The sequence below is a fragment of the Peromyscus eremicus genome, chromosome 8a (genome assembly GCF_949786415.1).
Source record: "Peromyscus eremicus chromosome 8a, PerEre_H2_v1, whole genome shotgun sequence".
Classification (NCBI taxonomy): Eukaryota; Metazoa; Chordata; class Mammalia; order Rodentia; family Cricetidae; genus Peromyscus; species Peromyscus eremicus.
In genome coordinates this window covers 94912526-94984614 of record NC_081423.1, presented here as the reverse complement: position 1 = coordinate 94984614, position 72089 = coordinate 94912526, and positions in this window count along the sequence as shown.

The window sequence follows — 72089 nt, the reverse complement described above, 5'->3', positions numbered from 1 at the left end:
ACCCCCAGTCAAAGCCTCCTTTTGTCCTCTTGCCCCAAGCTGGGCTCTTCCCTTCCCTACATTTCTCAGATCTGAAGATCAACATCAACTTTTCTTTTATTTCCTTTCTCTTTTGGCGAGGACACAGTTGACTCCTAGGACTCCAGTGTCTACTTCTTACACTGGCTTCTTGCAAATGAGGGCAGGGCTTGAGTGTCTGCCTTCCACTCTGCCATTTTTAGCAAATGTCTTCTAAATGACCTCAAAGCATTGTCCTCCTGCCCGGGGAGCAATTTTTTACACGCCCCCCCCCCCCCGCCCTGTTTTTCCCTCTTTCCTGGAGCTTCTCGCCCTCTGGAACGTTGAAGATCCATTTCATAGTACTTTTTCTCTCTCCATGGACTTCTATTGACTGAGCCCTGTAAATATTTGGTAAATATAACATGTTTGCATAAGGCATTGCATATTCAGTCTCCTAACAATGCTCCATGTGTCTGTGGTCTTGTGGGACTCAGATGTTAATTTCGTGGCTTCCCAGGAATTTGTGGCTGACATTTGGTGACCACCCACCTAGATTTTTGTAGCGGTTTCCAACTGCACATCTTACTAGTGCATCCGACATGCTAATAGGTTGTGCACCCTTTTGTGTCTATCACTTCTGCTACAGAGAGATGCTCTTGCGCTAGAGTGCATCCTGAGAACAGGCCGTCAACAGGCAGCTGGATCCTCACAGGTCCCTGGTTTCTTCAGCCTTTTGATAGATGGAATTCATTCTAAGGAATTAGGACATCCTCCCACCCCCTCCCCTACCCCCAAAAGGGACTTAGGTTCTGGCAGCTTGATTTTTAGCTTAGGTTGTTATTTATTTATTTATTTTTGTCTAGGGTGCCAGAAACCCTTATCAAAGAACCACACTCAGTCTTTTTTGAGTTCTCCATCCCAGGGCTCACTTCTCTGAGGGACTTGTCCCACAGGCTTGTTCTTAAAGTATGTCTTATGCTGTCTTTTATACCACATGTGTGCACATGAGAGCATATTTCCAACTTTATATGAAAGTTATTTTAAATATATTAAAAGCAAATAGAAAGAATATTCATAACCTCTCTATCCATAGTGACCTATTTAGAACATTTTACCCTATTGGATTTGTTGTATATTTTATCTCTCTCACACACACAATTCTTTTTCCTGGCCCATTTGAAGGTAATTTGCATGCATCATGTACTTTCCCCTTTAAATATATCGGTGTATGGTGTTCCTGACAGCAGGGATGTGTTTTTACAAAGCTCAGTTCAGTGGTCGCCATTATAAATTTCCGTCAGTGTGATACTGTAGTCCCCAGGTAAAGCCCAGGTGTGTTAGTCAGCCCTACAGAGTCCTTTAGAACATCACTTCCCTCTAGCCCATCATCGAGTGTGAGGTGAACCATTGTACTGACTGATCCCTTTAGCCTCCTTTAACCTGCAGAATTCCTAGTCTGTCTTTGTTTTCATGACATGGACACTTTCAAAGAACTATTTTTAAGAGGAAAAATCCCTCTATTTGCATTTGGGATTGGGTGGTGGGGGGATTAGCTTATGGTTCTAATTTTGTTATTGTATTGCTTTGTTGGGCTCAGGGCCATGCTATGTAGCCCTGGCTGGCCTGGTGCTTGCTACGTAGCCCGTGATGGCCTCCATCTCATGGCAACCCTTCTGCCTCAGCTTCCTGCCTGCTGGGATTGTAGATGTGTACCACCACGCCCAGCTGATGAGGTTATCTGTTCTTTACTAAGCTCCTGTTGAGTGATGTGTCAATCAACATGTCACTTCTAGAGTGATCCCATCTCCATCTGTCTCAGATTGGAGGTTCTGATTTGGTTCTGCTGGGTAAAGTGCTGCCTTGTTTTACTGTTAGACAGTGAATATGTGTTTTCTCCTTTGTGACATGGAAGCCATCTGTGACTTGAAGGGCAGGCAAAGCTCCTTCTCCAACCTTTCACTTGGGTTTAGCATCCATTCTCCATGTTTTCTGGTTAGGTCTTCACTGTGTGGCTGCAAATGCTTTCCTAGCCCCGTGATTCTTCTTGTCTTCCACTGGGCTACTGCGATTTACTGTCAGCAAGAAACTTCTTCTCCTTGTACGTACGTACGTGTTGAGTCCAGTCTCTCTCTCTCTCTCTCTCTCTCTCTCTCTCTCTGTCTCTGTCTCTCTCTATACACACGCACAGACACACACACACACACAGTTTAGGTGCCTTGCAAAGATTCCAGACCTCCTTTAGAACATATTCCTATTGTGACTCACCTACAACAGCCACTTAGTTGTGGAGTAAAGAGGTAAAGATGTACCTTTTGGATGTTTTCTTGGGTTCCTTCCTGCTGTTGACAGTTCCTACCTATAATGCAAAGATCTGAGGCCCATCTGTCAAGTTATTGTGCGGTTAGGAACTGTGAAGTCACAGTACTCAGTGTTCTGTCGCTGTGTACAGGGAAATCCTAGAGTGTCAATCATTGATGCTGAGTCTTCTGTATCTGAGCCTCCTTTGATGCAAACCCACGTTATGGCTCAGTGTCCATCCTTAACACTCACATGAGAAATATGAAGTAAGCATCCTTAAGGAGAAGTACTTTTTTACAGGAATTATAAATATAGATGCTAGCAGTTGAAGGTGCTAACACTTTGACAAGGGTGGACTGCATTATTCTGGCGAGCACGTGACCTCCCTCAGATGTCTCAGCCCTCCAGCTTCTGACCTGCTGCTTTGCTGGAGTACAGCTATGGGACGGTCAGATCTTCCCATTTTCCAGATTTTTATGTTAAATTTAAAATCTCTCAATCTTTACACCTTGTCGCCGAAATCTAAAAACATTAAAATACACATCAGAAGCACGAGCTAAGCCAGTTATCTGTGTGCCTTACAACCCCCTACTCATCAGAGTGAGGTTAGAGGCTTAAAGGGTGGCCTTTTGGGAATCTTCCTGGATGGTCTTGTGGTTTGTTGTTGTTGTCTAAAAGTGAGAAGCTTTCACATTTCCCCTGATGTTCCGTTCAGAATACAAAGTGAGGGATATAAAGCCTATACTTTAAAAACCCAATCATTTGCTTTCCATGTGCACCTGAAGTTCATAGCCCTCCTAAGCAGCCGTCCTGATCTGGCCTTCGTGTAGATGGAGTATGCACAGTATTTAGAGAAAATGATGGGTCCCTCCTCTGGGGCTGAACAAGACAGATGGAGGGCCATACCCAGCCCTTGCTGAAAACCCAATCCTCAAATCATGCGAGGTGAGTCAGAAGTTCACTACATTGATACCAGGAAAAGAACCTGCTCTGTGAATTGTTTTGTTTTGTTTTATTGCTTTGCTAAGCAAACACACTCGGAGGAGACACACAGTGTTCTGGGGCAGTCAAATGCTCTGCCTAGCACATGAGCTCGCCCTCAATCCCCTGCCCCCCATTCTTCCGATGAAGGATCATAAGAAATGCCAGCTTGTAACACATTACACATTTCTCAGACGGCAGGCAGGCTTTCTCTGTACCTCTGTCTCCCATTCCAAATAGCTAAGCTGGACTTCAGGTTTGAAAGTCCCACACATCTTTTGACCTATAAAATCAAATAAAACTTACCAGTTCCTGTTTAGAATAGACTATCAGTTTTCCCTTGACTCTTTGCTTTCCTTCCTGAACAACCTTCTGTCTCCTCTTTCTGTATAAATAGACCCAGAAGCGTGGCCTCCAGATAGGACGTTTCCAATTCTTTCTGCTTTGTAACAGGATTTGGAGAGTGTACAGTGTCACTTACCTGGCAGGAGGTACTGGGTTATGAATGGTGTCTAAATTTCTGCCCTAGATTCTTTATATTTTGTTTTATTTATTCATTTTTTTTTCCAGGTCAGGGCAACATTTAACCAGTCCAAAATAATTAAATTTCAAAATAGTCTGTGAGCTTTGGGCTAGGGGATATCCAGAAGGTAAAATGCATTGGCATATTTACATCTACATTCATGTTTTTGTTTGTTTTAGCTTATTTTGCTCCTTTTAAACATATCATTAAAAGGAAATTTATTTACTAGTTTTAATCCCAAATCTAGTTAAGCATCCTTATAAAAATAGGCAATAATTCATCTGGAAAATATCCGGTCATTAATATTCAACACAGTCTAATATTCCCTTAGAAAGTATATCACTCATTCACATAACATTATTCCAGTTGAACACTAGATACCTACAATAAACATCTGGAACCTGGGTGGTTTTTTTTTTTGCGGGGGGGGTCTTTTTGGTGCTAAGGGTGGAAACTAGGGTTTTACACTCAGCTGTACCCAAGCCCATCTGTGCCAGTGTTTTAATCCTTGATATTCCAGGGACCTGGGCAGCTCTTCCCCACGGCAAATAGCAACCCCTACTTCAGGAAAAGTGTCCTCTGGTATATTCTTGCCAAGGGCAAACGAGTCTCCTGTCCTGGTTTTTGCAGACTCAGCCTCCCAGAGCACAAACCTGAAGCACAGTTGCTCACGCCCTGTGTTTACTTTCATTTCCAGCCACATCTGGAGGCCAACATTTATAAATTTATTTCCAAGCCTTACAACAGTTTACTGAGTTTGTACATTAAGGGGAGGGAGGGGGAAACGAGCTCCTGTGACTTGTCCAGTGTGAAATGGATGGTGAGTTCGGTGGGCAGGCCGTAAACCCCAGTCTTGTTTATTAGCATCTGTGGCCTGCCTGCAGACAGCAAAGGCGTGAGCGGACTGTGTTTGTCTTGGAGGTTGAGTCCAGAAAGTTCCATGGAGTGTTCTCCATATATATACAGCCAGGCATCTTTTTAACCCACCAGAGGCCCAGGGAGGGAGACAAAGGCTGTTCAGAAGTGGAGGGCCCTATGTCTCCTGGGGGAGAGCAGGGATGGGCATCCAGCCCTGTTTACAGTTGGGGCACAGCAGCGGGTGGGCCGATTCTTGTGACGTACTTGAGGCTTAAAAAATGGTCATAAATCTGATGTCTGTCAAACAGGGCTGGCGTTTTCTTTCCCTTTCACAACCAGGTTTTGTGTGACTAAAATTTTATTTTAGTTTTTTTTTCCAATAAGGAGCCCTGGCAGGTAGGGTGGGACCCTCCTTCCAGTGCACACTCTGGAGTGTTGAGGAGCGGCGGTAGTCTCTCTTCCCCACTGGAGACACGGACCCTTCTTCATTATTTCTCAAATTCATACTTATTGAGGGCGGGGTCAGCCCCTCCGAAGGGATGGACACCCAAAGTTCTGCTTTCAAGAACTTTGTTTTAACCAGCTGGCATCGGGTCTAATAGAAGTAACCCAGACAAGCCAGTAGCTCCTTCCTGTAGATTCCCCATTCGGCCCTGAGTCCAGCAGGAACCAAGGGGGCGATTCATAGGGCGCCAGTGCGGGGGAAGGACATGCTGTTTGTGGCTGCCAGCCACAGACCCTCCACTGCAGAGAAATGTGCTGGGGATGTCCTTTGAGTGCGTGGTTTGGCTGGATGAGACCTCACGTCTGAGGTGAGTCTGCCAAAGAGAAGGACACTTTTTGTGGTGAGAGCCTGGGGCTTGGATGCAAAGCCTGGACAGAGGGAGTGTGTGCCTGGAGAAGGTGTGGCCCACCAAAGAAGAGAAAAACCCCCATCTGTGAGCAGACTGGATGCCAGGTCTCTGTGTGCAGGGAACAGTGAGTGACTGTTGGGAAGCTTGGCTGGCTCCAGCATCCAGGTGTGCCCTGGCCAGTCAGGTGTGCCATTTCATGTCGTGTGAAGAAGTGTGAGGGTCTTAGTATCCACCTCGGGCTCTGTTGCAGCTCACCTCTGCCCACCCTTGTGAGAGCCTCCCCATCCACCGGAAGGACAACCCCATCAAAATTGGTATGTGACCCATGAGCCTTCTCCCACTGCCGAGATTCGGCCTAGGTGCAGGCTGCAGTTCCTGTTCCCTCCTCCATCTACTAGATCTTCATGTTTCATTTTCTGCTGTGTCTCTGCCAAGCTTTGAGCCCTTGGATCTGAAGAGATCCTTGCTTTTCGGGGCTTTTTTCCTGGCCCCTAGCCACCCTTGACTGCTTGGTTATTTGGACTTGGAGTTGAAGGGTGTGAAACACATTGGACCAGAGAGGAGAGCTGGAGCTTAACCCTGCTGGGTGGGATTTCCCTGTGGGCTGCGGGTGGGAGGAGGAGATATGTCCCCCAGCAGAGACCCCTGGAAGAAACCCAGCCACTGACGGGCCAGTACTTTTCCGTTGGTGGGTAGGGCAGGGTGGAGGTGGACTTTGAGCTGGGGACCTAGCAGCCTAGGGATTTTCCAAGGTTGCCTTAGGGAAGTTACCCCAACCAGGGGCAAGGAAGCAGGGAACCTTCATTTTATTTATTTTTAAATGTCTCTCATTGTGATAACATGTGGAAGAGAACATGCTTGAGGGTCCCATCAGTGCCTGCCCATAATGCAGTGGGCCATGATAGGATGAACATCTGAGAAGATGGCAACTCAGGGCTGGGCTCCCTTCCTTTAGAGCACTGGTTCTCAACCTTTCTAATGCTGTGACCCTTTCATACAGTTCCTCATGTTGTGCTGACCCCCAACCATAAAATTATTTTCATTGCAGCTTTACAACTGTAACTTTGCTACTGTTATGAATGGTAATGTAAATACCTGATCTGCAGACTAGCTGATATGTGACCCAGAGGGGTCATGGCCCACAGGTTGAGAACTGTTGTTCTAGAGCCAGTTTTATATGGCTCAGGGATGGGTGCCAGAGGTGGGCAGGGGTCGACGGGCTCTGTGTCTCTTTCCTTGCCTTACAAAGAAAATCAGTATTCGACAGCCTTGTGTCCTCATGGGTCTTATGTTGTCTCAAGTCTAGGGCATTTTTTCCCCACTGTTCCAGATTTTCTATGTTCCTCAGGGTAGCCTTGACGCTGGGCCCACACCATTGATTTATACATGGAGTCCCGCAGGCAGTTCCCAGTGGTAATTTCTATGATTAAGTCGGCTGCGTTCTCTCAGTGTTCTTTCCTTAGAGGGGTCATACTGTAACTGCAACCTCGTTCCCGTCTGCATAGCTTTCTTCTTTGCAGAAACTTTAAGACTTAGCATAGGACACTTATGTTTGTTGACCTGCGCCCCTGAGTGGCACATGCATGTGCAGAGACTTGATCACAAGCAAACTGGGGCCTCTGATGTGCTGGATGTGCCCCGTCAATGCTGAGCTAGTAGCTTTAAATGAGAGCTGGGTGTAGGGTGTAGAGTTGCCGATGGTTAGTGCACCTTCTGGATCCCAGTGTCCCTGTGGACTTCTGATACTTGGCCACTTCCAGATAGAGATTAAGGCATCCATGTGGCCATGTTTAAGCCTGATTATTGATCTCTCAATGTACTGGTAGAGCTGTGGGACTGTGGTGTGCTCATGTTGGTTGAAGAGAAGGTGTGCGTACAGGCCCATAGGTTGTGTATCAATTGCTATGATTGCAGGAATCACAGTGCTGTTTTTTTCTTAACCAGTAAGACAATGTGGTCTCCTTGCTCTTTGGCAAGTGGTTAGAAGTGCTGGGTTCTGATTAGGCATTGGGATAAGATGAAGTCTCAGTCCCTCCTACTGTTGGCTGTGTGAATGGTTATGTGACTTTGTGCCCTGGTCTCCACAAGGCTGCTTATCCTAAGATTGCATCTGCTTAGTACTTTCTGTAGGAGGACTCAGAGAGTCTGTGTGTTTTGGAGCATCGCTTTAAGCTGAGAGTCTGCTTAGATGTTTGGAATTTTGGAGTGTTCCCCAAAGCTTCTGGTTGAATGACCCAGTTGCTGTGAATATCTTCAGGGAGAACTGGGACATTTTGGAGGAAAAAGTATGAATCCTGTAGACATTGAGGTTGCATTGCTAACACCAAGGCTTGAGTACCTCTACATTCTAGGCCTGCCTCTGGGACTATCCTGGTTGCATGGACTGTACATAACAAGAGAAAAATAATTAACAAGCGTCTGGTCTATGCTGTTTATAAAGATGTAAGTGTGAACACTAAGGGCAGGGAGGCAGACTGGGGTATAGTTCAGCTGGGAGAGGACTCCTCTAGCATAACCCTGGAATCTATTTCCAACACAGCATAAAAATGGACATGGTGGCACATGCCTGTAATCCCAACACTGAGAAAGTGGAAGTAGAGAGAGCAGATGATCAAGGTCATTCTTGGCTGTATAGTGAGTATAAAGTCAGCCTGGGCTACATGAGATCCTGTCTCCAACCAGCCAACCAACCAAACAAACAAAAAAACCACAAACAAACAAAAAGGTGCAGAAGGTTTTCTCTCTTTCTTTTGTCAGGAGTGCTTGTCTCTAAATAAATATTTAAGCAAGTGTGTCTGCATTGGCAATATAAAATATAGCTAGCACTGCCTCTGGTTGTCACTGACTAGCAAGCTGACTTAACCTGTGGAGTGATAATAGCTTACCAGGGTTGATGGACTGGGAATGCATCTGAGCCAGAATGGCTTAGAAACCACTAGCAGGATCCGGGCTCTGGGAGTCTGTGATATCAACAAAGCTGCCATGGAGACTGCTCCACACATCCCCGCAGCTTCTGGTGGATTTCCGGTGGCCTTTGGCACTTCTTGGAATGGAGAATCATGGCTCCATTTCTGGCTTCATTGTCATATAATACTCCCTCTCTAGGTATGTCTGTGTTCTTGTTTCGTCGTTTATGCAGACACCAGCCATAATTAATTCCAACACCATCTTACCTTAGTGTGGCTTCATCTTGACTAATGACATCTGCAGTGACTATTTTTCCAAATAAGAAGACCACATTCTCAGGAGCAGAGGGATGTCGGCATATAGTTTTGTGTGACTGGATACAGTTCACTCCATAACAAATGATAAACGACCAACTGTCACAACAGAGGTATAGATAGAAGTCAGATTTAACTTCTCCCAATTAATATCCCATCAAGGCAAGTTCCTTGAGCAAAATTCTATTGTGTGTCCACGAGGAAGTTAGTAAATTTATGGGAGAAGAGCAGACGAACCTTCCCAGGGCCTCCTAGACATGTGCCTTAGCGACCTGCACACTACTATTTCCAAACATTTCTCCTGCACTATTCCACATGGTTTATGTTAAAACTGTGCATGAAGGCCACGCAGTGTCACCGTCGTAAGTGAGTCCAGCATTGCATGACATACAGGATATGATGAAATCATAAAACATTAGAATCTGCGGCTTTTTCAAGACACTGAGCCTGAGAAGTGTCCTCTCTCCCTCTCTCTCTTTTTTTCCCTCTCCTAAAGCCAGATGGAAGAGTCATTAAGAACTTCCTGATAGCAGATAGAAGTGTTTTTCCTGAGGTAACCAGGGCTGAAAGAGAGTAGAGAAGAAAAGCCTTCTGGTGGGACTCAACGTCACTCGGTGTCATTTCTAACTATGTTGAATACTTATTTCAGGCACCACTGGGCCCCCTTATTTAGGGGAACACCAATCCAATCCAATTTCCTCATTGGGTAGATGAGAGTGTAAGGTCTTTTTGAGATCAAAGCCCCCCAAATTGAGATCCCATTGTCAAACAGTGGCGGGGCTGACTGTAGGCCGGTAGTGAGGGGACATTTGCCAATGGACAACTGTCACTCCTGAGGGACGCTCCTAGAGGCTAGAGATGTCACCACTGTCCTCTCATGCACAGAGCAGGGTCCATCTATGGCAGCGGTGTTGGTGTTGGAAGACCCGCCCTAGGCTCTCTTTTGCTTGATTCTCTTCTAAGGTGTCTGTTTGTAAAAACTGGGGCACAATAGCATGGTCCGCTCCATAGACACACAGGGAGGTGTTCTCATCTCTAACCTCTAAGGCTCCCAAACCTACCCAAGGCTGGAGGGCAGCCTCTGGTTCTCTTCACTTTCTTTAGATCACATAATAGTGGATTTTGCCAACCATTCAGCTTGAGTTCCTGGTTATAGCACAAGCCTGTTTAAAAAAAAAAAAAAATCAGCCAAGAAAGTGTCATGAGAAGGGACTTTCTGATTTCAGTTTAGTACTTTAAATACCTGCTTATCCACTCCTGGCTAAATAGCTCCTTTCCCTTTAGGGTTTTCTGAGAAGCTTTGGGAGGCCCACAGCCACTGCTGACCCATGGCTTCCACTGGTGGAAGATGCACCTTTTCGGCTCTCTGCTGGCCTTTCTTCTGACATCCCAGACCTCCAACCTCACCTCATCACTACCTCCCGACTTGGTTCTCATGTGTCTCTAGATACCCCATGGGAGATAGGAAGGATGAGGAGCATTGGTCCAGATCCAGCTGATGGAGCCAATAAAGCTGCATGAATGCAGGTGCCCATGGTGCTGCCCCTGGGCTCCCCCTGGTTGCCTCTCCCTCCATTGTCAGGCTCACCTGCTAGCATCCTTTGATTCTGTATCTGTTAGGTTCCTCTCGTTCTCTTCTTTGTAGCCACCCGACCATCTGCTATTGGATGCTTGAGTGCCTAAGGTGGGGTAGCTAGAAAGTTCTTCCCAGCCAAATAGGCCCAACAGCCAACTTGGCCATGAGACAAATAGCCTGGCAACTGTCTCTTCCTTACCAGTCTGTCCCCACGTCCCCACATACTCCCCCCAGCCACATCTGCACAAACGAACTTGTGATATGCTAAGTAATGTTACATGCAGTGCATATACTTATATGTAACCCATTATAATCCATGTCACATAATATGAACATTGGCTATTTTGGTTGATGAAAGCCAGAGAATTGCACCTGCTAGGAAAATGTTCTACAGCTGAGCCATGTCCAACTTAGATTTATGAGATGAAACCTCATTGTGTATTCTAGGCTGGCTTTTAACTCATGCTCTACCTTCCTCAGCGGGGCGTGCTAGGATGACGAGGTATGTGCCATCATGCCGGGCAGACTGGCTATTTCATTTTTTTTGTTGTTATTGTATGTACATGATTTGGGGGACATGTGTGCCACCGTGCCTCTGTGGTGGTCAGAGGACAGCTTTGTGGAGTAGACTCTCTCCTTTCATCTGTATGTGAGTTCTAGGGCTGGAAGTGAGCTGGCCAGCTGTGTGTGGCAGGTACCTTTCCCCGCTGAGTCATCTCCCACGCTGTCTGGTGGATGTTTTGATGTCATCATTCTTACTGAATTTGACCTTGGGGATCCTGGGACCTGCCTTCTCTCCTCCGCATTTCTGGAGCCTGGTTTAATACCTGGCGTAGAATAGGTGCTCGGTCAACACCAAGCAACTTTGTGGTGTGGAGGCGATTTTGGGTAAAGGTTTTGCATGCCCATACCTTGCTTAGTGTCATTTGAAGTTTGCTTGAAGGCTTTGTGGTTTCTTTTTCTCTCCCTCCCTCCCCCGCTCCCTCCCTCCCTCCCTTCCCTCTCTCTCTCCCTCCCTCCCTCCTTCCCTCCTCCCTTTCTCCCTCTCTCCCCCCTCCCTCTCCCCCCCTCCCTCCCTCCCTCTCAGAGCTGCTGATGAGCTTCACACCTGTTAGGTAAATGACTTACTATTGAGCTGTACCCCAGACCTTTGTGATCGATTTCTCTGAGAAAATTCCATTCCCCAGAGAGATATGTCGCCTCTGATTAGTTGTGCTAATTGGGCCATGGATGGGTGGCCGTGTTATTAGACTAAAATGCAGGGTGCTAAGGGTACATGCAAACCTCAGGCCTCCTTATGGTTGGCCACCATCACCTCCCAGTCCCTGGGCACAGGCAGGGACAGGGCACCTGGTGAGGGAGCCCGGAGCACTCTCGTCTTCGGGTAAGCTCATAGACTCTGTGACATAGATCAGATAGAAAGTTGAGCTCAACTTTAGAGTGAGCCCGAGCTTTGCAACTACAGCCCAGTTCCTCTGCAGTGGTGACCCATCACATACTATCTTAAGTGTTTTACAAGTATTGATTGGAACCTCGAAACAGCTAGAAACATAGGAGATACTTTTGTGAACATTCTTGATGGACAAGGAAAAGGAATCACAGAGATGCTCAAGCATTTCCCTCGGCTTCCAAACATCATAGGTGGCATTCAGACACCTTGTGAATCCAGACACTGCGATTTGCTCTTTTCATAATGAGTCTGAAAGTTAAGTGTGGTGGTATATGCCTGTAATCCCAGGTGTGGGATGCTGAAGCAGGATGATTATGAGTTCAAGGCCAGCCTGAACTAAATAGTTAGAACTGGTCACAACAAAACCAAGCATGAGTAAGCTTGAACGCTATGGGAAGCTTCATCTACCTTAACCCCAGATCTTGACTCCACTAGACGCATTGGATTCCAGTGTGGAGACTTGTCTGTTAGGCACAGTGCATACCTGGAGAAATAATTGTGAGGTCACTTGGGTCTAGGGAACATGGTGGGCTGACAGGTAGCAGAAGGGCTATGGCTAGCCTTGCATGCATTCTCTAGACACCAACTCAGGGATGTGGGAGCTACCTCTGTCCTCAGCCTCTCTGTATAGCTGTTAAGTCAGAATTTGCCAATCAATAAATCAAGACACTTGAAACATGAACCAGGGACCTTTGCTGGCGGTTCCCGCTCCTTGATTAAAATGAAGCACACAGCATCTTGAAACGTCAGCCTGTCAGTCATGGGGAAAGCTTGCGGCATAGAAAAGGCAGTCACCCAGATAACTTTATAAAAGCGTGTGAATTTACCTGGTCGAAATTTTTAAAATTAATACTGTGAGTTAACTGAATAACCACTCAGACCTCTGAAAGCTAGGCTTGGGTAATGCTGGCCAAGGCAGATGTTGATCTGGCTTGCTAGGGGACCATTGACAGCTGGTGGAGGCTTTGGGGACCCATAGAATACACTGATCCGCAATGGTGGGTTCTGTCTAAGATCGCATGGGTTCCTGTAGCATCCCTAAGTGTTTCCAGTTAGCAGAAGGGTTTCTCCTGCCAAGGACATGTTCAGATTAAGATCACCTTGTGTTTTCACTCACCCCATGTAGTGAACAAGGCTCTCAGGGATTTTTTTTTTTCCGTGTTGCTTAGGGTCACACTGTTTAAATATACCTCTCTGATTTTCTGTGATCTCATTTTCCCTTAAAATATCACTGGAAAGTGTTTTTGAGTTGAATGTTTTATTTTCCATTTAAACGTGGTGAAACCCAGACACGGGGGCTCCGTCTTGGCACCAGGCTGGTGGACCTGGACCTCGGGTACCTTCTGTGGTTCATGGCCTTTAGGGAACTGGGAGCAGCCTGCAGCCACAATGACATCACAAGCTTGCCCAGGGACTCCGGCCTCCGAATAGCTGCTGGATACAGGCACTGTCTTCATCAGGTGTCTCCAGGGACACAGATGTGGTTTGAAAAGAGAAAATGCCATGGTCTTTTAAACTTTTGCTGTTTTCATTTTTTATTTTTATTTTTATTTTTTAATCCCTTGCACAGGGCTCTGTCTTTACACCCAAGTTCAAGGTGGTTCAAGGAAGTTCTAGTTGGGGGAGAAAAGTCAGGCCAAAGTTTGTGACTATGGATGGAGGCAGGCAGGGAACACCCAAGGGATGCATGGACCACAAGAAGCAGCAACCCCAGTGTGACAGGAGAGAGGGCTCTGCCATTATGGAAGATGTCTACATGCTGCTGGCCGTGTTACGTGGCCCTTCCTGTCTGATGGTCACATGCTGGGCTGAACTCTAGATGTTTGTGCATGTGAGGTCATTTGAGGGCAGTTGCCCACCCTGAAAGCATCTGGTCTCCATAGAGAGAGGGAACAGAATACCTATCACCATTGTCTTCAGCTCCTACCAAATGCAGGGCACCTGTTGGAATTCCAGCAAGGTGAAAGTCAGCCCCAGTGAGAGATGACTGCAATAACCATGGGGCCACCCACACCTCACCATCAAAAAGAGGATTCTAGTGCTGTCTCTCACCATTTGCCAGCCAAGTGACTTTGACATACTTAGTGCTTCTGTGGCTAATGCAGCTGCTCTTTCCTATGTGGACTCTCATCTATCTATGTTCAGTCATAAAAGGGCCAATTTTAGGCACTTTATACAGTGAGAAAAGAAGAAGAAGAAGAAGAAGAAGAAGAAGAAGAAGAAGAAGAAGAAGAAGAAGAAGAAAAAAAAAAAAAAAAAAAAAAAAAAAAAAAAAAAAAAAAAAAACCAAACCAAAACCAGCAAAGCTGTTTGTAGTCCAGGATCTCACAGTTGCATGGAGAAAAAGATACAAACCAAAATGAAACCAACAAGTCTGGTCATTTGAGGTTAGCTAAAGTACAGTGAAGAACACAGGAGGTTACACTGCTTGAGGGGAATGGGTCATCATGGAGAGCCTCTCTGAAGAATGCCCTGGGAAGGGAGCCTTTGGATGTCAAAGTATTTCAGACTAAGGAAATGGTAAGTGCAATGGTACTGGGCTGCTAAAGAGCTTGGGGTTCTCCAGCAGAGAAACAGAGCTAGTGAAGGAAAGGATTCATGAACAAGCAAAGAAATGTTACAAGAAGACTAGAGTGGGTGGGATGTGTGGCCCAGTGAGTAGACTACTCGCCTAGTATGAATGAAGAGCCACGTTCGATTCCCATTACTGAATACATTGGGCTTGGTGGCACATGCCTGTAATCCCAACACTGTGGATGTAGAGATAGGAAGATCAAGAATTCAAGGTCATCCTTGGGTATATAGTGAGTTTGAGGATAGCCTGGGCTACATGAAAGCCTGTCAGAAATGGGGAGGGGAATAAGAGGAGGAGAGGGAGGAAGAAAGGAGTGAATTGTTAGTGGAATTGAGTTATACTTACAAAGGACTGAGGCATGGTAAACACTCAGTAAATGACATCATCGTCATCATCATAATTATTGAAATGCCCCTTACCTGAGGTTGACAAGGGTCTATGTTGTTGGGATGGCCATGGGAACATAAGAGAAGATTCATCCTGAGAATGATCAGAAGTCGCCAGATATGATGAGGTGATTAATTTGAAGTTAGAAGAGGGATTCCCATGATCAGATGGTGAGAGAGAACATGGAAGCTCCCCTTTGTCAATAGGAGCATGAAGAATTTGGGTGTAGTGAACTTGAGACTGTGGCAATCACCTTCTCTCCAGGCAGCTGGCAACCCGAGGCTTAGGAAAGAGACTAGGAGCAGGAATTCAGGGCATCCTGAGGAAGAGGAGAAAGGAAAAGTCCCACCTTGTGATAGAGGGGAAGCTTCAGAGTTGGGGTCCCAAAAGAGGCCCTCTCTTCATCCCCTGCATGGTCCTCAGTGACCTGTAGGGTTAGCAGGATGACTCAAGACCTTGGCTCTCCACCTCAGACCTATCTTTTCTGTGTTTGTGTGGGTAGCAGGCCTCTCATTCTTCCTGGCAGGGGCTCGGCAGCTGTCCGAGGAGTGTGTTCTCGGCTGCCAGCCAGGGCTGTGTGACAGACACAGGGAAGTATGTGTGTTGTAGGTTCTGAACCGAAACACAGGTATCACCAGTGCCTTCTGTCACAGCACAGGAATTTGGAAAATGCCACAGAGCAGGTCGGTTCTATCCTGTGGGGTGTCCTCTAGGTTAGAACCCTCAGTCATTCAAGCCAACACAGACTGATTCACTAGAGATGGCCTTCTCTGTCTCTAATATCCTAACTGCCTCTGAGATGTCAAGTGGCATCTGCCACCAGGTCAGCTGACTCCTTGTCTCTCTCTGGGCCATGTCACAGGCCTAACAGTAGAGAGCTCTTGCCATAACTCACCTGGAACCCAAATCTGGACTCCAGCATGCACCTTCCTGACCCTGATTTCCACTCTGTTTCTGATTTTTTTCCAGCAATCTTGCAACTTCTATTTTGTATATTTTTAAAGGTACATTTACTATTTTATTTCCAGTTTAGAACAACACATCATTTTTATTATTTTTAATGTCATAATAGGATTTATTTTCTTCACAAAGCAATGTTCATTGACTTTAGACACAAAGAAATGAGAAAACAAGTCACACATCAGTTTGATACCCAGAGACCAGCACAGCAGGGACCTTTTGCTTTCTCATTCAGTGTTTAATAATCTGTGTATTCCCGAAGTATTTGTAGTAATAGAAACAGATAGCACTTATTGATTACTTACTATGGGCCAGGAGATATGCAAAAACATTGAATATATTGAATTACTACAACAGATGTGAGATAGCATGATCCTATCTCACATCTTTACATAGAAAATAACAATGATGGGGCCCGGGCCTGTAGAACTCTTGCCCAGTATGCATGAGGCCCTGGGTTCAATCCCTAGTACTGCAAGCAAAGAAGAAGAAAGAATTATGGTTGTAGAGAGCTTACAGGGGACAGGGATGCTAACATTCATGCCCTCAAGCTTTCATTGAGATCATGATGCCCAGAAGATACCCTCGTGACAGGGCTAGCTGGTGGTCACGTGAAGATTTTGCCCTTGAGCTCTCTGCCTCCAGGACTCGAGCATGTGTGATGAGATTGATGAGTTGATAACAGGTGGTGCTTCCCCTGTGTCCTCACCGCCTTCCTCAGCTCCTTGTGCACCGGCTTGCCCTCCCCAAGATCCTGAAATGACATTCAGCACTTTAGAATGGAGCCGTGTCACTGACTGGCCACCCTCTCCCCCTCCATAGGACCCACAATCTTGTTTGGTTCTGTGTTGCTACCTCTTTCCAAAAGAGTATCTGACTTGCCTGCACCGTTGTGGAACTGGAGTTGTCTAAGATTTTGCTAGAACCTAGAATGATTGCAGTCTGGCTGACACTACCTTTTACATTCTTTTCACTGTTTTTAAATGGGACACTCCTCGTGGCCCAAACACATGAAAGAACATTTTTTTTGCTGTTGTAACTCAGACACACACACTCACATGTACACCACAGTACCAATGAATGCATGTTTTAGGTAGGTGATATTGGCCACATACAGTAAAACCTGGTCCAAAATGGAATGTTTTGTTCCCATGCGATTGTGAAGAGCAAATTGCCATCCCCTCCCCATGCAGACCTGGAAAGGTGTCTTAGTTATGGTTTCTATTGCTATGTAGAGACACAATGACCAAGGTAACTCTTATAAAGGAAAAACGTTTAATTTGGGTGGCTTAAATTTTCAGAGGTTTAGTCCATTATCATTATGGTGCTGGAGAAGGAGCTGAGAGTTCTATGTCTTGTTCCACAGGCAACAGGAAGTGAACTGTCTACCACACTGAGCGTAGCTTGAGCAAATGGATACTTCAAAGCCCACCCCCACAGTGACACACTTCCTCCAACAAGGTCACACCCACTCTAACAAAGCCACACCTCCTAATAGTGCCACTCCCTTTGGGGGTCATTTTCTTTGAAACCACCACAAAAAGCATCCTGTCCTTTTAGCCAAGCTGGTTGGCTAAAGGCACATGGAACTAAGTTCTTGGGCAGACTTGTAGGCATTAAAGGTAGAGGAAATTGCCTCAGCCCCTGCATATACTACAACCTTAGTTTTCTGGCAGTCTTCCATAGAAAACCTAACAGATTGTAAGTGTGAACTCTTTTTCACTGACCAGGGCCTTGTCTTTGAAGCTCTGGACATGTTGTCCTACCTGCGTTGACTGAAGAGTTTGACTAGGAAATTATCTTCCCTAAAAGAGACCCCCAGAAACACACTCACACTCACACCACACCACACACAACACAATAATGCTTTTTTTTTTTTTTTTTTTGTAAGATGAAGGATGCGCTTCAGCATGCCTGTGCATCTGGGTACCAGTTCCTTAGTGATCTAGCCATCTGATGAGAAAAGGACTCAGGTACCAGCTCCTATTAATGACTTATCCTGTGGTGGTAGTGGTGGTGGTGGTGGTGGTGTCTAGAGAAGTGCATATATGTGCTCTCCAAGTAGACTTTCCAGAGTTGATTGGAACACATAGGAGGTAAATGGCTACCTGGGAAGGTCAGTTCATTTGTTGACCTTGGGCTGTGTAGTATATACTAAACCTTTATTTGGAATGCCCCAACTTTTCTTCCCTGTGAAAAATCCTGCATCTTTCTATCCATCTCTGTATCACTGCTTCCCTTCTGATTGTGGCTCCATTTGAGTGCGATGGACTGGGCAGGTCGTGGGAAAGATCTTTAGGCAGCTGGCTTGTCTGAAAGCCAGGCCTGGCCAGTATAGGGAGGGCAGGCAAGAGAGGAGGCCTTTCTACCCTCCCCGGTAGGAAAATAAAAGAGATAAATGAACCCTAATCCTGACCCAGGGGCGAATCCCAATAAAGATCCAAGTTAATTCTTCCTGCTGATCCAACCCTTGAATTCATTGTGAGAATTAGAGAGTTCTGAACACTAATTTGCCAGATCAGATTGTATAATTATCTTTTATAGGCCCGAGTGTGATGTATGCTGGGTGTTTGTGCTTCAGGGGCTGAGTGTCTGCCTCTGTTTGGACTTTAGAAGTCCTTCCTGACAGACTTGAGCATCCCACATACAGGTGGGGGTGGGAACTACTGTGGTCTCTGTCTATGATCAGACAGACCCAGAAGGGTTCAAAGCCCACCCCCAGGGGGATGCTTTCCCGTGATAAAACAGGAGTTTTATGTGGAACCACAGGAAAAAGGGTGAACCCTATGCAAGGCCATGATAGGGCCCAGGTGCCTGGCTGGAGCAGGCATCTTCCAGAAAGATCCCTCCAGGAAGTAACAATGGGACATTCAACAAGGGGTCTCAGCAAAGCCCACCACATTTGGGGACTGTGAAGAAGCAGATTGTTTTAGGATCAAATTGTAATGGTCATGCTCTTATGATTTCATAGTTCCCTTCCACCATAAAAACATTAAACTTAAACTTTTATGGCTGCAATGGTAAAGGATGATTAGTGCCCAGGCCGGATCCGTTACCTACGCATTACTGTAACTGTCATTACTATGACCATCACTTGCTCTGGTTTTGAAAGACGTGAGAAGATCTCTGTGGGCCCGTAAAAGTAATTGCAGCATGGTGGATGTGTTGGCCTTGAGGGAGGTTCAGGAAACGAGACCCAGTGCTATGGCCTCCAGAGAGCTTCTTGGCCTATTTTGTAGAAGTCACTCCAATGGGATAGTTGTTATTTATTGTAATAAAAAAAATCACATTTATGTGATACCTAGTTCTAGCATATGAAGGGATCATGAAGGAACTGATTTGGGTTCAAATACAAGGTGTGGGCAGAAGAGCGGTGTGGTGTGGTCAGATCTGATCAGGTGTGTGCTGCTGTCTGACCTGCTTCTGAAGGTATTGAACTCAGCCCCTGTCCATTGTCTCCACAGTAAAGGGCAGTGAGGGCCATACTGACATAGTAGATGTGTAAAGTTCCGCAGAGCTCCTAGGACACATTCCAGCCAGTATGCCAGGGACAGACTCACTATCCCTGGGTAGTGGGCTCTCTCTTCAGGAGGTTCAGGTGGCCATGCCACTTTAGAGAACAGAGTGAAACAAATGTTCAGTGGAATGCAGTGATCTCTTGAGATACACAACTACCTAGAAATGAGTCTCTTGGGCTGTGAGCCCAAACTTCCTGCATATCTAGTACTCCACAGTCCCCAGAAGGGGAGCTGCAGCTGGAGAGAGGTTGTGGGTAGCTTGCCTGAGTTTTTGGGGGTGTGGGAGGATGTAAGAGGGGTGTCTCTGAGCTCAAGCTACTTACTCATTATGTATCAAGGACTCCCAGCCTTGGGTTTCCCTGGGAACACATTAAAAATACAGATTCTAGGTATAGATATTGTACGATGGGTAAAGTACTTGTCACACAAACATGAGGACTTGCATTTAAATTCCCAGAACCCATATAAAAGCCGGGTGCAGTAGTGTAGGCCTCTGAAATCCCAGCACTCTAGTGAGTGGAGAATTCTTGAAAGCTCCTGGGTCAGCTAGCCTGGTGTCCATAGCAGGTGAACAGTGAGAGATCCTGTCTCAAGCAAGGTGGAAGGTGAGGACCCATGCTTGAAGTTGTACTCCAACCTCTGTAAGCATGCCTTGGCATGCACATCATGGCACATGTGCTCCTGCACACACACACACACACACACACAGAGAGAGAGAGAGAGAGAGAGAGAGAGAGAGAGAGAGAGAGAGAGAGAGAGAGAGAGAATTTTACATGCAGATTTCTCAGGTTGCCACCTATACACTATGAATTCACTTTTAGCCACATCTCCAGGAGATCCTCAGAATTACTAAGGGCTTCCTCCCAGTGCTCAGGCCTCACTGGAGACCACTCAGGACCATTGGCATGGGATTAGGTCTTAGCGTGATTTTACAAAGACCTAGAGGAAAGGGGATGGTTCCAGAATCCCTCATTCCCCTCTTCATGACACTCCCCAACTCTGTAACTTCAAGAAGACCCCAGCCCAGGGTTCTGACATACTGGCTTCTCTATTCATGGGGAAATGTGAAGACTAAAGATTGCTTCATGTTAAAATTAATTTAGCTCTCTACCAGAAGGAGGGGCAGAGCTAAAACTGTCTCCATTCTTCTGGGGTCTAGCTTGAATGAGTTTATGGGGTGTGTTCCACCCATTAATAAACTGAGAGTAGGTGGACGTGGGCCGCTTTGCAGAAAGCAGGGATGGGAATCTGTTCTAGATGCAGGGGTGGAGGTGGGAGGTAGCCTGCAGTTTCTTTTGCTCTCTGGGAATGAGTTTTCTACTTATGCCAGTTGGCCAGTGAGGTTACAGGTATAACACAGTTCTTCTGGGCACAGATGGTCAATTTGCTTTGTCCCATAGTGTGGTGATATATTGTGTACCCTAATAAACTTGCCTGAGGATCAGAGGATAAAGTCAGCCACTAGATTAGACATAGAGGTCAGGCAGTGGTGGCATACACCCTTAATCCTATCACTTAGGAGGCAGAGATCTGTCTGGATCTCTGTGAGTTCAAGGCCACACTAGAAACAGAGCCAGGCAGTGGTGGCACACAACTTTAATCCCAGTATTGGGAAGCACACATGCCTTTAATCCCAGGTGAAGTGATGTCTGGGCAGTGAGGTATATAAAGTGTGAGGAAATAGGAATTCTCTCTTTAGGCTGAGGATTTCATAGAGGTAAGAACTAGTGGCTGGCTGTTCTGCCTCTCTGATCTTCCCGTTTTCACCCTGATATCTGACTCTGGTTTTTTTATTAAGACCTTTTAAAATTCGCATTACACATAATCAAGAACCTAATGCATGAGGCTGGGAAAATAGCTCAAGTGTAAGCCTGAGGATCTGAGTTCAATCCCCACCACCACCACCCATGTACAAAATTTATACACCTAGTGCTAGGAAGGTAGAGGCAGGAAGTTTCCCTAAGGCTCACTGTTCAGCAGGCTTGCTCCAGTTACTGAGTCCCAAGTCCCAAACCCCAAATTGCAGTGAGAGACCCTGTCTCAAAAAATAAGGTGTATAACTCCCGATGAGTGACACCTGAGTTTGATCTCTGGCCTCTACACACATTCACACATCCATACACGCCTGCATCCCCAGGAACTTAAATACACAGAGACTGTTGCATTTGCGGCCTGGGGCTGGTCCTTGGGTAAGTTTATAGACAAGCTAGTGGGATGCAGGCCTTGTACACATGTCACTGGAGAGGCACTGTAGTGCAAGAGTTCCCCTTCCCCCATCTGACCTAATGGCTGGCGGGGTTGGCTGCAGAGGACCAGCCCCGCCCTGACTTCAGGAACTAAGGGAGCCTGGAGTGGTGATGTGTGGATGTTCACTCAGCCACCCAAACAATCCTTTCTCTTGTGAGTGAAGGTTACCAGTTTTCTGTTTCAAGTCTGATTGTATTCTTTTCCCCTCTTGTCTGTCTTCTCTTGTTTTCATTTGCCAACCTAGGGGTCTAGAGTGATTTCTTTGAGCCTAATGATGGGGAGGCTTAGAATGGAGCTATTATCTCTAAACACCGTTTGAAATACTACTCTTCCTGGCGTCTGAATTAGATTGAACAGAGGCCGGATTTAAAGATTAAATATCTGTTTTAACAGCAACAACAACAGCAACTCCGCTGATACCTGCACATTTGTTCAGGAATTACCTGCACTCACTCACACCCCAGAAACCCACAAGGGAATGCATAATGCATAGTAGTTAGAGGTATATACCTGGTGTTTATTGGAGTGTGGTGGAGGCTGGCTGCAGAGCCTGATGATACAGATGTACTGCCCTGTTGAATGAGCTCGGACATAAAGTTCAATATAGAAAAATAATGGAATAGGAATCTGTGTAAAAGGACCAATCACAGAGCAACCAGCTCCTTTGGTAAAATGCTGCCTTGAAAGCTTGGGAACTTGAGTTCAATTCCCCAAATCTGCATAAAGGAAAAAAAAAAAAGCTGGGAGTTGGGAATAGTGTGTGTGGGGGCGGGGGTAACTACATACAGCATGAGCATGCACACACATAAACACATACATGTGCACCTGCATATAGCATGAATATGCACACATATGAATGAATACACATGAATACACATACTAGCACACACATGAAAGGTCCCATTCAAAATAGAACAACTCAATAGTCAATCATCCATTATTTTGCTATCAATGTCTATTGTTAATAACTTGAAATAAGATTGATATCCATTGTAATATGTTTGTATTTACTTAATTCTAGCTTTAGTTTATTATTTTTTAAAAATGGTATTTCTTTGAAAGTAGTTTTGAATTTTTCATGACCCCAATTGAGTGGATTTCTTTTGAAATGTGGTTTCACTGCATATTAAAAGATGATTAGCAACTGTCAGCCAGATGAGGTGGCTTGTGCTTATAATGTCAGCACTTTGGAGGCTAAGGTAAAAGATGCCTGAGTTCAAGGCTAGTCTGGGCTACATAGCGAAAGCTTGTTTCATGAATGAATAGAAACTGCAACCCTTAAGCCTTTATGCCCCTAGAAGACCTGATGTTCAGGGTCTACCGTCACCAGTGGCGAGTCTGATGATGGTGTGTTCAGTATTGCTCTGCTCCCAGATTTAACCTCCCCTTATTGTTTTAGGTAAAACCAGAGGTTTCTGCCGATGTGGAGCAAGGACAAGAGAAAGGTGAGTTGTGGGTGGATGTCCCAGTGCAGCGGTGTCCCTTCTAATCTTTGTGCTTTTTTGGAGGTGGAGTCATGTTCCTTTGTATGCCCCCAGGTATAGACACATCCCTCACACTGTATGCCTAGCCAGGATGCAGGCAGCAGGCGGGGGCCTTACCGTTGGCTGTGAGAGCAGGCTTAGACAGGTAAAAATACAGCATGCAGTGAATCCAGGCAAGGCTGTGCTCACTGCTCTCCTGATTGTCACTCAGGTTAATATAACTGCCCACACCTCCCAAAACTCCAGCAGATAGGTTACAGTATGCCCAAAGACCAGACAAAGAAACTGAGGTAAAGTCACATGCCTACGATGGTGTGGGTAATTTGGGAGGAAGTCAAGACTTAAAGCTGGGTCCATATCGTTGCAGTTCTATTTTGCACGATGGAGGGACCCCCTGCCCCAACAAGTTCTTGCTTCCTGTTAGAGTTCACTGCAGGGACAGTCTTGCAGCACCGGGAGAATCACCAGGCAGGTGACTCCAAGCCTGCACACACGGGAGATAGACAGCAGGTGGACCACACCTGCTGCCCTTCAGGAGTGCAGAGACTACCCGCAGGATTAAACAGGATCTCAGAGCTTTCTGGAAAACTGCCCACCCAAGTCTGGTCCTAATAATGCTGGATGTAGAACACATGGCCTCTCCCCTTATCCAAGACCTGGCTTTGCCTGTAACTGTCTAGATTCCTCCATCCAACGTGGTTACAGCAATCCTGGCCATAAATCTCAGGGGTAGGTCCTGAGTGGGAAGCTCAGAATATGGGCAGGTTTGACTAGAGACACAGATCATCCCAGTGTCTCCTGCAGAACCTGGGAAATGAAGTGCTGGGGGTGCAGACAGAGGTGGAACCCGACAGGTCATGAGAGCAGGACAGAGTGGTCCTTTGCCTGTTTCCTGGGACAGATGCAACATTGGACAAGAGGCAGTATTTTTTTTTTCTTGTTTTAATCTTGCCAGTTATGAATTTGATTGCAGATGAATTCGTCTGTAAGATGGTGATGCTAACTCTTGCTCCTTGGGAGACCAGGAACAGAATGAAACAGGACCAAGGTCTGTTAGTGTGCAGAGTCCTGACAGTCCTGGCAAAGGATTCATCTCCCAGCCTTCTCTTCCCTTCTTCCAGTCACCTCTCTGTCTTTGGCTTTTGGAGAACCAGCTGGGGTACCCATGGTGTGCTCTAATCTGGGGGCTCCAGTCTCCTCTCCTAAAACAATCCTGTTTGCATCTCCCCTAAGCCTGTGTCTTAAACCCAATATTCCATGTGTCACTTGATGCCTTTAAGAAACCCGCTGTAACTTGTCATTTATTGTCCCAGCATCTATGTCTCCTGGGACACTCATCTCACGTCCCATTATTTCCTAGTCCCCCTGCTTTGCATCTTACCCCCCAGACAAGATTCTTTCTGCCTCTGCATCCCCACACCCTTCCCTCCTGCACCATCCGTGACCATCACCTTCATAAAGCCCATAAGCACACATGTCCCTTGGGGCTGGCTGCTCCTTCACCTGGGCCTCCAGGATGTCACCTGCACTGCTGCTTCTGAATCCCCTTGGGGCTCTAGGCAATAGGTGTGGAAAGGCACCTTGTTCCTGGGTCTATGCATCCCGTTTCCCAACTTTTCCTGTCTTCACTTTTCATCTGAGGATCCAAGGAGCACAGAGAAGGTGTCTGGATGATGGTGGGCTTCCTGATGAGAGCGTGGCCTTGTACCAAGTGACTGTTGTTGAGTTTGATAACTGGAGGGCTGCGTGCATATTGGGGACAGGGACAGTTAATCAGCGACTTGAGGGGATTTCCAGGCAAACTGTGGGTACTGCCTTTCTGAAAAAAACACTCTTGTCCTTTATCAGTCCTCAGGCTTCCTCCTCAACCCAAATGCCAGAGTGTCGCATAGGATGTAGCTTTTTCCTCAGACCTGAATGGCAGTAATTCCGTTCTTTATTCATTCATTTCTGCAGATATTCATTGATGTCTACCATCACAGAGACTGCACTAGTCGGAGGATTTAACAGAGCAGGACTGATCCTGTTTTCATAGAGCTTGCCTTCTAATAGGGAGAGTGTAAGTGATATGCAGAAAAAAAGAAGGCAAACAACTAAACAGTCTACAAGCAGCTGATGGTATTGCAGAACAATGTGGAGCCAGAAAATACAGCTCAACACAGCTGGAGGGAGGAGGGAGGGCAGGGTGCAGCGTTCCTTAAAGGGAGATGGAGACTTGAAGGGAGGGGAACGGAGGATACCCTGCATACTTTGGGAAGAACCCTTGGGACAGAGAAAGCAGTCACATCAATGGATCAAAGCAGGAGCATGGAAGCACAAGGTGGATTTGAGAACCAGAGCAGATGTGGTTGGGTCTCAGTGGCAGCTGATTCACAAGAGGACCAGACCCAGAAGAGCCTAGAGGCTCTAGACCTGGCTGTTGAGGGATTGTAGCAGCCCTGGCGGGGTTTTTGAGTGACCTGTGCGAGGGTCTGACTTTCCCTCCTAAGGTCCTTTTGCAGGGGCTGGTATAGAAACTCAGGAGCAGGTGGCTGGGAGGAGAGGTTCTAAACACTCTCTCTCTCTCTCTCTCTCTCTCTCTCTCTCTCTCTCTCTCTCTCTCTCTCTCTCTCTCTCTCTGTGTGTGTGTGTGTGTGTGTGTGTGTGTGTGTGTGTGTGTGTGTGTGTGATAGACTGTACCCATCTCCCTCCTTCCTGTCACATACAGAATGGTAGTGATGATGTCGATGAGCTGAAAAGCCCTGGTTGCATTTCAGGAGCTTCCACTACTGCTGAATTTAGAGTCATCTCTGGCATTGGGGTCTGGACTTAAGAAGAATGTCACCCCCAACACACACACCCCTGAAGGCCTGTTGGCCAAGGAAACAGGAACGTGAATAAGAGGAGAGTGACTAAACGCCTATGTTCTCTTGTTCTGGGTGTGTTCGGGCATGGATAGGTGCTAGGGGCATCTGAGGGACACCTGAGAGTGACACCATTGGGCCTCAGAGCGGCTGACAATGCTGTGGATGCTCCCATGTGGGCTCCTCAGATCTCCGAGGGCTGCCCTTGTCTTGCAGCCCCGCATCTTTCTTTTGCTAGACTCTTCCCTCTGAGAACATGCAGCTTGACAGTTGTAGAGATGTATGGGGTCAGCCATCATGCCACCGCAGCCATCAAGGAGAGGCAGGCTCAGAGTGCCCTCCGCCCAGTTCACATTAGACACAGAGGATCTTTCTGAGAATGTGTCCATGTGCATCCGGCCTTGGTGGTCGTTCGGAACCGTGTGATGGAAGTTGAGCCTGTAAGACCATGAAAGTCTGGTGTCCATCTTTGGGGCGGGGCCAGGGAGGGGTGTTTCTCCGCAATGGAAGAACTAGATGCATATCCTGGTGAAGCCTTAGAAATGGATGCTCTGTTGAAAATGCCTGGAGAAGGAGAGAGGAATCTTTGCCTGTGTGCTCCTGCCAAGGCCAAGGCCAGGTGTGTTTCTGGGCAACTCCTGAGGACACCTTCCCACCCTGTGCCTTGCCCTGCTGCCTCAGTAATCTTGCAGGAGTAGAGTTCTGGCTCTGTCTACTTCCTCTCGAAGAGCTGTGACATCACTGCCTCCTGGCCCCCAAGGCTCCCGTGTGGTGTCAGCAGGAGGAAGGACTGTTGTAACTGATGAAAAATCTGACACCCTGGGAGGACATGCCCTTTCCTCGGCTCCATCCATCATGTGTATGTGGGGGGGGGGAGGGGAGGTGGCGGGAGGGGGGAGGGCAGGGGGAGCTGCCACTTAGATGACAATTTCCACCAGGCAGGGAGTTGAGAGGGGAAAACTGGGAGCTGGAGCAGGCATCATTAGTGCAGGGGTGAGCTCAGCCAGGGACTAGTGTCATCCCAGGGATTTGTAGATGGAACTTCCCCCATGGGATCCAACTGTGAGTCACTGCGGTTGTTGGTGTCCCTGCATCGAACTTCTTCTCTAGGCCTCCCACTCTCCCCTGGGACATCATGGTCACAGGTCAGGGCTAGTGACTCACTGGGTACCTGAGCCAGTTCCAGGGGTGGAGTCTTTTGGTGCCTCACCTCCTGGCATGTGGACCCTCGGTGTGATGGCCACAGCTAGGATGGCTGCTCCATCAGAAGCTATGTGCAAGATGTGTGGAGCAGCGGAAGGCCCTCTCACCCTGGGGAGGTCGAGCAGATGCCACAGCAGTGGCAGATGTATTTCAAAGGGCTATGTGGGGAGTCCAGGGCGCTCCGTAAGACAGCTAGCTGCAGCCACTGGGGTGAGCTTGGCAGGGATGCCTGAGAGATGGGGAAGTAGCTCAGAGCCCTGGAGTACGGTGCTGGGTGCTGAGGGGGTAGAACACATGGAGTTTATGTAGAAGGCCAAGCACAGACCGGCTATCACCTCTCCGGCTTGAGTTTCAGCTCTGAGCGAAGGAACCATTTCATTGGTTCTCATTGCCAGTTCACAGCTGCCTGGGTCACTGTCCCACCTGAGGGCTACCCATCTGTCCCACAAACCAGACAGCACAAGGCGGGGGTGGTTGTAGGATAAGAGAAGAAGAAGGTCCCTTAACTAGCTGGAGGCTGGGTGGTGGCGTTTTTAAAATGCCCGTCTTTTATTTTTATCTTCTCCCTCTTGGGGTCTGCTTTTGGAGAGAAAAGGGGAGGAAGGATGTGAAGTTGGGTGGGTAGGGAGCAGGGAGGATCTGGTAGGAGTTGGAGGGAGGGCAAAAATCATGGTTCAAAGATAATGCATGAAAAAAATTAAACAAAAAAGAAATCCATAGGGATGTGTGGAAAGGATCGCCTGGAAAGCATGCATTCTCCTCTCCTCGGGGGGGGGGGCCTTTATTTGAAGTTTCCCTCACAAGGTTTCCACCAGAGTCACCTCATAAAGCTGAATACCTGACCCTTGGCCTCAGGGCTCACCAGAAACACTGTAGGAAAGCTGCTTGGGTATGGGACTCAGTTTACCTACTGTCAGTCTGTCTTTTCCAAGAGTGATGGAACTCACCTATTTGCGTCATGGTTGGCTTGTATCTTTTGACTCATAAGTTCTGGACCTTTACGTTCCTTGTCTCCTGTATGTGTTACATGTGTATGGGGCACACATGTTCAAATACAGATATAGAGGTTGTAGACTGACCTTGGGTGTTGGGCCTCAAGTACCTTCCGCATTTTTATTTTCGTTCTTGTGCATTTTTTATATCTTTTGGGGGATATGTGGAGGACAATCTGTGGGGGTTGGTTCTCTCTTCTGCCGTGTGGGTCCTGAGCTCATGCCATTAGTTCTGGTCACAAGCACCTGTATAAACCCACGGGGCCATCTTGCCACTGCGCTTTTCTATTTTATCTGTCTCCCACCTCTTTCATTGGTCTGGAACTTCAGTCCTAGTTCAGGCTGGCTGACCTGGGAGCTCTGGGGATCTACCAGTCTGCACTGTGCATCTCACCATCTCTGAGATTCCAGGCACCCATGCCATCCCTGGGTTTTTACATGGCTTCTGAACTCAGGTCCTCCCATTTGAGAAGCAAGCACTTTATCGACTGAGTCATACCTCAAGCCTCCATTTCTATCCTCATTCCAAGCAGAGGGTAGAGGGGGCTTGAGAGCACTATTTAGAGTAAAGGCCAAATATGAGACCAACCTCCTCAGGCCTCAGGCGTGGCACCCACCAGTTAGGCAGGCCTTGTCTTTCTGAGACTCCTTGTGACTCCAGTGAGTCAATGTCCCAGATGAGGGAGCAAGGTAGGGTGGGGTGGGCAGAGAGCTGGTCACTAATGGGGACTATAAGGGTCAGTTCCAGGGGCCCAGCTAACCTAAAAGTAGGTGAGTCTAAGGTACAGCCATGCATGTGAGTCGGCCAGAGTGAGAGCTTGTGTGAAAGGGTCGGCTTGGGGTGACTCAGTCAGCTAGCAGACTATAAAAAGGGGAAATGACTCACTTCCAACCCTGAACAAGAACTCCTAAGGCCAGGCCGCCAGCACCTGTCTGGGACGTGGTTAGTTATTAACGCTGCCAGTAAGAGTGTCATGGGAACAGAGCTGGGCGGCCGGAGGCGCTTTCCTTTCTCCAGCGTGCAGAAAGTTGCCCTCATGTTCTCGGGTCTCCTCTCCACCTTGACCCCAAATGTAGACAAGACCGCAGGTGCGTAGCATCTCTCAAGGTACAGAAGCCACAAAGGATGGGGAAGGACCAATGAATGGGCTGGACATGGGAGCCACAGCCCCTCCGTTCAGACCCACCGTATGATCAGGTGCTACTAGGATCAGCTCCGATCTAGCCTTTCCAGCATCAGCTGGGCAGGGGCTGACTCAGCCTCATTCTGCCCAGCAGGCTCTAAACTCCAGAATTCTGCTTCCAGGACTATAGTCCTGTGAAGGGTTTTGGGAGACATGGACTGTGTCAAACTAAAGGCCCTATCTACAAGTATCTAACCCAGCCACCCCCACCTAAGGGTCAAGCATGATGTGGCCCCAGGAGAGTGGAGTGTGTGTCTCGGCTCTGCTTCTCGGGCTGCTTGAGTTGATCACAGGCAGACAGAGAGCGGGCCTTGCCCTGGGCAAAGCTTTGGTGGAAAGTGAGCGAGGAGTGCAGATCCATTCTGCCCAATTCCTTCTCTCTCCACGCCTGGAAAAGTACAGGATGGAGTGGCTTCTCCTCTCAGGGCCCAAATGACATGCCTGGCCACTCTTGGGGGAGGCCCAGCCTGGGCACCAGCTGTGCCTATTGCTGCCAGGCCCTTGCTCTCCAAGTCCATACTGCCAGACAGGAGGAGGAAGCCTGGTAGGGAACTTTTAGCTACTCAGGCTCCCTAAGGTCCATAAAGGAAGCCCTGCGTCCAGAGGGGAGAGACATATCCTGGTATTTGCGGCTACCGCTGCAAAGCCCTCAAGAGCTCATAGATGCCATTTTGCCCACCTGGGCTGCTGGAGAAGCACTGGGGCCAGGAACTGGGGCCATGCTTCTGGGTGGCCACAAGCGGTGAGCAACCCATGAGCTGCTTGGCTCACCCGGTGGAGCTTCGACATCTGTAAAGTGGGAATGATAAGACCTGTCCTGCGTATTGGCAGGGTGTGTGTGAGGCCTGCTGAGATCACCCAGCCTGTGACAAGGCTGGGGAGTGGCTGAGGGCCACCCAGATGGAGGATGCAGCGCTAGGGTGCTTATGGTGATTAGCAGTCAATTTAGCAAGGCCTGAGGTCTGGGCTCCCTGGGAGGGTGGCTTTACAGGCACCCACCTGGGGCTTAAGGGTTTCTTTACCTCCCACAGCAAGTCAGGTGGGTGTGATTTGTCTGAGCTTCTACAGGAGCAGCCAGCCTGCCATTGGATCCTCTCCTTCCCTTCCTCAGGGGCTGGGCAGTGGGTGAAGTAGATCCCAAGGCTCCCATCTATGAGCAGTTCCTAAGAGACCCTGCAGATGTCACATGAATATTAGTGACTTTCTGTCCCTTTCTTGATCTGCATCATCACTGGGGTGCTGTTTCCAGTTGCTCCTGCCCTGGGAATTGTTCCAATGTGTCACTTTCTCACCACCAAAAAGACAGAGACACCGAGGAGCCTCAGATTTTATCCCAGAGCCCAACATATCTAGGAGGTACTCTATAAATCACCATCAAATGTAGGAAAAGTCAAATCCTCAGCATTTCCTTTTCCTGCTTCATTTTACCTTGCAGGGATCCACACGGCCGTTGGAGGGGGAAAGCTGGCATCGAAGGGAGCCCCCCTGGTAGGGAATAGGCATCACGCTAGTGCTCACATTGTCTAGAGTAGTTCGCCTGCCGTCCTTGCTCTCACAGCCATCCAGACCATGGCATCCTTAAAGTCTTCCAGATAGGTGCTTTCCGCTTGAACAATTTGATGATGGGGGAATTTTATCCTTTCTGAGGCTCCCCACTCAGGTTGCCAACTCCAGTTGAACTAGAAAAACAGAGGGATTCTGGGAGTGTCGCTCAATGGTAGAGTACTTGCCTGCCCTGCACAAGGCCCTGGTTTCTGGCCTATGCATTGAAAATAGAAAACTAACTAGAGAGACAGGAGATTGGAGCTGTAGTGTTTGAGCTCTGCCCCATGCACATCCAGCAGATAGTTCAGTGGGTGAAGACCCTGCCCCCGGGTCTGTCCATCTGAGTTTTATTCCTGGAGTACACATGGTAGGAAGAGAGAACCAAGTCCTGAAAGATGTTCTCTGACTTTCACATGTGTACATGCACCCCTTCCAAAAAAGTAATAATATATTTTTCAAAACCCACATCCACTTTGAACATCAGACATGATCTTACTTGGAAAAGGAGTCTGAGCAGGTGCAGTCAGTTAAGGATCTTGAGATGTGATCATCCTAAATTTTGGGTGATTCCCATATCCTCTGGCTGGTCCTGAGAAGAGGACAAGAGAAGCAGGTGGCAGGGAGGGGGAGGCGAAGACTAGACATAAACATCTGTAAGCCAAGGGGAGTCAGGGATCCCCTGAGAATCTAGGAAGAGAGATACGGGCCCGGTTCTCTCTCGGAGCATCTAGAACCAGCTCTCTTGAGACCTTGACTTTGGATTTCTAGGCTTGAGAACTGTCAGGGGATGAATCTTAATGTTTGGAGCCATTAGACTGTGGCACTTTGTCATAGCGGACCAGACATAGGTATGCCCTGGCTCTGTCTACCTGACTCATCTCTGCTAAATTCCCACCTCCACCCCATTCCTCTTTCTGTGCTCATGGAAAGGGATCCAACCATCCTTAACTTCCTTACCACCCTTCAAACAAGTTTGCAGCACACAGTGGCAGAAGTAGCTATCTTCAAACCATACCCTGATCTATTATGTCCAGCTTTAGTCAGTAGTAATGTTGGATTCTTGTGGTTCGTGTTTCACTGTAGGACTCCAACAGAGCAGTTGTTTTTTGCTCTTTGATGTTTCTGACATGTATTTACTTCTCCTGCTGTAGAATAAGACTGTGAAGACAAATCCCATGGCAAGGACTTTTTCTTAACTGTATTAATTCCCTGGGCTGATGTAACACATCCCACATACGCTTGATGGTTTAAAACAATAATGATAGAGGCCATTAGTCTAATATGGGACCTCTGGGACTAGGGTGTGGCTCAGTGGTTGATTGTATTACATGAAGAAGTCCCTAGGTTAGATTCCTCAGCACAACACCAGATAGAGAGTGTGAGAGAGCAGGGTTTATGGAGGGGAAGGGAGAGATGAAGGGTCTCATGAAACGGGACCTTGAAGGCTAACATCAAGTTGTGGATGGAGCTACTTTCTCATGAAACACGGAGGGAGAATTGTTTGTAGCATCTAGTGATGACCGGCATTTTATGACTTGCAGTTACATCCCCCATGCTTCTGCTCTTGTGGTCACTTGACTCCTCTCTGTCATCAAGTCTCCCTCGGCCTCCCTCTTAGAGGGGCACTTAAGATTGCATCCAGGGCCTACCCACTTAATCTAGGATAATCTCCTCCCAAAATCTTTCACTCAATTCAGTCTTCCACATGCCTTCTCTGTGTAAGGCAGCACTTAGAAGTTCTGGGGGTCAGAACATTATTTTACAGGGGTAGCCTGAACCTGTCAAGTTTAGCACCATAACCGTGACTGTGTCCACACAGTAAATTCCATGAATGGGTATGGAGGGTGAATAGTGGGGACCTAGCTTGCTTACCTTGTTAATGTGAAACCTTAGTCCTTAGGTTATTTAGGTAGAGAAGACCTACAGAGCTATAGTCACCCATGCTTGTCATTTTTATAGTTATGTTAGTAAGGTTCTCCAGATTTACAGAAACATATGTCAAGTGGATAGGTAATCTTCAAATTCTTCGTAGACCTAGAGAACATGGCATTTAAATATTTTGATAACTTAGAATTCTGTTGATGTGAGACAAGATTGCCTGTTCTTTTGAATCCATCCCTTTTGCGCTGTCCCTTTAAGAACATTCCCAGCTCTCCTGGGAGTGAGATTGGTAGGAGGGGGCTGCCCCAGATTGAAATCCCCATTACAGGAATCATTTCAAGTCCCCTCTAGGAAGCTCGGGGCTAATGAGATAATTCCTATTAGAGGAAGGAAATGAAGGTGGCCCGACATCCTTTCTGTCTCTAATTTATATGATTCACTGAACCCTCCCCCTCGCCCTCCTGGGCCTCCTCCCTCCTCAGTCGCTCCTTGGGCCGCCCCTTTGAATTCTGGTCCCACTGTCTACCCACTTCTGCCAGCCAGGGCTCCAGTTGCCAGCAAGTCCTAACACGCCAGGCAACCTGGGAAGTTGGCTTTCCAGAGGAGGCATCTGGGCTCTGGGTTCGGCAGCCTTGCCAAGTCATGTCTCTTCAAACCTCCCGTCCTTCTCCCTTGTGCCTCGGCCAACTTGCCCACCCCAGCCCTGCCCCACAGGGACCAAAGACATGAGGGAAGCTGTCAGGAGAAGCCAGATAACCCCAGGAGGATGGAGAAGACAGAGCTCTGGCTATTGTGTTTATCTTCCCCTTTCTGTGCCGGGACTTTAAGGGGAGGGGAGGGGAGAGGAGGGGAGGGGAGGGTCAAGGGAGAGGTCCTTTCCTTCCTGTTTTGTAAGGCTGCCTACACTTTCCATTAAAGTTCTCTGCAAGCATGAAGACCCAGTTTGCTCTTTCCTTGGAGAATTGTGATGTCACCCAAGCTTCATGGGGTTTGAAGTTCAGATTTTGCTCTGGATGCACATCTGGAGGCTGGAGAGATGGACGGAGCCAGATGGGGAGCTCCATCTCATCTGCCGTGGCACTGTAGACTACCGCTCATCATTCTGTTTATTTGGTGCACTCCTCTTTGGCTCAGGCATACTGAGGACAAGGGTAACTACCCATATGTCCCCTTCCCAATAGGGGCTCAAGCACCCAGAAGTGTGGCTGTTATTTGCCCCTGGCTCATTCTCTTTCCTGTCGTCTTGATCCCCAGGGAAGCCATATGGTGGAGTCTTCCGAGTCAAGGCTAAGAGCCAGCGTGGCTCCGGCCCTGGGGACAGTCCAGCAGCCCTGATGTGCAGTGTGGGTGGCCTATTCTGTGAACTTGTGCCTGGCCTTGCCTCTGAGAACCCAGCTGCAGTCTAGAGGAGCAGTGGCCCCATCATGAACAAAGAGTGCATAGGTCCAACTCCCCTCGTCATCTGGGCACAGGTGCCACCAGGCCATGTGGGGCTGGGACTGGACAGAGCAGCAGAGCCTTGTGAGGACCATTTCCATTAGGGTTGGCCCACCTTAATTTTGAAGGCTGCTGTGTTCTGATGGGGGAGGGGGAGTTGGAGACAGAAGAAAGGTACAAGGGAACAATGCAAGAGCTGGGTATCCAGCAAGGTGTAACTCTGAGGCTAGAGTGCCTACTTAGCATGCCTGAGCCCTGGGTTTGATACCCAGCATGCCAAAAGAAAAGAAAGAAAAGAAAAGAAAACAAAACAAAAAACAAAACCCCAAAACCCTGTGCATTTCAGTGCTCGATAATAACAAAGTTCAAGTTGAGTGTTGACGTTAGCCTTAGCTGGTTTAGAATAATGCTTTTTATCAATAGCTGAGCTTTGTCATCTACAGTGGGGACTCCTTAAGTTCCGTCCCTGACCAGGACTCCTAGCTTTATCACCTCCTCCGTGTACATGGGTCTCAGTTCTCCTGTGTTTTGAGAGTGGCCAAGAGCACATGGAAACAGGGCCATGAGGAGTGGTCTGAATGCTAACAGCAAGCTTAACAATTAATGACAAGGAATACAATAAAAGCAATGAAGAACAAACCTGGATTTCTTTATGTACCTCTCGGGCATGGTCTGTAAGAGAAAGGACTGTGGAAGGGGCTCCATATCCTTTCTTGGAAATGTGCTGAGTTCGTTTTGAAATCGAGTACATGAAGTATATAGAATACATGAAGAATACGGAAGGAGTGAAAGGGGTCTCAGTCCTTCCTTAGTGGCTGCTCCTGTTCTCTTTGGTTTAAGGACGAGTCCAAGAGACACTAACCTAAGTTGTCCAGGATCCTGTACCCTGTTAGTGACTGCTCCTGGACTTGAATCCTGATCTGATTGATTAAGCTCAGGTGTCTCCAGTGAGACAGTCTAAATCTGGAGGGTTTTCCCATTGGAAGGAAAAGAATGACCTTACTCTGAGTCCTTTCCATACTTGTAGGATAGCTGCTTCATGTTGCTGGTAATCTAGTTTGTTCATTCACACATCTGTCTATGCACAGATAGACATCCCACCTACCCATCATGTATGTATCCACTCATTCATCCAGTCATCATCCACCTATCATCTATCTATCCACTCATCTTCTATCCATCCACCCATATAAACATCCATGATCATCTTGCCATCCATGATCATCCAGCCGCTCACTACCATCATCTACTCACCCACCTACCAATTACCTACCTATCCACCCATATATTCATTTACCCATCTGTCCATCTACCCATCTACCCATCAACTACCCAGTTACCCAGTCACTCATTTATCTATCATCTACCTAGCCATCCATCCATCCATCCATTCATCCATCCATCCATCCATCCATCCATCCATCCATCTATCCATTCATCATCTGCCTGTCATCCACCCATATGTCCACCTATCCATTGATCCATCTCCCCATTCATATGCCTTTTCACTGCAGACAATAATCTTGGCATTCTCAAGAGAAAGATGACATGGGTGCCCCACTAGTCTACAGATAGCGGCTGACAGCTGTCATACTTGAATAAATAAAGAACACAGTGATCCAGTCCCAGTAAGAGACATAGTAGAGGAAGAGACTCAGGGAGTCTGGGTGTGGGATACTTATTATCTCTAAAGTCCATCTTTAGGAACAATCCACTGGGGGATCAACAAGGGACCTAGGTTGTGGGTTCGGAAGGGTCTTTGATCTACCTACAGGTTAATGCTTTGCAGCGGTGAACTGCAAAGCAGCCCCACCCGTCCCTGAGATAACAGGCTAGAGCAATCACAAACCAGCCGCCTCTGATAATGCAGGGTTTTATTGAGGTCTGGTTCCTTGCCCAATGGGAACACATCCGGCAGGCATCAAAGGGAGCAGGCGTCACCTTGTGCAAAGAATCCTGGGCCCTCAGGTGTGTGCGTGTCAGGAAGGGTACATGTGTGGCTGTGTGTGCACAAGCCAGCCCGTTGGCAATTATCATTCTGTAGGTCAGAGGCCACCAGCCCCAGAGGGGCTTTGACAAGCACCCAATTCCATTTCCTCTTCTGGCTGGCCCAGCTCCTGAGATTTCCTTTCAGATGTTCAGGTCACATCTTGAAGATGAGGGTTACTCTTGTGTTATTTTGCCCCTGCCCCTCTGTACCAAACAACCTTGAAAGGACTGTGATGGAGAGGTGAGGTGGGTGCTCGGTTAAAATGAAGCCAGCTTCATTTCACTGTTTGCGTGTCTGTGAGATTTGCTTCTCTGTAGGCTTTGGAAGGCTTTGGCATGACCTCAAAGATACAGGGCTCATGCATGATAATGGAAGAAACTGGTTGGGATGGTGAGTGGCAGACTGTGTACCTCTGTGGTGGAAGAGTTAATGGGTGAACTGGCTGTGCTGTGGCCCTGGTGGGGGGTTCACCTCCTGCTCCCCCAGGCAGAGCCTGGTGGCCTGCTGTTTTTTCAGGATGCTGTGTGTTATGAGTCGGTCTCTGGAGGCTAGCACAGAGAAACACCACAATACAAACAGAACATCTGGAAGCTTTCTCGGGTTTATTTTTAACATGTTTGCCGGAGTCAGGACATTTGCACAGACTGGAGGGATTCTAGGGATCTGAGTCAAGTGGGAGAGGTATTCTGGTTAGAATCAGGAAAGGAAGTAGGGGCATGGAGAGACAGTGTTGGGGAGCAACAAAGTCCTTGACTCTGAGAGCTCCCTCTTGTACACAGTGACCTGTTAGAAGTTCCTGGGAACAGCCAGGGCCTGGGCTGAGCTTGGGGTGGGGCTGGGGCTGGGACCTGGATTCCTAGCCTCTGCTTCTGCTGAACCAGAGCAGCTGTGTTCCTTTATCCTTATCCCAGGCAGCTGTAAGAGAGCTAGCTGCATGGTAGACGGTAGGACCCCGGGAAAGGACGGAGTGGGTAGGCAGAGGCAATTCCTCTGTACTGCGGTCTCCTAGAGAAACACTGGCTTTCTCTGTGCACTTTATAGGCTTACACCTGCTCCCTCGTCTTTTCACTTGGACTACCAAGTGGAGCCGAAATAAATAGGTGAGGAACAGGGAAGTCATTCATTCCAGTCCTGCCCTGATGTGGTGCACCTAAAACCGCGAGCATCTGGTAGCTGCTGCTCCATTGTTGTTGTTATTATTATTACTATTATTATTATTATTATTACTTTGAGATAATGTCTCACTATGTAGAGCTGACTGGCCTGGAACTCACTGTATAGACCAGGCTAGTCTCACACTCAGAGATACTCCTGCCTCTGCCTCCTGAGTGCTGGGATTAAAGATGCACACGACCACACCCAGCTCCTGCACACGCCTCTCTTCTTCCTCTTCCTACCATTCTTCCTGCTCCTTCGGCTCCTCCTTTTCTTCCTCCTCTCCCCCCTTTCTTTTGTCTCTTCATCTCTTCTTCCTCCTCCCTCCTCCACATCCATGTCCGTTTTCTTGGACATCTTAGCCTTCAGGATTTGAGCCAAGAGAAAGCAAGAGAAAGCTGGCCTTCCGAGTTAGCGTGTCTGTTGACAGCGTCCTTGCTCAGGTCCTATTTGTACGCCATTTCTGGGAGACGCGGTCTCACAGCAGACCTCCGGGTCCTCTGGCTCCGGCAATCTTCTCACCGTCCCTTCCAGGGTGTTTCCTGAGCCGATGCTGCAGGAGTTATGTGAGATGTGTGTGTGCTTGGGGCTGGGCTCCCCACAGTGCGCTGACCTCTGAACTGTCCCCAGTGGTGGTTTTCTGTAATGGTCTCCACTTGCTATAAGGAGGAGGTTCTTGGATGAGGGGTGAGGACTATACTTCTCCATGGATATAAGGGAAAATCTCAGAGTCCCACACCTAGGCGCAGGCAGCTAATGGCGCCTGAGACAGGGAGAATTAGCCTCTCCCAGGGACAAGCCCCCGAATTGGTTATCCAATACAAAGTGGTCAGCCCTGAAATTGTATACACACAAACAACAAAAATGACAGTGGACTGGCTACTCTCCTTTCTCTCTCTCTCTCTCTCTCTCTCTCTCTCTCTCTCTCTCTCTCTCTCTCTCCCCTCCCCCCCCCCCGTGTGTGTGTGTGTGTGTGTGTGTGTGTGTAACAATAATTGAAAAAAAGGAAGGTGGGGTGGAGAGCATGGGAAGGGTTGGAGTGAGGAAGGAGGGAAATGATGTAATTACATTTTAATTAAAATCTATTAAATAAAAAAAGTGGGCTCAGCATTCCATCAGGGCAGATTGGGAATGAAGTAATGGGTGACATAGATGTCTCTGTGGGAGAGAGAACTGACACCTCTGAACTTCATCTTTCCTCCTAAGGGCTCAGAACATCGGCGTAGTCAGCCCTTTTACTTGATTCTTCCTCCTCCGTCCCAGTCAGGTATAGACCCACCCATGGTCTAGCTCCTCTTCAGGGAACATTAAAATATGCAGACTCTGCCTGCTTGGGTCATGTCCTGGGTTCAGGGCTAGCCACTGGGAAGGAAGTCTCATCTCCTTCTGAGCAAACCCCACCACCCTGATGCTGTCTTTAGTCAATCCCTTCATTTTGTGGGGCAAGTTCACATGTGTTGCAACGGTTGGACTCTGAGGAAGCTGGGGCTTTACATAATTATTCACGTGAGAGACTGAAAGGTGTCCTTATGGGAAACGCCTGACCAGCCGCCAGGGATTCCACCCCATCTGTCCGTAGGAATGCCTGCTCCCGGGGCTGTCCAACCCACTCTCAGTTACAGCTTTGTGCTGGGAGCACCTGTGTCTTCCCCATCAGCCAGACTCAGCACCTCCATGCAGCCTGCAGCAGCCAGGGCCCGTGCCAGCTGCAGTGGTGCTGAGCAGGCCACACACTGGATCCACCTGGGGAGCTTTGACTCTAGGGTCTGCCCCCATCCACGTTCACTTCATGGGGACTGGGCAAGTCCTGGCCATTGGAATTTTGGAAAGCTTCCCAAGGGAGTTGTGATGTGTTTTTAGGGTCAAGAAACAACTGTGGGCTGGGGAGAGGCTCTGTGGGTTAAGCATTTGGAACACAAGTGTGAGGACTTGAGTTCTAATCCCCAAAGCCACATAAATCTGGGCATGGGTCTGTGAAGTACGCATCTGTGGCTCCAATATTCCCACTGCAAGGAGGGAATCGGAGGCATCGCCTGAAAGCTTGCAGGACAGATCTGTGCTGGAGGCCTGGACAGACACAGGCTGTCCTCTGACCCCCACAAACATGTGTTACTCCCGACAAACACTTTTTTTTTTTTAATAAGGGAATTGGAGAGATGGTTCAGTGCTTAAGAGCACATGCTACCCTTAGAGAAAACCAAATCAGGTTCCCAGCACCCACACTGGGTGGTTTACAAGCACCTTAACTCCAACTCCAGGGCATCCGACAAGCTCTTCTGGCTTTCAGGGGCATCTACATGCACTTGTCATACACATGTATGTACACACACACCACACACACATGTAAAATAAAATAAGTCTTAAATGATAAAGTAAAGGAACCCGAAGAACCAGGGCAGAGTCTCTCACCTGGAAGCAAGGCTGTGTCGCCAGCCTCTGCTCTATTAATGTGGCAGTGTCTGAGACACTTCTTGTCATTGTCCCTCTGAGACGAGGGTGAAGTGTGATCCTAATTAGTCTTATCAATAAAAACTAGGAGGTAAATACCAGCATAATAACCTGAAAGATCAGAGAAGCAAAGGAGCAGCCACCAGTGGCTTCTTACCTCGCTGGATCCTCAGACCGAAAAGGGGCCGAGATCCTGTCTCTGCTTTATATTCCTGTCACCAGCTCCCGAGTGCTGGGATCAAAGACATGAGCCTCCCAAGTGCTGGGATCAAAGGCGTGAGCCACCACTGCCTGGCCTCTATGGCTAACCTAGTGACTAACTCTACCCTCTGATCTCCAGGCAAGCTTTATTTGTCAGAACACAAACAAAATATCATACAACACGAGGGTGCTTGTGTATAAAGGCCAGGGACACCAGTGAATCCCGTGGTGCATAGGAGAGTGGTGGGCTTCACTTGTTCCTGGTAGATCACGGCTCGCACACTGGAGAGCACATAGGATGATTGGAGGGCTTGTTAAAGTGTGTATTGCAGGGGCTGTGGGTGTGGCTTGGTATGTAAAACACTTGTCCCTCTTGTACAAAGCCTTGGGTTCCATCTCTAGAGTCTAGGATGTGGGGTTTGCATTTCTAACCAGTTCCCACGTGATCAGGAAGCTGTTGGTCCAGGTCTATGGGTTGAGAAATCCATTGTGATGATTAGAAAACGTTACAACCGAGATTTAAGACAAACAGAAATTATAAAGAAAACCATCCCATGCCAATCAAGCATCACTGGAGTGTGGCCAGAATCCAGCCCTGCCTTCTTTTAACCATTATAGGACATGAATGTCTCTACTAGACCAGTATGGCTGCCGGAGAACCAGCCATCTGACCTTATTAAAACAGGACTTCAAGATGGACCGGCTTCAGAGTCCTTTAATGCAGCCTGCCCTGAATTACTCCGAAAGCTTTAATTGCATTGTATTGGTCACTTCTTATATAGTTATGCCTCACCACACAAGAGTCTGAACTTCATCACACCAGCAAAAAAAAAAAAAAAAAAAAAAAAAGAGTTGTATTGGCAAATAGAAAGGGCAGGGTAGATACTGAGATGGGCAAGAAGAAGCATCTTCGACTCAACGTCTGAAAAGCACAAACTGTCCTAAGAAGTATCACTTCTTTGGCATCCGCCATTCACCAGGTGGTTTCCATGTATTTATCTCATTTAATCCCAAGAACTTTGTAAGGGAGATGATAATATTATCTTTATTTTGCAAATGACGAAACAAAGCCTTTTTTTTTTTCCACCTCAGAGATTAAGCAACAGCCTTCTTCGTGGCTTGGGTTCCCTTCTTGCCTCAGATGCTCTCAGAGGCCTGCCTTTTTCTTAGAGCCTGCAGGCTGTTGCCTAGTCTCTTCTAAGGCTAAATCCTGCTCCACTGCTAGTGATGAATTTGCCTTTCCGGTTACCTGTATCCCTACTCGGGTGCCCTCTTGGAAAACCTTTGGGGATGGGGATTGGGTCTGGGAGGTTGACGGTTGACTCAGTGGTGCAAGGCTTGCATGGCATATTTGAAGCCCTAGGTTCCATCATTACATGGTTTAAAATGTCTCCGTGGTAGTACGGACGGTCTGAGGCCAGTTTTAGTGTGCTAAAGAGAAGGTATCTACGGAACTGATTCCTTCTAGACACTCCAGGGGAGACACCATTGCCTTCACTGTCCCTTGTCCTCGGGACCCCCTTCTTGAGCTTGCCAAGCTCTCTCTTCCACTCCACACCTCTCTTCCCTGTGTTCCATCTGCTGTGCCTCTGATGATGCTGAGGGCACAGCCTGATGACCTCTTTCATTCCTGGTTATCTCCTGCCTCAGACTGCTGACCTCCTCCCGTGTCCACACAGCTCCTTTTGTCATGCAAGGTTACAGTGACTAGAAGGAGAGCATCTTTCAATATCTCTATTTTTTCCCCTTCCACCGACTGCTCCAAACTGTATGTAGACTGTACATGTACTCTACTTATGGATGGAAGTTTTAAAAGAGGCCAGAAGCTAGGCCTGGCAATTCATGCTTGTAATCCCAGGACTCAGGAAGCAGAGGCAGAAAGATTGCTCTAAGTTCAAGGCTAGCCTGGACTACATTGTGATTGCCAGGACAGCCTGTACTGCACAGTGGGAGACCCTGTCTCAAAAGTGACAAATAAAAGAGGCAAGAGATGAGGGCCAAGGCAAGGCCGTGTGGTGGATAGCTTGTCTACTCTGCCATAGCAACACATAGAGAGACAGTCCAGCACAACGGGCAAGGGGAGAGGGTTCTGCCCTGGGTGTGGCTGTGTCCCCTTGGTGGAGTGGCTTCACATGTGGAGAAATGTCATCGGAAGAAGCATTCCGGTAGATACTGTAGTTTTCTACACAGCAAACTTCGTCAGCCTTGGCTGCCATTCCTGGTAACTTCTCAGCTCCTAGACTTTTTTTTTTTCTTTCAATCCCTGAACCGCTTTCCCTCTTTCCCTTTCTCCAGGCTGACAGAAACAGTTTGGTGAGGGTTGGGAGAACTTTCTCATGCTCGGAACCCCACTTCCTACTGGGGGTGTTAACTCCCCGCCTCCCGCCCCACACCCGCCCTCTGTCTAGTTCTACCCTCTGAGTGTTTTGCTTTGGATTTTGTTTGGTAAATTCCTCATGGCAGCCCCTCTGTGCTGAATGTCCTGCTGTCAGCTGCATGGAGTTGCTGAGCAACAAGAAGGAAGCCCCGTCACTGCCAATTAATTAGCCAGCTGCATGGCCTGTCTCCCAGGCGAAAAGGCTTGTGGGGCTCTAGGAGACAGCCCCGAGGCTGGTGCAGAAGGAGAAAGGAAACTGGAGGAAGATTAGAGAACTTTGGGGCTTGGGGGTATGTTTTTAGGTCCAAATGTGAAGAAGTGTGTGAGGGGGCTGGCCTGCTCCTGGGATGCACTATCCCTATTTTCTTTTGGGCCACCAATCGGAACTTACTTTTTTATTTGTGATTTTGAAGTTGAGCTTGTCCCCTTCCCCAGCTCTCTTGCAGAGATGCCTTCAAGTGTCTTCTGCCCTGGGTGTCCCCATCATTCTACCTATCACTCTAGGCCTCATGGTGGCTGCTCCACCCTGCCAAGAAGACATTTCACCTAGCCATTTTCACATGGAGCCTCTAGGATCCAAATCCTCAGGGCATTACCCTGGCTATCGATACCCTGGCTTTTACTGGTCCAGGAAGCCTTGAGCATGAGATACCTCCTTCTCTGCCATGGCTATGAGGATGGTACTTAGCTGACTGGCTTATTTTGGGATCTGAGCATCTCTCCTGACAAGGTACTTATGGGCGGCCTGCCCACATTTCTCATCCTGGGTTGATGATGGTTGTGAACCTGAGACCCATAAAGCAGCCACCTTCTTCGTATGCCAACACCATCTCCAGTGGCCAGACTCAGTCAGCACTGAAGTGGGGTACTCCCCTGAGGGACTCGGTGATTGGTTGCTCAGCATTGTGGGTGATGAGAAGTGGGAAGGATATGTTAGGAGTGTGCATCTGCCCTCACCCATTTGCCCTCAGACTGGGAGGAGAAATGTGCCAGGTGTTCTGTGGAACCCCTATCCATTCTGAGTCCATTATTCTACAGTCGGGATGCATGGGGCCTACTGTGACCATGTGTATGGAGAACCAGACCCTGTTGTTCTGGGGACACTCGTGTGTGTCTGTGAGCTGGGTGGTGTGACACCTTCACACTCATCTGTCAGCTCTGGATGTGACAGCAGGATGTATGCATCAGGCTTCTTGCGGGTGCTGCAGTGAGCAGGGAGGCCAGGAGCCAGACAAAAGCATCATTTCTCCTGATCCTTAACTGAAGCACTACTGTGTTCAGATGCAGCAGAACACAGAGCCCTGTGGAAGGGAGTTAGGAAACTGAAGAGCTGGGAAAAGAGCAGATGCCGCCATCTAACTCTTACTGTCTTTTGGTCCACAGACCTAGAGCGGGAGGCTGACCAAGGGCTGTTCCTGCTCACTCACGATGCTCACCAGAAGCTCTGTGGAATCGTGGAAGATACGTCCTTAGCCCTCCTTTCAGGACTTGGCTGTGATCAGGCTACCTCTGGAGAACTAAGAGCCCTGGATTCAATTGAGGAATATTATTTGGGAAAATATAGAAACTTCTAGACTGTGAAGATATTTGAATGAACAAAGACATCTCTGGACATGACCTACAGCTGGGGAAGGCTCGCCATCCCAACTCATCTACTGTCTTCTAGAAGACAAGTCCCCTGATGTCACTCCCCAGGATACTCTTCTCCACCCTGTCCCTGTCCCAGACACCACGCCCTTCCCTGCCTGACCCCACCTCATCTTTGGACCCAGAGATTCTTATTTGCTCTATCCATTAGAGTCGGATGCAGAGTGAATAGTTAACTACACTTGAGTTGAATGGGATCTTGGTTTTTGTTTCTGTTCCTTATAAAGAGGTCACTCTCTGTTCATGGCGCACAGCCTGGAAACGGTTTGTGACTCCAAAGAAGCACAAGAGTCAGCATGGAGGTCCTGTGGGCTCTTGGAGATCAGGGGAGTCCAGTAGGGCTGGCACTTGCTGTGGTCTTCCCTTGCTTGGTTCACACGCAGGTGTACGCTTGGACAGGTAGAGATGAAGCCATTGTCATTCCATCTTCTGTGACACAAATGAGATGAGCTATAAAGACCTTCTTCAAAGGTGGCAGTGGGGGATCGACTTGTCCAGGTGCTTTGTGACTGAGCCGCCGGTTCCATTAGTGGTGCCTCCTGAGGACCTCCTCCCCCTGGTGTATGCTGATGGTACACACAGCTGTCCAGAAGCTGGAGCCTTCTCGGTCCCTCTCCTCTGTGGCCTCCACATGGGCAGCTGGAAATCCTTCCAAATCATGTCATAAATCCACCTTCTTGACTGCGTACTCAAAGACGTTCGAGGCTTTTTATTTATAAAATGGATGCATAGTTTGTTCATATAAAGCAATCCAAGCTTCCTCTTATTGTAATTGATGTATTTCTGTGGCTGTTCAGTGACTTTACAGTGGGATATTGACTTTGGCCTCTCAGATTCTCCATGGTAGAATTGAAAGACCTCCTAAAGATGTTTAATGCTGCTGAAATCCAAAGAAGGCTTACAGACATTCTTCTTTCTCCCTCCCTCCCTTCCTCCCTTCCTCGTCTACTTCCTCTTTCCTAAGCACACAGTGGCAGCATGTGCTTGAATTGCATGAATTCCTTCAGGTTCTAAGGAATGGTGACCCACTCCTACCATCTCTGTAAATGTGATCTTTTCTAAAGTAACAGTAGATAAAACAATAGAAATGGGTGGAGGGGCTACCCAGATGGCCTGCCCCGTAATCTGTAGGGGACCTGCCCCCACATTACCCTGGGTACTCTTGAGGAGAGAGGGATAAGAAAATATCAAGTAGGAAGAGAGACCTAGTTGATGAGAAGAAAGGACCTGGGTCAATATCCACCGGCCCAGAACTTTATTCAAAAGGACTTTTTATAACAGTGCCAAGGGGTGAGGCAAGAGACCTCCCCTTTGCTAGATACAGCCAAGTGTAGACCCTTCCAAACACCTGGTAACCACATCTATGGTCAAAATCACTCCCTTTTGCAGCCCTGCTGGGTAAAGCAAGCTCAGATTCTCTGAGCTGGAGTAATTTGGGCCTCCACAATAATCCCATAGTTAGACCACGTACTCAAGAGCCACAGGGATGACAAGGACAGTGGCATCCAGATTGTCATGTTGCTCCCTGTGCAGTAGGAAATAGGGTTCCTAACTCCCACATTCCACTCTTTGTGGAGCTGGGGAGATCCAATTATCTCTTCCTGCCCAGGACAAGGAATTTCTTGGGACAAAAGATTTGAGGGAGCTAAATCTGGAGCTGACTTGAGAGAAGTGTCACAGTTGGTCATCCTGCTGAGTGAACTAGTGACTGTGTCTCTTCTGCTGCTGTAGCAAGGAGAAGCTGGGTTGCTTAGCCAGTCCCCATTCAGACCTGTATGTCTGGTCACTCATTGGCCACAGGGCAGCCTACAGACAGAGCAGATCAGGTGCCCCTCCTGACCAAATGTGTTATTTGTAAGATGGTAGATTTGTCTTGTAATGAAGAAAATCTTAAGTGTGGTGGGCCAGTTGAGACCATGTCCTTCTGAGGAGTGTTTGGGCATGGCAGAAATTCAGAGCACCAGCAATTGCTCTAGGACAGTCCTATATAGGTGACACTGACCTCTTTTTAAAAATGAAACTGCCCTCGAAGAAGCAAACCCACGGCCACCAGGATAGTACAGGATGCACAGCACCATGCTCATGCTTGGGTGTGTGTGTGTGTGTGTGTGTGTGTGTGTGTGTGTGTGCAAAACACCTGTGCAAACATGTGCTATATAGAATAAACGAAGATCAAAAATTTACATCTTTGCTAGACAGAGACAAAGAGCTGAAATCTTAGGGACGATGTCTGGAAAGCAGGGGACTTGGCTAGGAGACTTCCTGAAAGTCCTTTGAACTGTAGCTTTTATTTAGACTATCAAGGGCATTTTGACTGGGATAAGTGTGTACTTTCTTTCTTAAGTCCTCCCCGATAACCCTGATAACCTGGGTTCAACTTAGAAAGCATTGAATGGGACCTCCCAGCTCACTCTTACCTTCTCAGTCACTAGCATCAGGGAGTAGGTGGAACTTTAAGGAGGTAGGAAAGGGCGGAGTCATGCCAATCCAATTTGGGGTGTTCATGACAAGTAAGAACAATTGAAAGGTAAATTACAGGTTCTTTTGCAGCTTAGAAAAGCTAGGTTTTCAGGATTGCCTGGCACCTAAAGTTGTTGTTGTCTGTCAGGGATTTCAGCTCCCATCTTTCTGCTGAAAGCTAGGCATGAGGGTCCATGATGTTGGAGCAGGGGCCTCCCCCTAATCCTTCTCATCTTCAGTTTCGAGGCCACAGTGGGGGTAATTACATACTAGGGCAGCGATGTGCATCCAGGCATCCAGGGATTTTGGCATTATTCCTGAGAACTCCCAGGCATTGGGAAGAATGCAAGCCTGTATCCTTTTCTTTGGACACCATCTTTGAAAAGATAACTATGGGATTGAGGAAATAGCTCCATCAAGAAAGTGCTTGAGGACTAGTGTGTGGGGGTGTGCATTTATTACCCCAGTGCTTGGGAGACAGAGTCTTGGGGTTAACTGTTCAGCCATTCCAGCCTACTTGGCAAGTTCCAGGCCAATGAGAGGCCCTGTCTCAAAAAAACCAGGGCGCTGGAGAGATGGCTCGGTGTTTAAGAGTGCTTGCCGTTCTTGTACAGAACCAAAATTCAGTTCCCAGTACGCACGTCAGGCCGCTCACAACTGCCTGTAACTTGAGTTCCAGGGGATCACACACCCTGTTTTGACCTGCACAGGAACCTGTACCCACATACACACACACACACACACACACACACACACACACACACACACACACACACACCAGTATTCACTCAAAGATGAACATGTTTCAGCTACCCCCTTCCTATGTACCCCATATTCACTGTTTGATCCCAAAGAAGCTTCGCCACTCAGGCAAAGGCAGACCTCTTCCTCTCTCTCCTCATCCACATAGAATCCCAGGATCTCAGTAGCTCAAGTAATCTACCTCATCAGTTCTCTGAACCGATCCAACTCACACAGGAATCTCCCTTTCAAATTCTGACCAGCTGTCATCCAGACCTGGGGAGGCAGCCTTTGGTTGAGAGGGAGTTCTAAGGGAAGGCTGAGCATTAGTCACCATGATGGTGAAAAGAGGAGAATTTTAGAGAGGAATGCAGAGGCTGCCGAGTGGCCATGAGTGTCAATTCCTCAAGGAGATTTTGAGCTAATTTATTTTGCCTTTGCCCGTAATCAGTCTCTTACGTTTGGATCCTAAGGTATGTGTACGCTAGTTTAAAATAAGCATCACAGGGCAGGGAAACAGGAGGCCTGAGATTTTGATGTCAGAAAGTCCCTCTTTGTATTTAACATGCAGGGCCGGGTACAGGTACCTAGGACCGTCTCCTGATACTATGCGCATTGCTGTCATATTTGGAGCATAAGTCATCAGTTTTCTAGGAGTTGTTGTCTTAAAGATCTGCTTATTTTCCATAGTGGAAGAGTCCATTAACTGATATCCGTGGGACGATGGGAATTACCCATCTCCATGCTGACCACTCTCAACCTGGTCATGACTCAATTATCATAATCATGACTACATTTCAAATTTACTTTGCTCCACACCCCTGGGATCTTATGGATCATTTGAACTTGACTCTAGATCCCAGGAACCCTCTGGTCTACAAATAGACTTGGGGGCCTTCCCATGCAGATGTGTGTGGAATTACTAGAGGTGGGAAGACATTCTTATGGTGAGGCATGGCCTCCCATTCAGGAGACAGCAGTTTGAAGGATGAAGAGTGACTTCGGAAATGACCACTGACACTGTATGACACCCTTAAAGACTAGGCTTGTGGAAAGCATGTGGAGGGAAGCCTAAAGAGATCCTTGAACTTGAGGTAGGTTGAGGAGCGGTCTGGATACCTGGGATCTAGTCCTTTGCTTCAACTCGCTCAAGGTCATGTGTCAATCATTCAACCCTACCTTCTGTGGCTCAGTGTTTTCTGTACGTACAAAGGAACAGGAAAGTAAAGAAGTTGTGTGTCAGGCTGGTCATCCTGCGTGGCCTGGCTGCTGTCTATTTCCTGATCGGTAGGTAGCTCATTGTCTCTTCGGCCGCACGAGTCAGAATTAGGGCTTTCTCATCCCAGGGAAGTCCATTACCAAAGACTACTTCAAAGATGTTTGCACATGTTGTCAGCTGCACTGGGCATGAGTTTGTTGAAGGCAAATAGACACACAGCTGGTGACGGAAGGGGGACCAGGGGCCGTTTAGCCCTGAGAGACTGCAAGGCAAGGCAAGGAAAAACAAAACAAAACAAAACAACTCTGCCTGCCGTTTTGACCAATCAATAAAAATGGGGAACACTGAATGGTTAAAACCATAGGGGATTTATTAGTTTGCTCAGTGAAGGGCAAATATTAAGTCTGAAGTTGACCCATCCTGGGACCTGCCTTTTGGCTTTTGTGTTCGACCAGGCACCAATCACTGCAGACTCCCAAGTTACTAAGTTCTGTTCCTTTTCTTTTTTTAGAATTGTTTTCTGTCTCCCTCTTTTCTTCCTCCTTTACCTATCTTTTCTACCTTCTACCCTTCCTAGAAACTCAAGTGTGGATTTTGGAGCAGGTGGAAGACTTTGCCTGATCATAAAATTCTCTGGGCCAAGGGCTCTGGCTGGCCTGGGATTGAGCTGCCTACAATTGCAGTGGCCTTGGGAAATGTGCTTTCTAGGTTGCCTTATGGATTCTCCATCTTCTGACCTGGATTTCAGAGTGCTAATAGGCAAAGGATTCGTCCCTCATTAAACTTAGAATGAGTACAATGGCATGTGTTAGACTGGACCACAGCTATTTCTAAATCATAACCTTGCTGTCCTAGGAGACCGTACCTGCCTATCCACGACAGGTAGCTTCAGCAGATGTGTTGAGAGAGGTACTACTTAAGGACAGGGCTTAGGACTATTAGAACAGAGAGGATGGACAGTCTACCTAGCTTCCAAGAACCAGGTCAAATGTGAACATTTCCGGGGGCAAGCAGTCCATTGTGAAACACTGCAGCTGTGGGTGCTTGGGTCTCCTGTGGGGTGCAGTACTGAAGGACACACTGCTCCACATCAGAGACTCAGCGCTCTTATCCAGATCTGCTCCAGGAGACTGCCCAGGAAAGAATGTCTTCCTTCTCTGCCCCAGGCATTACAGACAACTCTCCACCTATTGCTCATGCAGCCCACAGTTGGGAATGTTCTGGAACTGCTTCATGACGAAAGTCCCTCTCATATTCCAGTAATGAGCTTTTATTGAATGGGGCGTGTTAGCTTTCCATAGCTTTAGCAAATACCAGAGATAATCGGCGTTTAAAGAAAAAAGGTTTATTTTGGCTCGTTGTTTTGGAGGTTCCGGTCAGAGCCATTGCTTGGGGACAAACCTGAGCAGGAGCCTACGGCAGAGCAAAGCCACTCATTGTGTGGCTGGAGAGAGAAAGAGGGTCCTGAGTCCCACAGTCTCTCCAAGCGCATTTCCCCAATGGTATGAAGACTTGCCAGGAGACCCAGACTTTAACACATAAGCCTTTGGTGGGGGCAGGGAGGGTGTTCCAGATTCAAACTGCAGCCTACCATGTGATTTCAAATCCTTTGCCCATCTTTATGGGGAAGTCTGTGTTTTGAAGGATCAATAGTAGGCACCAGGGAAAAAAGCTTGTCTCAAATGTTCTCTTATCTAGGAAGCCTTCTTTGATTTTTCTTTCCCTCTCAATCAGTTGGGGCAGCCCTCTTACATATTTTATGAAGCATGTTGTAGCATGTATAGACATATATATGTCTGTATGTCTGTATATGTCCCTCCTCCCGTGACCATATGTTAATATCGAATTAACCACATCATGGTTGAATTCTGAGTGCCTCCTCTCTGCTTACCTCTTCTGTTAGAACAAGAACTCAGTTATTCCTTATTGATTGGAAGGTGACCCCAAACTGCCCTGGTGTTCAGCTCTCACAACAAGCACTCTGATCTGCTCTTCACAGACGCTCTCTGGTCATCAGAAGACAGGCTAGAGGAGTCCAGTGCCTTGTCCAAGCCTTATACAGGTGAGAGCTGGGATTCAGAAGCCGCGGGGTCACTGACATGGCAAATGAGCAAACAAGATGTGGAGTTGCCTTTCCCTGTTTGCAGTCTGTCACAGCGTGTAGCGCCACATCTGCCTGCCTTTTGTTTGCCTTCTAATAATCAATAAATGTTATCAGAACAGCAGGGAAAATACGTGAGCTTGACTGGTTTCCATGAAGAAAGTGGAATGTGGCTGGGGTTTGCCGGTCCAACTGCAAAGCTAGGCTCATGTTTAAGGTGGATAGAAATTCAAAGGTTTCGATCAAGAGGCCAGGGACTTGGTTCCTTTGGTAAAGTGATTACCACACAAGCGTGAGGTCCCCCCTCCCCAGTTGTGGGGATGAAGATATGAGAGGATCCCTGGAGCTGCCTCGCTAGCCACTCTACCTGAATTGGTAAGCTCTAGGTTCAGTGAGAGGCCCTGTCTCAAAAGGTACGTGGAAAGGATTGAGGGAGACACTTTGGCCACAACATACATAAATCCTCACATACCTGTGCATACACACAAACATCCCATATATACCAATAAGATTTAAACCAAATTTCTAGAGAGTTTGACTTTGTCTAGTGGTGAGAAATCAAGAAAAACAAAGTAACAACAAAATCACATCTATGCTTCCCTGCTCTTGGGGACTTCTGTATAACGAGGTAGAACAAGGCTTATGTATGTGAAAATCAGTCTTGTTTGCCCAACAAACTCCTGGTTGGTATTCCCAGAGTCTGGGCAGATGTCTCTTACTCTGTACTCTAGTATAGACTTCCCCGGTGGGTGGACCATTTCCAGGGGTGTCACATGCAGACTCCAAGGCATGCCATCTGGGGCCAAAAACAGAAGAGGTACCACTTAAGGGTCAGCAGCCCCAGAGAGGAAGTGTGTGTGACGCCTGCTGTCCCATCTCTCCCTGGGGGAGGTGTCCACAGCCGAGGGGGGAAGAGACAAAAGCGACAGAAGACTTTTCACTTCTTTGTGGGAAAAGACTCTCCAAAGCTCATCCCTGTAGTGGGTAGCCATTCCAGCTTTGATCTGGAAGTTCCAACCCCCATTGAGACTTCGGCAACTGTCAGGCCTACAAGGCAGGGCCAAGGGAGGTGCCTGGAGACCCGAGATCTGGATGGGCAAGCGCTCTCTCTGGTCCGGGACCCTGGACGGTGGAGGTGGGCCAAGCAGAGCTCCAGAGAACACCGCCGGACTGCGATACACCTTCCCCAGACCCCGTGACCTACCTATCCCTTAATTTGTAAGTTACGCCATTAAATAAATCTCCTTTTAACTACGTGGAGTGGCCTTAATAATTTCACCAATACATCCCTCCTGACCTCTTACGAGCATGGCAAGATCTGGACAAAGAGGGTGTCACCTGTAAACCAGGGTTACCAGAGGTGGCTTCAGAGAAGGAAGAAACGTTAGGCTATTCAGTCAGAAAATTGGGCAGTTCAGAAGAAAATGAAGTTTAGAACTTTGCAGTCATAGAGCTCTGGGTGAAATGTCTATGTCTCACTTGAGTCAGTCTCTCTCTCTCTCTCTCTCTCTCTCTCTCTCTCTCTCTCTCTCTCTCTCTCTCTCTCGTGTGTGTGTGTGTGTGTGTGTGTGTGTGTGTGTGTGTGTGTGTGTGCGCGTGCCCCTGTGTGGATTCATGTAGAGGCCAGGAGTTGACCACTGAGATGTCTTCCTCAACCATAGCTTTTCTTCTTCATCATCATCATCATCATCATCATCATCATCATCATCTCCTCCTCCTCCTTCTTCTCCTTCTTCTTCTTGAGATAAAGTTTCTCATCATTTTTTGCTAGATCAACTGACTATCAAGCTCTGGAGATCCATTTGTCTCTGTCCCCCAGTGCTAAGATTTTAGGTATACACAGCAATGCTTGACTTTTAGGTGGATTCTGGGGATCCAAACTCAGGTCCTCATGCTTGACCAGCAAACACTTTACCCACTGAGCCATACCCCAGCCTTTCATGTTAATTCCTTGACAAAAACCCTACTGAGAGCTCTTGTTCTTATAGGTAAGGAAACTAAGACTGAGAGCCAGGGACTTGTCAGAGCACATCACATTAGGCTCCTGTCTCTGAGCCCAGAGAGGAGTCCTCGATATTATAGCCACCATGGTATTAGTCATTGCTGGCCGCTATAACAAAACACCATCCAATCTCAGTTTCTAAGGTTTTCTGGTCTGCACTCCAGCTGAATGTGAGTTGGTAGCGGTAGAAGCAGAGAAAACTCTTTGCAGAAATGTTGGAATCCAGGCTCCTTCTGTCCCAGGATGCTATTACTCCAGTTCTTTCTTCCTCCTGTGCCAGTGAATTATGTAAGAACATGCTAGTGTCACTTCTGTTGCCTGGAAGGACCACCTTTCTCTCCTGTTCACATCGCATTGGCAGAGATTGGCCAGGATGCTCCAGTTGATACAGGAGATCTGAGACCTGCCCAGCACTGTCACACAAATGCTGGTGAACACCAGAAGTTTTTGCCAACACACCAAATGTCCACTGTGACAACTGGGGTATCCCTTACTGCATTCATCCTGGTGGCCTTTCAGGTCCATGAATTCTGGCCTCTTGAATGCTCTGCTGTCACAGGCTGGTATGTATGGGTTCAAAGGCATAAAGGAAAACAAGTCAGGGTTGAAGCAAAGCAGAACCCTGAGCTTCACTTACCTTCAGCAGTGACCTCCTGTGATTCATTTCCTCCTTCTGTGCCTTGAGTTCCAGTGTGTGTGTGTGTATGTGTGCGTGTTGACTCTACATAAGCAGGTGCTGATGGACGTGTGTGCATGTGCGTGGAAGCCAGAGGTCAACCTCAGGTGTTATTCATAGGAGCTGTCCACCTTTTTTTTTTTAAACAGGGTCTCTCACTGAATCTGGAACTCACCAGTTTGGCAAGACCAATTAACCTGTCTGTCTGTCTCTGCCTCCTCGGTGCTGGGATTACTAGTGTGTACATCTCTGCATGGCTTTGTCCATGGGCACCGGGGCTGGAAATCAGGTCTCCATGCTTGCCTGATTTTCCCTATTCACTTTACCATCTGAGTCATCCCCCTGGCCCCAGCTTCCTTCTTGGACCGGCTTCTCAGAGCGCTTCCGAAGTCTGACTGAGTTTTGGCCTTTGCAACAGAACTTGGAGCAACAAGTTCTCCTGCCGCATATCGTCTTAGCTTTATTTATTCAGGGCGAGTGTTCTGTATGCACATTGCTCGGAAACCAAGGATGATGATTAATTTTAATTGTCAACTTCACCGGAGTGAGACATAACTAGAAGATAGTTTATAAGGCACACCTGTGAGAGTGTCCGCCATGGCTTTTCTAAGGAAGTGTTGATCGCCAGCACTCTAATCTAATCAATGGCTTGATCCCTTGATGGATTTACAGCTGATGACATCACTGAGCGATGGAGTCTAGTTAAAGGATGCAAGTGACTGGCTCATGTTGTTTCTCTGATCAGTTCCTGAATCTCTTTCTCTTCACTCCCTGTCGTCTGTGAAGAGAGGCCTCTGAGCTGTGTTCCCACCAGCATGACATTTTGTGCTAGTACACCATGGTGCCAAACAAACATGGACTGAACTCTGAAACCGTGAACCAAAATAGATCTGATTTTATTTCCATATTGTCTTACCATTAAAACCAATTGCTCAGTGAGGGAAGGCGTTCACTGCCAATTACATGAGTTCAAGTCCTGGAATAGCACAACACGAGTAGAGACCCGACTCAAATTACCTTCTCACCTTCATGTATGAATTAGGTATGACTCACGTGCGTGTGTACATACACACAATAAATCAATAAATAAATGTTAACAAACTTAAAGAAGTGTCTAAGATTTTGGAATTTTCAGATTTTGAAATATATACATCTAAAACCAAGGTGTCTTGGAGGTGGGTCCAAGCCTAAACTCAGAACTACCTTACCTTTCAAACATACCTGTCACACACAACCTGCAGGTTACCTTCTATGGTAGTTTTTGAACATCTGGGTTTTGAGTAGAGCACATGACATGAGGTCAAGTGTAGAATTTTCCACCTGTGTGTGATGTCATACTAGTAATCAAAAGGTTTTTGATTAGGTGGCAGGGGCGGGGGGGGCATATTTTGGGATTTGTACTTTTGTATTGGAGAGTCCTGATCGATGCTCTGAACAAGGAAGCGCATGGGTCTAGACAGGAAGAAGTAATTTCCAATGTGCAAAATCTCTGCTGTGCATCGTGTGGTAGCCCAGCACAGTGGGGTTTGGGTTCAGTGGTTTTGTCTATGATGGGGAACAGTCAGGACTATAGACATCGGCCTCAGTAGCCAATCTCAGCACTGCATCTCATCTAGCCTCTAGGGTCGCCAAGGTTTTCTACTGAAGATCAAGATCTCATGGAATCTATCCTTGTCATGCCTAATGCGGTCTTAGGCACACACACTGAGTACTCAAGGCCCTTTCTATGGCCTTTCTCTCTGGGGGCCAGAGACCTTCCAGCCTTCTCCCTATGTCCACTTGCCAGATTTAAATCCCCACCTCCACATACCTCATACTAAGACCCCATCACAGACCCCCACGGGCCTGGTGTGGGCTCTCAGAACTATGAGACCTCAGTGGCCAGCTCAGCCTGCTCCATCTTAGGCCCTCCCCTGGCACCACAAGAGAATGGAAAAGCTGGTTTGTTTACAGGGCACGGGGCCAGGAGAGCATTAAAAAATCAGCAGCAAAGAAAACGTCACGAACAAATTTCCCTTCCAACACAGGAGTGCAGTCTTTCCTGCCTTCTGACACTGACCGCTTTTCTGTGTTTGGATAAACTTTCATCCTTCACAGTTACCATTCCCAGGGCAGGGCTGCGTGTTTCCGCTGGCTATTTGTTTTGATTTTGATCATTCCTCTCTATTTGAGCATCACACACCTAATTATAAAGAAAATGGGTTTCCTATGGGCGCCGAGGGAACAACTCCTCCCTGGTCTCTACGCAGCCCCCCTCTTCCTTCCCATCGCCTGGCACCTTTGGACTGGGCTGCTGCTGCAGCTGCTGCTGGTGGTATGGTAGACCTTTGGTGCTGGCGAGAAGCTGCAGCTCTCCAGGAGGGCTCTGAGCACTGGTTGAGTGAGAACCAAGGAAGGAAGGAGGTGAAGCAGGAGAGAGATGTGTTTTCCAAGGAAAACTGGAGCAGACGCAAAGGGCTGTGTGGGGTTGAGCGTATCTTCCCAAGAGCACTCCAGCCTGAGTTTTTGTGTGAGCTGAAATCCGCAGATCTCACATTTCCTGACCCCAGCAGGTAGCTTATTGTAAAACAGTTCATCCAGAGGGGAAAACATTCCTTCTCTCTGCATTTCAAGTGAACCAGACTTGAGAGAGAAAGAATGGAGGCTACTGCCTGTGTCCCAGCTCGGAAATACCTGTGACAGGAGGTTGGAAACCCAAGCCACGGAGACACCTTGGAATAAGTGGTCTACTTATCTTTAAAGGCACGATGGTATAGCCCAGCACTCCCATGTGTGCGTTTTGAACTGTTCCTCCTATCCAATGCTTGGATTCTCCTCAGCCTTGATCTTTCTTCCAGGTTGGCGTGGAGGAGGGAGGGACACCCACAGTGGCGGTGAGAAGCGTTAGGAATTCTCACATTCTCTCTAAAATTAATTGAGCTCCCTGTCTTTGCCGTGCTGAATTCAGAGAGGCTGTGAAGAACAGGGTGGCCCTGACTCATTGACAAGTCATGGAATCTGTTGGGCTTAAGAGTTTACTCAGTGAAGATAGCAGGAAGTGGCTTGGGTGGAGGGTGGGGTTGGCTATCCTGCCGCAGCTTCCAGATGAGCTGAGTCCTCAGGCTTCCCTGTCCTCCAGTTTGATGGAGTCCTTCCAGTGACTCCACAGGTAATCTCCACCATGTGCTCTGGCTGCCATGATGTGCACTGGAGAGTAGGGGGTGGGGGCGGAGGGGAAGTAACCATTATCTGAACTCTCTGAAACTGTGAGAAGTCTGTCTTCCTCGACCCAGGCTAGACCTTGGCCCTGTGTTAGAGTTGGTAACACAGGGACCTTGGCATTGCAGGGGGTCTGAGCGCCTGGTAACAAACCCTCCCTGGCGCCTGATAGACAGTTGTTGAGAGTCAAGCAGTTTGTTGGCAAATGTTTGCCGGCCTAGCATGTACAGAACCTGAGTTTGAGTCTTAGCATTGCATAGCCCTGGGTGTGGTGGTGCACACCTGCAGTTCTCAGGCTTGATAGATGGAGGCAGGAGGATCAGAAGTTCAAGGTCATTCTTGCTGCATAGAAGGTTCTAAGCCAGCCGGGCGGTGGTGGCGCACACCTTTAATCCCAGCACTCGGGAGGCAGAGTCAGGCGGATCTCTGTGAGTTCGAGGCCAGCCTGGGCTACCAAGTGAGTTCCAGGAAAGGCGCAAAGCTACACAGAGAAACCCTGTCTCGAAAAACCAAAAAACAAAACAAAAAAAACAAAAAAAAAAAAAAAAAAAAAAGGAAGGTTCTAAAGCCAGCCAGGGTTACCTGAGACCCTGTCTCAAAAACAAAACCCAAAAGAGTAAAGTACAAAAAACTAAGGGTCTGCTGTGCCTAGATTTACACAATACTGTGGGTTCTGTGTTCCTCAGGAACGTGCTTTACCTAGATCCTTCCAGAACCAAGCATGAGACTCCAAGGAACCACCCTGATGCAAGCATGGGCCCAGTTGGAGGCACTGGAGCACCCTAACATAATAGGAATCATCGTCCGACGATGAAGTGATCTGCGGCCTCTGCTCTCAGACTCCCCTCGTGGGAACATGGAGGTTCTTGTGAGCACACTTCGCCTCCAAGCATCACTCAGCAGTCAGTAGTGAGGTTTTGTCTGGAGCCAGGCTCCTAGCCCCTGCTGGTAATAGGCTCCCCAAGTTGTCTTCCTGGACAGACACAGGTCCTGGAGGCTGGAGAAGGAAGGCATCATCTGATCATGGGAGGGAGGAGGAGCAGCCCTAACAAAATGCTGCAGAAGCAAAATCCGTGGTGGCAGCTTTGTGCCACCGTCAGGGTCCGGTGCTCCTGGGTCAAGAATGCTTTGAGCAAGAGGTGCTGGGGGTAGGCCAGCCACTGTGTGGGGAGCTGAGCTCTCCAGGGAGGGGAAGACTTCATCAGGCTGCAAGCCCCATGCTCAGTTCCGCTCTATTTAGAATCCTTTTTTTTTAAAGCAGCTTTGAGGATGAAAACCCAAGGCCAGGAAAGCTGAAGTTGATTGTGCAGCGTTTTCTGAATTGGAGGTGGGGGGGTGGGTGAGAGTGGGAAGGACCTTCTGGCTTTTCCTCTGCCCCCCCCCCCCCATCAGCTTTCTCCTCCTGCCTGCAGCTTGTCTCTGTGTAGAACACAGTGGTCATGGGCATGTGCTAGAAACCTTTGAGACTAACTTTACCTGGGCCAAGTGAGACAGAGGCAGAAAGCATGTGATCGCGTGCCTCTCTGTGGCATGTGGTGCTGAGTTGGACTCTAAGGGACACACACATCAGGCTGCCGGGTCTTCAGTGGCATATGCCGTGAGCCTCTGCTGTGAATGTGACTGTCGTGATTGAGAGGGGGGGTCCCTGACCATCACAGTGGGCTCATCTTTCACCCTCCTCCTCCAGACAGAAAGCTTTGGTAAAACAGTGTAGGTCGAGAGTTGTGGGTGGCCAAGAACGTCTCAAGTGTCTCTAAAACACTTTCCCAAATCTCTTGCCTTTTCTTCAATCTTTGTTTTCTCAAAAGAGCTTGGGGTCTGAGAAGTGGCTCCTACTGACCCTATGCCGGACTCTCTTAGAGCCCATTAGGACAGCTGACTATCCGTCGGTTCCCAGTTGGCATCCTGGGTGTCCCTCTGCTGCAGGCTTCCTCCTTGAAGTGGATGGTAGCACACTTGACCCTCCTAGTCAAAGCTACTTTGAAGCAAGGGGCAAATGTTTGGGGAGAGCTTTGGGAACAGGAGAGGGTTGTGAACCTGTTCATTAGCAGGTATGTGCGTGTGTGTGTGTGTGTGTGTGTGCGTGCGTGCGTGCGTGCGTGCGTGCGTGCGTGCGTGTGTGTGTGTGTGTGTATGTGTAGGCCAGAGGTCAACCTTGGGTGTCTTTCATTTGGTACCACCACCCACTTTTTTTTTTCAGATAGAATCTCTCACTGGCCTGTAACTTTCCAATTTGCCTATGCTGGCTAGCCAGAGAGTCCCAGGAATTCACATATCTTCCCCTCTTCAACAGTTATTACAAGCATGCACCAGCACATAGGCTTTGCCTATGTAAAATGTGAAGGAGGGTCCTGCAGATCAAATCCAGGTCCCCATGCTTGTGTGGCAAACACTTTACTGACAGAGCTGTCTCCCCAGCCCACTTTTAATTGCTTGCCAAGCAGACAAGATTCTGGTTTCTTTGGCCGGTGGGACTCGTGGGGCATTTTTGTGTAGGCACTGGCAAGCCCACAACCATCAGTGACCTCAAATGCATCAGACACTATGTCTTTTCCCAGCTGACAATCTACTTGTCCCTTTCCATCCCTTAAAAAAGGCATAGGTGATGCTCCCACTCAGCCCTGGAGAATTCCTGCATGCTTTGCTTGCTGGAGAGAGGGAGGGAGGGAGGGAGGGAGCGAGCCTCTAGGTCTTAGCTGCAAAGTCTGGGGCACTTCTGCTTGTCACAGCTAAGAAAGGTCATGTAGGCAGAGGCTAGAGGTGCCAGGAGAACCCTGCCGTAGAGGGGACAGCCACCGAGCATAGGATGATGTGCCCTTAGCAGTCAGGTGTCCTGGGCCTAACAGGTGTGCAGCAGACCTCTGCCACGGCTCTGTAGGTGAGTCCCAAGAGTGCCTGTTGGAGTATCAGGTTCATGTGCCACAAAGCAAAGAACTGGACCAAGGGACATTTGGTTAGAAATAGGAACAGAGGCAGTTACTGAGAAAGGGTCCATCTCCCGAGAATGGGAATGGGCTAGTGAGCAGAGGGAAACGCATGTGTTCAAAGCGCCAGGCTACAGGCCTTGTGGCTCTTTACAGGTGTTCTCCATAGCATCTCTCTTCCACATGTACGCATATTGTAGACTTTTTAGAGTGTGCTTGACTATTTGTGTGAAGCCCATGTGAGAAAGGGCTTCTTTTCTGCTAGTTAGTCTTGATATTACTTTCTTTCAGTCTATACTTCCCTCAACCATGGGCTCCTCCCCTCCTCCTTGCCCCCAGCTCCAGCCCTGGGCTCCCAACTTCCTCCTTGACCCCTGTTCTAACTCCGGGTTTCCCACCTCCTTCTTGCCCCCCTGGCTCTAACCACAGATATCCTACCTCCTCCTTTTTACCGTTCCATTCTACCCCCTATTCTAACCCCCACTCTAACTCCAGCCTCCCTACCTCCTCCTGGGCCCCCAGCTCTAACCCCAGGCTCCCCACCTCCTCCTTTGCCCCCCCCAGCTTTAACCTCAGGCTCCCCACTTCCTCCTTGGCCCCCAGCTCTAACCCCGGGTTCCCCACCTCCCCTTCATCTCTTTATTTACTTACAGAGCAGGGGAAATCTGTTATTTTTCCAAGTGCGTCTCCCTCTGTATCTTATCAAGAACCACCAAGTTCAGCACACCCTTGATTAGTCACTTCCATTAACAGTGTTGATTTTGGGGTTTGTGTTTATTTTTGAAATGTGCTCTCCTTTTTCCTCCTTGCTTCCTTATGCACTAGTGGGACTGGCCAGCTTTCTAGCGAAAGCTTGTCTCCTTAGCCACCATAAACCACAAGGCCCACCTCTGAAGACACCTGCTCCTGTCTCTGCCCTCAGAGGGCGCATCTGTAAAACTTCAAAGGGACAATTGTGGAAAGGTCCCTTTTCCCTTATTTCTCAGGGATTAGACACACACACACACACACACACACACACACACACACACACACACACTAATTAGAGAAGAGGCATTTAGTGTTGAGTCTGTTTATTATTGTTCATATGTATTTGTTGAGGGCTTACTGCTTGGCATTTGATAACCTATCGGGGCTCATTGATACTCTACCTCTCAGCAGTCATTTGTTTTTATTTTTTAAAACAGTATCTAGTCTCCAACTCACTGTGTAGGTGGGGATGACCTTGAACTCCTCATCTTCCTTCTTTCTCTGGGATTAGAGATGTGTACCACCAAACCTGTTCATGAAGTCCTGGAGATTGATCCCAATGCACACAAGGCAAGTCCTCTACCAACTTAGCTACATCTGCAGCCCCTCAGACAGGCTTTAAATCCCCTTTACTACTGACTGTCACACAGCCCATCTCCCACAAAGCCTAGCCGTCCTCATTCCATGGAACCTAGTGATTCGCATTGGTTTCTCTGAGTCAGAAGGCAGGGAGGCTTTTGACTTAGGCATCCCTCCAGTGTTCTCCCTGCTCTGGGTTCTAGTGAAGTGTTTCTGACTCACCAGCGCTCGCTCTGATCATCACTTCTCTCCACCCTCAGTGGCTCTTGGCTCTCCCTCTGGTAGGAGGTTTCTGGCTGAGTGATGGGAGAGTCACACAGAATCTCTGCACATCTCTTACATTTCATCTTTGCCTGGAGGACACCCAGCATCTGCCTCCTCGTTCTGAAGTTCCGGCAGCCACAGCCTTGCTCCTGCCCCCTGTGCTGTGCGGTCTCTGTGTGTGGGGGTGGTTCTCACTGTACCTGTCTCAAGCCCAACACTTACTCAGAAGGACTGGCCAAGGATGCTTTATGGCCAGCAAGTGGCAGAGATGGTCCAAGACACCCCCCACCCCATTCCTTCCTGGGGTTTGGATACCACCACCACTGGGGAGTGGGTTCCTTTGGGGTATTTATTTGTTTAAACATGGGTGGTTCCTAGAGAGGAGGGGTGTCAGGTTTCAAGGTTGGAGACCAGGGCAAACAAAAAGTGGGTGGTCTGGACAAGTGAGCAAGGGGGAGAGGGAGGAAACCCACCCACCTTCATTTCATGCCTTTGAGGATAGACATGCTGCAGTGTGACCTCCTGCCAGACCCGGTGTGCGGGAGTGTGCACATCAAGGGCGCTGAGGCTGCCCCTGGGAGAGGATCATTGGGAACTAGGTGAGCAATAAATGGGATAAACTCATCCCAAGAGCTTTGATGACTATTCTCCAACCTTGGGGAGCAGCAGGTTACAGGCTGGGTAGATCACACTACAGTCCCGCCTCAGGGATTCTAGAAGATCCCAAAGGACCTACCTGCCTGCAGGGACTGAAACAACATCTCAGCCAGGAAAGTGTGTCTTTCGAGTATAAGGACGGGAGCTCCATCCCTAATTCTCATATTAAAAAGCCAGGCTCTGTGGCACATACCTTTATCCTATTGCGGGGAAGGTGGACAGGCAGGAGCTCTCTGGCCGGGTAGCCTAGCCTAGTTGGCCAGTTCCAGGCCAGAGAAACAAAACCAAATGAAGAAGCAGGTGTATGGTGCCTAATGAGGGTTCTCTGACCTTGTTCTTTGGGCCCCACATGCATAGATGGGCATGCATGCATGTGCATGCACCTACCCACTCGCGCGCGCGCGCGCACACACACACACACACACACACACACACACACACACACACACAAACAGAGCCAGTATAATCATGGAATAGCATACCTCTCTCCCCAAAGAACTTGTGTGTGTGTGTGTGTGTGTGTGTGTGTGTGTGTGTGTGTGTGTGTTTGTATGTAGAATGAATGGGCCTTCCTGGTGTCCTTTGGCCAACCTCCTTTCTGAGTACTGGCCAGGAAAAGAATCTTCCTAACCCTGAGTTCACATCAGCTCTAGCTCATGGGACTTAGAGTTTGGCATAAGTCAGGTAACTGCTGAGGATCCCAAAACAACAGGAAAATCAGAGATAAAAGTAAAAATATCACTGAAGGTGTATTGCCTCTCCAACTACGGTAGAATGAACGCTCACCAATGATCATCATGGACAGACAGAATGCTGAGAGACTGTAAGACACTAGAGGTAATTTTTTTTTTGAGAGAGAGAGAAAACACCAGGGAAGTTCTGGGAGATATGGTCGAGCAGTCAGTGACTTGGCTAAATAAATACTGAGGGGCAGGCACAGTGGAGACAGTGATGAGTGACTCTAAAGAGATGGGCTGAATGGGACAGTGGGAATTAGGTCAAACAGCAGAGACCATCTCCTGGTACTGACAGCTATAGCACTCAGATAAAATAACTCCCGCCCACCACCCCCGCCCTTTTAAAAGCTCAGAGGGGAAGGGACGCCTCTCTGCTCAGACTTAAATACTGTCCCGTTGAAACAGAGAGACTGACACTAGGTTAATAACACCTGAGTGTCCAGTGTAGGGTTCTGAGTTCTCAGCCCAGGAGTCAGCTGGAGAGACCTAGCTTAAAAAAAAAAATAATAATGATGTGTGAGGCTGGGTAATATCTCAGTGGACTAAAGAGCTTGTCTTGCAAGCATAAGGACCTGACTTCAATCCCTAGAACTCACATTAAAAATAAAAAGAAAGCCAGAGGTGGTGGCACGTGCTTATAATCGTAATGCCAGGGAAGCAGAGGCAGGAGGCTCCTTGGAGCTCCCTGCAGTCTGCCCAATCTAGGAGAGTTCTAGGCCAATGAGAGACTCTGTCTCAAAAACCAAGAAGGGGACTGGAGAGATGCCTCTGTGGCCGAGAGCGTTTCCTGGTTGTTCAGTTCCAGCATTCACGTGGCAACTCGCAATTGTCTGTAACTCTGGTTCCAGGGGATCCAACACCTTTTTCTGGCCTCTGTGGGCACTTGCTCACACATGGTGCCATTACATGGAGGCAAATCCTCCCATGAAAATAAAATGAATATTAAAATCAAAACAGCTGGGTGGTGGTGGTGCATGCCTTTAATCCCAGCACTCAGGAGGCAGAGCCAGGCAGATCTCTGTGAGTTCGAGGCCAGCCTGGTCTACAGAGTGAGTTCCAGGACAGCCAGGGCTACACAGAGAAACTCTGTTTCAAAAAGCAAACAAACTACATGGCACCTGAGTAATGACACCTCGGGTTGTCCTCTCAGCTCTGTGTGCACACAGACATGCACATGTAGGAAAATGTGAGTACGCAAACACATACACACACACACACACACACACACACACACACACACACACACACACACCATTGTGCATATCTATTGGAGTGTTTAGAGATGCAATATCCTGGTAAGCAAAATAAGCTGGGTGGATGGAAAACCGAGCAGGTTGGTGGATGCTCTGTACAGGAGCAAGTGTGGCAAGATCTTGAGAATCACAGAGTGAGTGATGGGCACAACATGTCTACGACTTTGAAATTTTTCAAAGAAAATGCTGGGGGCAAGTACCAGCCCTCGTACTTCCCATGATGATTTTGATTTAGCAAGCTGGTGTTAGCATCTACAATGAAAAATTATTTATTATTAGTGTGTGTGTTGAGGGGGGCGGTATACAAATGAAAAATTATTTATTATTAGTGTGTGTGTTGGGGGGCGGTATACAAATGAAAAATTATTTATTATTAGTGTGTGTGTTGAGGGGGGCGGTATACAAATGAAAAATTTATTATTAGTGTGTGTGTTGGGGGGGCGGTATACACATGCCATGGCACATATGTGGAGATCAGAGGAAAACATTCAGGAATTTGTTCTCTCCTTCCACTGCTGGTTCTGGCGACCAAACTCAGGTTGTCAGGCTTGCCTGGCAAATGCTTTTACCTGCTGAGTCACCTCACAGGTCCAGGCTACAGTTTTTAACTGTTTGGAGCTCTGTGGTGTAGACTCTAATTCCCCAAGCTCGAATGTGCACACGACTCCCAGTGAGGCTCTGTGTAAAAGCCGAGCCTTGATGGGGCCCCGAGACTGTGCATGCCCTGCCAGCTCTCAGGTGAGGTAGATGCCGTTGGCCCGTGGACCACACCGCAGTAAGAATGACCTGACTGCCCCTCACCCCCACCCCGTCCCTCTTCTCTCTATAGTCAGGTGATGTCCACTTGGGCTTCATATGGGAATTACCTGGAGCACTTTAAAACGTGCTGATGTCTGGGCACGTCTTGTTCCCAGGGCTTTGGGTTTAAGTGCTCTGGGCTGCAGCCTGGGGAAGGATGGTGGAAAGCTGCTCTGATGAGTGTAATGTGTGTAAGAACTGGTTTCATGTAATGAACAAAGTACAAAGGGGGTGTGTGTGTGTGCGTGCGTGCGTGCATGCGTGCATGCGTGCGTGCGTGCGTGTGTGTGTGTGTGTGTGTGTGTGTGTGTGTGTGTGTGTGTTCAGGGTCACAGGTACATGTGAAGATAAACTCGGGCATCATCCTTCATCTTTTTTTTTTTTTTTTTTTTTTGAGATGGTCTCTCACTGGCCGGGAGCTCACCAGGTAAGCTAGGCTGGCCGGGCAGCAAGCCCAGGGATCCACTCATGTCTGCTCCTCCAGCGCTGGGTTACAAGCAGAAGCCACTGTGGCAGGGTGGTCTTCCTAGTCTTCTGTTTGGTTTAACACAGGTTCTGGGGAGAGAGGTCAGGCCCTCATGCCCTAAGGTAAGCATTTAGCAACCGAACCATCTTCCCGGCCCTTCCCCTGAGCTGTTAAACTGTAGGACGTAAAATGTTGCACAGGATCTCGTGTTCCCTCCTGATGCAGCTGTTCACAGACTTCCCCAGCGACGATGGCATTTCCAGTGATGGCGAAAGGCTCCAGGGCAGCTCCCTCCATCCTGCCTGATTTCTTCCTAATGAGTGTGATTAGCGGGCAGCCTTATTGAGCGCGGTGCATTTTCCATTTATTAGATCATCTAGTCATCAGGGCAGCCTGGCGAGGCAGGCATGCTTATCCTGGTTTACACGTGAAGGAGTTGAGCTTGGTTGGTAACTTGTCCATGATCATGCATTGCATCTTGGGCAGAGGTCTGAACTAGGACTGCTCCACTTCTATTTCCTATTCTGTGTGTGTGCATGTTCATACATGTGTATGCTCATGTGCGTGCATGTTCATATGAGTGCATGTTCGTATGTGTACATGCTTATGTATGTGCAAGTTCATGCAGTGCATGTTCATGTGTGTATATGTGTGTTCATGTATGCATGTGCATGTTCACATGTATGTGAATGTTCATGTGTGTGGGCATGCTCACATGTGTATACTTGTTCACGTGTTTATGTGCGTGTTCATGTTTGTGCATGTTTGTATATGTGTATGTTCAGGAGATGTGTGAGTGTTCATGTGTATATTACATAATCATATGTGTGTGCGTGTTCATGCATATGTGTGCATGTTCATGTGTGGGTGCATATGTGTGCAGAGGCCAGAGATCAACATCAGATGGCTTCTCAGGTGCTATCCAATTTATTTTTCTTTTTTCTTTCTTTGTGTGTGTGTGTGTGTGTGTGTGTTGTGCTTATATGTCTGTGCATGTTTTTGCATGTATGTGGGTGCACAGTGTGTGTGCACACCTGTGGAGGACTGAGGTTGAAGTCAGGAATCATTCCCTATTGCTATGTTCATGTGTGTGCACATATTCATGGTTACCTTCTCAGATGCAGAGCTCACCGATAATGGCTGATCTTCCTCACTAGTTTGCCTTTCTGAGGCTAGGGTAGAGGTCGGTGACTACACCCACTGGACTTTTATGTGCATTTCCAGGGGATCCACCTCGGGTCCTCATGCTTGGGTGACAAGTGCTCTAACCGTCAAGCCATCTCTCTGCTCCCCACCTTGTTATTCTGAGACAGGGTCTCTCACCAAACGCACTAGGGCCACACAGTGAGCCCCGGGGTGTGGCACTCTGCCTCCCCAGTGCCGGATGTTTGCATGGGTTCTGGAGTTTGAACTCATGTCTTCATGCTGGCTTGGCGGACACTTTACCAACGGAGCCATTTCTCCAGCTCTCAAAACCCCTATTCTTGAACCATCCTATCATTCTCTTAACTTCACAGTCTATGCCAGGGATTGACACAGTGCACACACAGGCCAGATCTGTCTGGTTTATGGCATTTGATTAGACTATCTATGCTAATTGTCCATGCCTTGTTGGTGGCTCCTGTCCCTCTCCTACAGCAGAGGCAATTGGCACAACACAAAGGGCGTGACCCACAGTGCCTATGACCTTTACTGCCGTACTGCCGGCCCTTGGTCCGGTACCCAAACTGTGATGGATGGTTGAGGCACTTACACAGGACAAGAATGCAATTCTCAGCCAAACCCAGAGCAAAAAGAATAGCCCATGGAAGACGAACTTGAACTCATGATCCCCACTTGAATGTTGTAACTCAATCGGTGGCCTGCGTTCACTCAGGGTTACTTATTTCCTCTGCATAGATTTCATTTTGATGCCAGATTTTCTGATCTGTTTTCTTAAGAGCAGAAGGTCTTGATCCTAAAGCCCTGGGGCCATCACACCACTCCCTGTGGAGTGGGGTGAGGGAGGCCAGCTGCAGGCCACCTTCCGCTCCAACACTGTGGGAGGCCTGCGTGGAAAACCTCCAGCCCCCATTACTCTGGGGAGGTGTCAGAAGCAAGAGGCTTCCGCCCATCCCATCAACCATCCACCAAGAAGCTCTAGCAAGAGGTCAGGAGGGAAGAGAGGGGAAAGGAAATGCCAATCAATTCATCAAAGCCCCGCCTTCCTGTGGCTTCCAGGCCGGGAGCTTAGCTGGAGCATCCTTGACCCAGCCCCAGGGGCCCAGGGAAGGGCAGGCAGGGAAGTGCATTTGGTAATGATTCTGGATTTCCTGCTTTCCTTCAGGGGGCTTTGGGATATGCTCACGCACGTTAGATATGTGCACATGCATGCTACATTCCTTCTTGTCTCTACTCCCTGCTTCTTCCTCTCTCTCTTTCCCTCCCCCCTTTCTTCTCCTCCCCCTTCTCCTCTTCCTCCTCTTTTGCAAGTTTTCCTCTTCTGGCGTTTTTTAATTGTTGTTAATTGGTGTGGCAAAGCAGAGGAGCAAGCGCTCAGCTCCCCTGCCTTCCTCCCTGGGAAAATGCGTGGAAAAGGAAAGATGAAGGGCCAGGAGAGGCCAGCCAGGCTCCCCCACCTGGAGTCCCTGGGTTTGTCTTGTGAGCCGAGGAGACTCTAGATGTACACAATGGTAAAAACGCTCGCACATTTATTTAGTGCTTACTGTCCACACTGGACAGGAAGGCCCCCCAAAAAGTGCAACCTTGGGCTACAAAGATGGTTGAGTGGGTAACCTGTGAGGACCTGATTCCTCAGAACCCCTGTCAAGCCAGATGTGGTCGCATGTATCTGTAAGCCCAGCGCTTCTGAGTGGGAGGTAGAGGAGAAGACCAGGAAGCGGTGAGGCAGCTAATCTGGTCTGTGCGGTGGTGAACAGTAAAAGACTGTCTCAAACAAGGTAGAAGGGGAGGACCAGTGCCGGAGGTTGTCCTCTGACCTCCACATGCATGCGATAGCATGCAGCCCCTGCACACATGCATGCACACACATCATACATATGTATGCAGACATAATACATATACACGCAGAGATAAAACAATAAAGAAAGACACCTTGAGAGAAGGAGAGACAAAAGAGCAGAGGGCTGGAGAAAAGAGGATGATGGGAAAGGGAAGAGGGAGAGGGAACAGCGGGAAGAGGGGAAGGATCAGGGGTCAGGAATCCTCTGGCTCAGGTTTCTCTTCCAAGCAATATTGGGTTGATTTAAACATTCAGGACATCTGTCACTAAATAACCCAGTGAATAATAAACCTGGGCATCACTGCCCAGCCCATTGCATGGTGTCCCGGGTCTGCAGTCTTCTTATCAGGTAGAACTAGATCCTGAAGCAGCCTTTCTCTGCTCCTTGGGCTCAAAGGTCTAGCTTGTGAGGGCATTTGGTCTGCTGGGGCTCCAGGCAGGAGGAACCTGCACCCCACGAGCATAGATGCCATCAGGATCCAGCTGCCCTCTTCAGATTCAGTGAGCACTTTGATCCCTTTACGGGAGAAGAGAGAGCCCTTCCTGGCAACACCTTCCAATGTCCCACCCCTCCCTGGCCCTGACCCCACTGTCCTTTACGCTGAAGGAGCAGGATGTTTCCAGTTGGGCCCTTCCTCTTCTGGATTTAGAGCAGGAGTGGGTGAGGCACTCTGGAAGTGGGGTGGGTTGGGGTTGAGCCTCACAGCGCAGGTTCTACCTACCACATGTGTGTCCTGTGTCTGGGAGGTAGCTGCAGGATAGACATGAGGAGCTTGTATCGGCTGGTCATGGAGCCTGCCTGAGGGGTAGGAGTGGGGGTTGTGCTTTTGCTGTGGCTAGTCCTGTATCCAGGGCTGCAACATGGTCAGCCGTACAGACTTTGCGGTTCTGATGGCTCAGTCCAAGGCCAAGCTGCCTGCCTTACTCTGCCCAGACCTCTGGAGTCTCAAGCTGGGTGGAGAGACGAGCAACCTTTGTTGGCCTCCCGTCTCCTCTCATCTATTGTTCTAAGAATGAAGTAGCAAAACTGTGTCAAGATGACGGCAATGTTGGTGATTGCTAGATAAGTGCTCCCTTTTTATTGTGAATTTTGACGTGGGGGGAGGGGAGTCTCACAACATTGTCTAGGCTGATCTTGAACTCACTCTGTAGCTCATCAATGCTTTGGACTTGTTTTTCTGTCCCAGTCTTGTGGCTGGTATTACAGGCCCACACCACCAGCTCAGTGATAGAGGTGTTGTCTATTTGCACGTGAATTCTGCGCCAGCAGGATTTTAGGTGCTGCAGCCCAAGGCTCCTTGAGCTGAGAGGAAGCAGGAAGGTTAACAGCACTCCTAGGAGGGAAGAGAAATGCTCCGTGGAATCAGAGCTCCCATCAGGCAGGACCACGACCTGGAATCCTCTGCCCCTCCCTCAAGCCTGACCACGTTTCTGCAGACAAATGGCTCCTGAGGAGTCCCAAAGTGCACACTGGAGATTGCAGCTGGGAGGAGCCCAGCCAGGATGGGTGGGAAGGTATCTTTTCTAAACCCAAGGTCCACGGTTCTCAACCTGAGGGTTGCATATCAGATATTTGCATTACGATACATAACAGAAGCAAAATTACAGTTATGAAGTAGTAATACAGATAATTTCATGTTTTGGGGGGTCACCACAACATGAAGAGCTGTATTAAAGGGTTGCAGCCTTAGGAAGGTTGTGAACCACTACCTAGACCTTCTCCAGAAATAAAGGGATCACGATACTTTCATTAAAAATAATATGTGTTGTATACACATGTATGTATGTTTGTGTGTATGTGTGGGGTTAGGGGTGTGCACTCACGTGTGTACACATGAGTGTGGTGGCCAGAGGTCAGTGTTGGACATCTTCCTCAACCTTTCTTTTTCTGAGACAGGATCTCGCACTGAACCTGGAGCTCACCGTTTCAGCCAGGCCGGCTGGCCAATAAACTCTTGGTGTCCCTTTGCCTCCCAGTGCTAGGATTACAGGCACATGTCGCCATACCACACCTGGCTTTTAGCTGTGTGCTGGGGATTCAAACTCAGGTCCTCAGGCTTGTCCTTTACATTCTGAGCATCTCAGCCCCTTCTGGTGCTTTCTAACCTATCCCCTGGTTCTTCTGAATTCTCCATCCACTCAAAGTCCTGCTTAGTCTCTGCTCCAACCTTGCATAAAGGAACATTACATTCGATCATTTCTATCAGGTAAAAAATGCTTTTGAAATGAGACTACATCTCAGTTTATCATGATGCACATATATATGCATGCTCATGAATATATGTGCGCACGTATGTATAGACTTTTAGCATATATATACATAATGTATAAGGAGTTTTACGGAAGCATGGAGTCTTTACCTAAAATATCTGGTCCCCTCTGGTAAAATGACCAGCTCATTCCAGTTTACCCAAGACTGTCTTCATTTTAAAATAAACCTTGTCCAGCTCAGACCTAAACAAATTGGGAAATCCAATTACCCTGGAGCCAGGCATGGCATCTGTCATCTCCCAACCCTATGAGGACACTGTAAATTAGTCACTGTCTTTGCAGATACAGGAATGAGATGTTCAGAGAGCTGTTAGAGGTGACACAGTTGGTTGCTCTTGGGCTAAAAGCCATGCCTCTGTGTTTTCCACAAGGACACAGTATGTCTTGCAAATACAAACAGGGACAGCCCTGATGCTAGCCCAAGTGACTGACAGTGGTTAGCCAAGGTTGGGAACAATCCTCTTCCAAAGGCAAAACAGAGGCCTGGAGGAGAGAACGTTCTAGATAGTTCATCCTGGCTAGGTTCAGGCAGCTCAGGGGTCTCCAGCTTTGGGTTCTAAGCAGGATTAAGGACTTACCCCCAGTCACCTGGCATTCCTGAGTCCCTCCACATGGTCTAGAGTTCTAGCCTTCTCCCTACCCTCAGCCACACGAAGTTGGGTGGTGGGAACTGGGGTGGGTGTGTGGGTGTGTGGGTGGGTGGGTGGGGCAGTAGAAACTCCCTAAAAGTGTCCGTCCAGACTGGAGGCTAGGCTGTCTCCCTCCTGCTGGCTCTTCTCACCCCTAGTGCTGCTGCTTCTCCCCAGAAGTTCCAAACAGGTTCTCCTGGCCCATCTGCCAGACCTGCTTAGGGCTGCTGAGCCTGGCCAGGAGCAGACAAACAGAAAGACCAACAACTAATGGCTGTTTTCTCTTCGGCTGCCCTTTGAGCCCTGCCAAATGAGGATTCTCATGCTGTAGGGACCCTAATCCTGTACTGATACCTGGAGGTATCCCAGGCACGGAATTCCTTCTTGCTCATTATCATGGGCCTGCTTCCAAAACCTGTCCCCTCCCAGAGCTGTCTCAGCCACCTCCCCACACCTGTTCCCCTGGGTCTTCTAGCTCAGGTGTCTTGGATGCCACCTAGACAACAAAGGGATGGATGGGGTTTTCACCTGCGGGTTGCCAAAGTTGAAGAGATAGGAAACCAGGCCAGGCCATTCCATCCCCAGAGGGCTGTGAGAGAAGGGGTCCTTTGGGGAGTTTCTCACTTTCAAAACACAGACCTGGAGTGCAGACTCCCCTGAGGACAGAGGCCTGTCTCCTGGAGCTTCATGCCATGAGCGATAAGTTAGAGTTACTGAGAATATGAAGGCAGTCAGCTTTGAGGACAATTCTCCCAGGCCACTGGGAGGGGAAGAATTCGGAGGGAGAAAGCATCACCCTGCCTATTTTCTGTGCATGGAACTTCGTTGCTCAGCCCCCCCGTCCCAGCCCCACTTTGCCCTCCATCCTGTTCCCATTGAAATAATCACTGGGTAGACCCAGCCTGGTTGTGTTGCCATGACAACTGCTCTAATTTCTTTTAATCCCAGTGTTCCTTCCTAAAGGGACCCCCCCCCCCAACCCCTTGCAATGTGTTTTAATTGTAATGACTCCTGGGTTTTCAATAGGTAATGACCGCGTGTGGGGAGCCAGTGTTGGCCTGGCTCCATCCCCAAAGCTGCTTGCCCAGCGGCGCCAGGCAGGGCTCTGCCCCCCAGCATGAGTCCGGGAGGAACCCAGGGCAGACTGGAGCAGAGTCTGCCCATGGGGTGTGTGGCCTCAGTGCTAATGAAGACAAGCAGGAGCCTGAGGGGCTGGGCTCTGTGAGGTTCATGTTCTGAGGCCATTTGATGGCATGTTGCCCCCTACCCCATCTTCTCCCTCAACTTGAAGGGAATCCATGCACCACTGGCTGCACTGGCCCCAGGCAGCTATGCTATAGCCTCAGGTCGAGACCCTCCCTCTACTGCTGCTCACCCACCTTCCAGCGTTCCTGAGACAGATACAACTCCCTACAATAAACGTAGGCCGGATACAGCTCCAAGGTAGTGTTTCCGGCAGGACAATGTTTGACAAAACTATTTATTAATAAAATAATGTTCATAGGAAGTTTAAAGAAATAAATATAGC